At 45.2% G+C, this 72,089-nt stretch overlaps 1 long non-coding RNA gene across 1 annotated transcript; it reads left to right on the top strand.

Moving 5' to 3' along the window:
- The first annotated feature begins 52,616 nt into the window (after nucleotides 1-52,616).
- Nucleotides 52,617-66,407, top strand: LOC310764916. Its single transcript, XR_014549355.1, has 3 exons — nucleotides 52,617-52,812; nucleotides 55,733-55,935; nucleotides 66,299-66,407. It is a non-coding gene; the product is annotated as an uncharacterized lncRNA (long non-coding RNA).
- The last annotated feature ends 5,682 nt before the right edge of the window (nucleotides 66,408-72,089 follow it).

Raw genomic sequence — 72,089 nt, 5'->3', positions numbered from 1 at the left:
AGAGATCTCTAATAACAAGACAAGAATAAAATATGAGAAGATACGTCAAGATACGGTATGACAAATGACTGAGGGGGGAGGGGGGAAAAAACCTGCCTTCCTTTTTCTTATGTGATTTAACAAGAATCCCCTCCCCTAATGAGTCAGAAACTAAGGACTTAAGCTGTGGATTTAAGGCTGTGTGGAGATAAACTTTCGAAGATGAAGCTGGAAAGCTAAGAGTTTTGGAATGACGCAGTTAAAAATGCCGTCGCCATTTTGGGAGGCATTGTTGGAGCTCTTGGGTCTGGGAGGAGAAAGAGAGAAATAGAGTTGTTTACATATCGTGGATCAACTTCTCGGTGGGACTTAAGAGCGACAAATGCCAAATTCATGATGGAAAGAGCGATGCTATCTACGAAGGAGATATATGGAAACCATCTGGACTTAGTGGAGGAACGGGAAATCCACACAGGATTATTATTTTGCTTATCGGCTTAAGGAGACTAACAGAAGAGATCGTAAAGGAAAAATAGAAATTATATGAACAAGATATGATGTGGAAACACCAAGATAAGACTGGATAGAATTATGAATTTTGTTTGGACTGATTGGGATTGATTTGGACATTAACGCAGTAATAAGAAGATGATCTGAATCCCCCTTTGGATCTTGAAGTATGGGTTCCCCCAACAAAAATTAAAAATTTGGCTTTGTAATTTGGAATTTATGTGATGTGATTTAATTTGATGTGATTGGCCAGTTAATAAAAATTATTAAAAAAAAAAGAATTCTGCATATAAGTTAAATAAGCAGGGAGACAATATACAGCCTTGTCATACTCCTTTCCTAAAGGGAACCACGAGTAAGCTTCCATAAGATCTGTAATGGAAGAATGGTGAGACCTAACCTAATTGATCCCACAACTGCCATAGATGGTTTTGTGAAACTCCAGGAAGAAATACAGTAATGAATATTGTTAGCATTTTTACAGCTCTGCCATTGTAGATGGCACCATACAGGCCATCATAAGCAACAACTGTTGGAAGTATGACAGCAAAGATCATCAAATTAGTGGCCAGCGGGTTAATTCTGATTACAGTTCACCTGTCAACCAAGAAAAGCAGGTGGAGATGTTGCTTAGTAACCAGTCGGAATAGTATGATCCTTGCTGATATAACTCATGCTCTGACTGGCTGTGTAGTTCATGTAGGCATCACCCCCCCCCCCCAGTAAATGTTGCTGAATATCTTCCTGGTATGGACTAGGCCTGACTTACTAAGAAAGGCTAAACCCCTGTGTTTATTTCTTCTCAAGTTGTACACTGTTCTTGTTGAGTTTACCCAATGAAGTATTAACAGTATCTTTTCTCTCTGGACTCTGTATGTGTTATTCAAGTGACTCATCTAGCAATGTCAAAAGAAATGGGCTTTTTTTAACTGCGATGGCCCCCAAGGAGTTTACAATCTAAATATCAAGTGAGCTGGAGTGAGAAATAGAAGGGAGAGATCGGAGAGGAAAGACTAACAAACAACAGAGAGAAGGAAAGCAAAGATAACAAGGGACCAAGGCTAACAAATATACACAAGATGTGGGGCAAAAATGTTTCCCATTCAGAGTTCCAAAGACATCCAAAAGCATTCCTCACTAAGGTACCGACTCCTTTGCTTTCCACACCTAGGAATGGATATATCTGTCAACTTCAGTTTCTGATTTTTCCCAATCTTGATTTTGGTTTGCCACATTCCCCATCAGCTCACCCCAAAAAATGTCCATCACTTTGCTGCACAATTCTACCATAAATATAACACCGGTCTTGAAAGACCTACATTGGCTCCCAGTACGTTTCTGAGCACAATTCAAAGTGTTGGTGCTGACCTTTAAAGCCCTAAACGGCCTTGGTCCTGTATATCTGAAGGAGCGTCTCCACCCCCATCGTTTTACCCGGACACTGAGGTCCACCGCCGAGGGCCTTCTGGCAGTTCCCTCACTGTGAGAAGCCAAGTTACAGGGAACCTGGCAGAGGGCCTTCTTGGTAGTGGCACCCGCCCTGTGGAACGCCCTCCCACCAGATGTCAAAGAGAAGAACAACTACCAGACTTTTAGGAGACATCTGAAGGCAGCCCTGTTTAGGGAAGCTTTTAATGTTTGATGCATTACTGTATTTTAATATTTTGTTAGAAGCCCCCCAGAGTGGCTGGGGAGACCCGGCCAGATGGGTGGGGTATAAATAAATTATTATTATTATTATTATTATTATTATTATTGGCATCCTAATACACACTTTTTTGCAAGCAATTTCCCCTGATATGCTGCATTATGGATGTTATTTCCACTAGTATATGCATGTTTGTGCACAATTCTTACTAATATGTGCAATTTTTACATACCGTATTTTTCGCTCTATAGGACGCACCAGACCACAAGACGCACCTAGTTTTTGAAGGTGAAAAACAAGAAAAAAATTATTCTGAATCTCAGAAGCCAGAACAGCAAGAGGGATCGCTGTGCAGCGAAAGCAGCAATCCCTCTTGCTGTTCTGGCTTCTGGGATAGCTGCACAGCCTGCATTCGCTCCATAAGACGCACACACATTTCCCCTTACTTTTTAGGAGGGAAAAAGTGAGTCTTATAGAGCAAAAAATATGGTATTTCTACAGTTGGCGAACTACATCGCAAAATGAAAAGAAGTGTGAATTCAGAGGGACAGCTGTGCTTCAGTTTGCCTGTTGGTTTGAGAAGCACCAATAAGAAAATTTTCATTAAAATGCAAATCAAACTGAATTTCTCCTCCAACTCTACACATGTTAACATTGTTCCATCCACTGCCCCCCCCCGGGGGGGTACTCAAAGGTCCGCAGTACAGGCACTTCTTCTTTTTCGTTATTAAAATGTGTGGCACTCACTGTAACAACTTCATGATGAGTACCGGCACGTATTTTTCTAGAGAGAGAAAAAAGCAATGGCTCCATCCCTGTCATGAACTGTCGGTGTACAAATGCAATGGGTTGGCCACACACACCTTTAATAAAAAATACTGAGGTCCCTTCTGCATTATGCATTTAAAGCGGTATCATACCACTTTAAAATGTAATGGCTTCCCCCCTGCAAAATAAAATAAAATAATAATAATCTGGAAACTATAGTTTGCTACGGGGGCCAGCAATTACTAGGAGACTGCTATTCCCTTCACATTGCTACAATTCCCAGTGGAGTACAGGGTGCCCGTGGAGTACAGGGTCAGGTTTAAGCTGCTGGTTTTGACCTTTAAAGCCCTATGCAGCTTAGGACCCACGTACCTACGGGACTGCCTCTCCTGGTATGCCCCACGGAGGACCTTAAGGTCCACAAGTGACAACATTTTGGAGGTCCCAGGTCGCAAGGTGGTTAGATGGGTCTCAACTAGGGCCAGGGCCTTTTCAGTACTGGCCCCGACTTGGTGGAATGCTCTGTCACAAGAGACTAGAGCCCTGCTGGACTTGACATCTTTCCACAGGGCCTGCAAGACAGAGCTGTTCCACCTGGCCTTTGGTTTGGACTCAGTCTGACCCTTATGCTTCCCTCTCCTTATGGTTGATTTATGGGCTACTATTAAAATGAGACTGCATTTTAAATTGTATTTTAACCTGTATTTTAATAAACTGGTTTTTGTTTGTTTGTTTGTTTGTTTGTTTGTTTGTCCCCCCCCCCCATTATGTTTTATTGTAATTTTATTGGTGTTAGCTGGCCTGAGCCCATTTCTGGCTGGGGAGGGTGGGGTATAAATATTATTATTAATTCCCTGGGAAGATTGTTAAACTTCTGTGGAAACTGTAGCTCTTTAAGGAGAATAGGAACCTCTTAGCAACTCTCAGCATGCTTAACAAACTACAACTCCCAGGATTCTTTGGGGGAAGCCATGACTGTTGGAACTGAGGTGATGCTTCTTTAAATGTAGAGTATTGATGGGCCCTGAGCTAAGTGGGCAAAAGTGTTGGGTGCAGCCCCCACATCCTCCTGCAAAACAACCACAAGTGACTTAAGCCAAAAAGTGGGGTGGTTAGAAGGAAGAGAAACATAGCCTCAAAGAGAGGTTGTTGTTGTTGTTTAGTCATTTAGTCGTGTCCGACTCTTCGTGACCCCATGGACCAGAGCATGCCAGGCACTCCTGTCTTCCACTGCCTCCCGCAGTTTGGTCAAACTCATGCTGGTAGCTTCGAGAACACTATCCAACCATCTCATCCTCTGTTGTCCCCTTCTCCTTGTGCCCTCCATCTTTCCCAACATCAGGATCTTTTCCAGGGAGTCTTCTCTTCTCAGGAGGTGGCCAAAGTGTTGGAGCCTCAGCTTCAGGATCTGTCCTTCCAGTGAGCACTCAGGGCTGATTTCCTTCAGAATGGATAGGTTTGATCTTCTTGCAGTCCATGGGACTCTCAAAAGTCTCCTCCAGCACCAGAATTCAAAAGCATCAATTCTTCGGCGATCAGCCTTCTTTATGGTCCAGCTCTTACATCCATACATCACTATCAAAGAGAGGTACCCTACCCATAATCAAAGGGAAATGATTCCAGGTCTGAATGGGTTAAAGTGCTCTCTCCCCCCCCCCCTTCAGTTTCCACAAAAGAGTGTGGTTTTGCCTCTCATTCCACCCTCCTCTGCCCTCCCTCCCTCCTTCCCACTGCAGCCCCCAGAGATGCAGGCGATTTCAAGCAGAATCCTAGCAGATGGTTTTGGTGATGTGATGCACAAGAGGGTCGCTCCCAGGAGCTGGTGAGTCAGTTAAGTTAAAAATGAAGTGACGAGTGCACAAATGTTGCCTCCTCTCCGCTGGCCTATTTTGGAGGCTGCCGTGTATATACATTTACCGTCAGCCAAAGGACTGTTGTGTAAGCAGAAAACCTGAGAAGCGTCCTCAACCCATGTATCTGCTCCATTTGAAGCCAGAAAATGTGTTCGTTCTCTCTTTCTCTTTCTCTTTCTCTTTCTCTTTTTCCTTCCTTCCTTCCATTCTTCCTGCAAAACAAGTTCAGTTATTTCAGTAGAACCCCATGATCAAATGCCAAGTCATTCTCTCTCTCATTCATATATTTATATGTATATATTTATGTCAGAAAGAAAGCACAGAAAACGTCCCAGACGTCCTTTTCTTTTTGCCTGATTCAATGTAAGCTGTCTCTCCATCCACATTGTGTGCTTATATTTGTATTGATTATTTCAGTCGGTTTATTATGCGGTCCAAAGATTTCAGGCAGTGGAGCTGGTGAAACTTCTTGCTTGCTTGCTTGCTGTGAGCTTCTATAAAATATAATTTACAGAGGGGCTGTTGAAAGGGGGGAAAACACTCGAAAATATCGGGCCCCTTAAAGGTTAACAAATTTATCGTGGCTTAGACTTTCACGGAATACAATCCCGTTCATCAGATCCATGAAATGTTATCCTGAGTTACAGGTATGTAAAATTAGATCCCCTCAAATCATTTTCATCAAGCATGTGTTTCCTTATTGGTAATATCTTGTGAGGTAATATCTTGTGAGCTGCTTGACCTCATCTGGCAAACACAGACCTATCCCCACTGCTAGCCAGTGCTAGCTAAACAGAAGGGGAGGTGGGTAGAACGAAATGTCTATTTTCCACATAGCCAAGAACCATAAAACAAGGGAAATAAGAACACGCACACACAAACCCCTTGTTTCTGTTGCTCCAACCTTCCGTTAATAATTCTTGCAAATGTACAGCAAGGGATTGTGATTCGACAGCACGTTCCAAAAGAGGTTTCTGTGCCGTGTTATAAATAGATGCTCCTTCAGTGCGCCACATATATACCCTAAGTTGCTCATACACAATAGAGGCACGTTTTACTCACGGATGAAACAATTCGCCGAAAGAAACAGAGAAGAGCCCATAAATTGCAATTGGCTCCAGGTTCAAAAATCACATGGTACGACCCGCTGACCTTCCGTTCGGGAGGGAGGCTGTTATGTGTTTCTCACCATGGTCCACCCACCGTTGGAGGGTGAAAAGGTTCGTCTCTGTTTCAAATGGCACAGCAGACATCTGACTATATTCTGTCATTAAGTGCAATATAGCACCATGGGAATGAAAAATACAACTAGCCGACATGGATTAAAATACAGATCTAAAAACTCAGGTCCCTGTTCTGGCCTGTGAATGAATCTTTCTCTGCAATTCAGTCTTGGGTTTTCTTTTTTTTTTAATCTCTAGGACATGGGTAGGCAAACTAAGGCCCGGGGGCCGGATCCAGCCCAATCGCCTTCTAAATCCGGCCCGCGGACCGTCTGGGAATCAGCGTGTTTTTACATGAGTAGAATGTGTCCTTTTATTTAAAATGCATCTCTGAGTTATTTGTGGGGCCTGCCTGTTGTTTTTACATGAGTAGAATGTGTGCTTTTATTTAAAATGCATCTCTGGGTTATTTGTGGGGCATAGGAATCCGTTCATATTTTTTTTTCAAAATATAGTCCGGCCCCCCACAAGGTCTGAGGGACAGTGGACCGGCCCCCTGCTGAAAAAGTTTGCTGACGCCTGCCTAGGACCTGGAATCTACCTGGCATTCAACCCAAATTGAATAACAATGCAGTTCTTTATTTGTTTACCCAGAGGCAGGTCCCACTAAACTCAGTGAGAACTTACTCCCAAGTAGACAGCAGTGGGGGACAGTTTCCATTTAGTTAGGATTTTAATGTGAACATAACCTCAGGTTCTTAGGCAATATATGAGCTGAAGCATAGCTGTCCTTCAAATTCACACTTCTACAAATGTTGTCTAGGCAGCAATGTACAAAAATGTGTGGTTTTAGGGGATAGTGTGGATAAAACCTTACATTAAAAACATTACAAAAATAAATTAGGGAAATGCAGTATATATTTAATGAATTATATTAGGAGAAATGCTTGCATAAACGTGTATATTAGGCAAAACTGCATAGAGAATGTGCATGTTGTGATAAATCTGCACTAAATGCTCCTAAAATTTCATGGCAACCCAAAATGTGAATTGATGCAGAAATGTTCAAAGCTGAAATTAAGACTTCAGGAAAATGAGAAACCGAGAGAAACCAAAATTGGCAACTATGTCCATCCCAAAACCCAAGGAGGTACGTATAAGATTGCAGCCTTATAAAGACGAATCGATACACCTTTTTCCCACACCTGACTTTCAGGAGTTTATTCCATAAGACAGCTAACATTTTGCTAAATAGGTAAGAATACAAAATTGTTCCTTTTTCCCCCTGATATTTTTTTCTTTTCTGTTTCTGGTGCTTTATTCGCTTATAATAATGGTAACAATTTTCACATACTTCCATAGTCAAGCCTTTATTATCTAAAAGATCAAATTTCAATTTATTTATTTTTCAAAAAAAATGAAATGGAAAGTAAATATAGATGCTACAGTAAATGGGGAATGATTGATATACGAATTCTCGGCCAGGGTGAGACATCACAAAAAGACACCCAAAATGCGCAGTGACAACTCTGCGTCCCATTAAGTTTTTATTGACAAATGTCAGAAGCGGGAGGTGGCTATTCTATGAACAATCCCTGTCCAGGAAATATTAAACCTGCTTTTAAATATGCATAGATCTCAACTAGCATAATAAATGGTGACATTTTAATGTCCGCCAGACCAGGAAGATAGCCGATATAATTTATTTTCTTTTTCTTTTTCATAATAAAAAAAGATGACAACAACAGTATCTCAACCACTCCAACAAAAGACACTGAACTCAAATGCAGGGCCCAAATCAGTCCTGGGTGAAACTCAAGTAAGAGATATAAAACTTATGCTGAGAATTGCAGCAAAGCAGGATTGGACTCTCTTCACCCTTTAGCCAGCAACTGGCTGTGATTCCCAAGCAAGCCCTTTGACCTCTCGACCTTGTAGTCAACTGTGAAAATGGCTCCCATCTAACAAAGCCTTTTCCCCAACAAAGGTAGGGTCTCCATTTCCCTCCCCTCCCTCTTTTTCTGCATGGATTCAATGACTCAGCCCAGACACCAGCTTCTGTAGGCGGTAGATCTAATAGTCCAATCCACAAATCAAAGTACTTGAATCTAAAGCAATCTAATCTGGCTAACCTCTGTGGGATTAAGCCTGCCATCCTGTACCCATTTACCTGGGAGCAAGTCCCAATGAACTGAATTGGACTTCTGAGTCGACATGTACAGGGTTTTGCAAAGTCCAGAGCGTTGTCTGAACTGAGATTTCACAAAGGGTTGCTTAATAATGTGCATTAGGCCACCCTAGAGCAGGGTCGGGTGAGGAACAGAGACCTGAAACCTCCCCCAGGTCATACCATTCTCTGACTTTGCACTGTGCAAAGTGCAAAGTGCTTTTGCCTAGGTGAAATATTTTACTGAAGTGTGGTGATGCCTCTTGCATTGAACTGTGTGTGTATATGGAACCTTTGCATAGCTGGACTGCAGCCTACTTATACTAAGGGATGCGGGTGGCACTGTGGTCTAAACCACTGAGCCTCTTGCTGATCGGAAGGTCGGCAGTTCGAATCCCCATGACAGAGTGAGCTTCCGTTGTTCTGTCCCAGCTCCTGCCAACCTAGCAGTTCGAAAGCATACCAGTGCAAGTAGATAAATAGGTACCACTGTGGCGGGAAGGTAAACGGCATTTCTGTGCACTCTGGTTTCCATCACGGTGTTCCGTTGCACCAGAAGCGGTTCCCTCAGCCTGAAAGCAAGATGAGCACCACAACCCCATAGTCACCTTTGACTGCACTTAACCATCCAGGGGTCCTTTACCTTTTACCTTTACCTACTTATAAGGTAAGAGTCACATTCATTGCTCCACCTACTTTTGCTTCTGGCCCCACCCACCACTGGCATACAGCTCCCTGAAGAACTGCCCACAAGGGCATGGAGCCCTTGGACTGATAGAGGTTTCCTGTCCCTAGCACATTTTGTTGTTGCTGTTGGCACCTGTCTGTCGTGAAAGACAACAGAGTGCACCTCCAGGGATGGTGCCAAATTGCTGTGTTAGCAACACCAAAATGACACACACACACTGGGGCACAATCCTGGGCAGTGTGTCTGGAGCTCCTGGGCTGCCCAGACCCACCTCTCGGCCTCACTGATGAGGTCCAAAGGAAAGCAGAGCACGACTTTTGGCACCAGCTTGGCTGCAGGACTTGCCGGAAGGAGGCGTACAAGGTGCCATCCAGCTATTTTAGTGCCAGGCGTGGAGAGTCCTCCCTTCCCTTTGGTGACTTCACAGATAAGAATTAATGAGCGGTTGATAGATTTATGGTCCTTTTATTACAGCATCATGTTGTGAGCACAAATACACAGCTCTCCACAAGGAGGGCAGTTGGCTAGTCTAATCCGACTTCCACAGCATTTTGGGTGCCAAAGGGAAGTTCCTCACTGCCTCTGACTCCTTTGCTCTCTGATATGTTCGGACCTCCAAGTCCATGGTGAGGGGGGGGGTCCCCCATGCTCTCAAGTGACGTCTCAACTAGCTGCCCCCTCTCTTCTGGTTCTGTTGTCATTATCTCATAACTGGGTAACTCCCCACTAAGCTGTTCAGCTCCTGTTTCTCTCTCTGCTTCTGAACACACTGTGGACAAGGGGGGGGGGCGACTCTTCCCCCTCCAGCTCTCCATCAGAGTGAAGCTGGTCTGCCATAGAATGCATTCCCCAGTCCATTCTTCAGAACATTCCCTGACACTTAGGGACTCCACTCTGGATTGGTGCAGGCTTTGGTCCTTAGCTTCTCCCGAAGATATTTCACAAGGCAGAGGAGGTTTAGAAGCAGATTTTTCCTTCTCCTAGGTGGGCTACCTTCCCAGGTTGATGATCCTCACCTGCCCCTCCCTTCCCTGTACAGCACACGCAGAAACCGCCTTCTTGACCACCGAAACCACTATTGGTCTTGTCCACTCAGGAACAGTGAGGATCATCTAGTCCAACCCCTTGCAACGCAGGAATATGCCACTGTCTCATACGGGGATCAAACCTGCAATCTTGGCGTTATCAGCACTATGCTCTAACCAACTGAGCTATCCAGGCAGCTTGGAAAACTACACTGCCAAATTCAGAGAAGTGTGAATTTCAAAAGATGGGCGTGTTTCAGTTTGTGGATTTTTCCAGAAACTGCAGATCCAATAAGTTCATCTTTAAAAACAAACTGAATTTCATTTCCTTCCATCCCTAAACATAAAGTTATAGCAAGAAAAAAAGTACACAAGACTATAGTCTGCCCATTCCTGCTCTAAAATAACTTGCATGAGGCAAGGAACCAAAATGAGGCTTTTGTTTCCTGAAGGAATTTAAGACAGTGACGCTTGTTTCTCAGAAAGATACGGCCTGGCAGGGAGAGTTTGATGTTAAAGCAGAGGTCCGAGGATTAGTCACATGACAAATTAAACATAACTTTCCCCCTCCGACTTGTAGATAGATATTGTTTCACCAGACTGCGACACCGAGGCAGTAAGTGTGTATTTAGTTATGGGTCAAAGGTTTAAAATTAAATCAAACAGAGAAATTGAGTCTTGACAGAAGCAAACGGGATAATGTCTTGACTTCCCCAATGATGCAGTTCCACATTTGGATAAATCATTCCAAAGTAAGCATTTAGCCTCTTTTCCCCCGCAATCACTATTACTAAGAACAAAATGGGAGCTGAGGACAGAGGGAAAGAGTTTTGACAAGATAAATAGCATATGGGTGCTGTTGTCAGCCGCAGACATATCTGACTGCTTGTTCAAATCTCTGAGCAGCAGCAGAGGGCTGGGAGGGGAACAGAGCGAGGAAAACAGGAACTGGGAACATGTCCTTATTAATGATATATGTGGGGAAACGCATCTCAGTGTCGGCTGACATCGCTGATGCATCAGCATAAAATTAGGTGTGAGCAAGAGTATCACGTAGTTAAACAACTCAGATCGCAGCTTGCATGTATACTGGTGACCTCAAATAGCAAAGAGCACACCGCAATGTGTATTGAATTCTGTAGTTCTGAGGATTTACTTTTCTTTGATCCATAACTAATGGTTGGTTGGTTGGTTGGCATCCATCTGTCTCCAGATACAATGGAGGAGTGCCTCTTTAGGGATGAAGCCCAACGGTTGGAAGATTACAGAGCCTGCTGCGACTGAAGAGACTGATTCCTGCATTGCAGAGAGTTGGACCAGATGACCCTCAAGGTCTCTTCCAGCTCTACTGTTCTATGATTCCTTGATCTCAGGAGCCATCGATGGTACAGGAGAGACATGTTTTGTTGCAGCTGGAGCAGATGAAGACATCCAGTTGTGCTGCTGCAGGTGCACCATGGCTGTTGTTCTCTTTGCTCTCCTCCATGTGATCGTTTCTCCTCTGGTCACTGCTATAGATGCATGACCTGTCTGTCTGTCTCTAGGCAGGGATTTGATGTTGCCAGCTTCCATGTCATATTTGCAGAAAGATGATGGATGATGATGATAGAGCCCTTTTGGATCAGGCCAAAGGCCCATCTAGCCTCACATTGAGCAACCAGACACCCCAATGGGAAACCCTCAAGCAGGACCCATGCCATAATGTTCTCCCCACTGGACTTCCTTCATGAGAAACACCCCATAGTCAATTAGATGTTGACTAGATGTCAGCTAGAAGTTGTTAGATGTTGACTGTGTGACAATATTACAATACCAGTTTGTGGCCTGCAACCTGGACTCCCAAACGATTTTAGAAGAGGGCATTTCAGGCATCAAGGCCCTTGATAATGTGAAAGAGCCTCTTCTTGGAACATCTTAGGAAGCAGCTACAAAGGTTTGCAGAAATCTTCTTGGACGGAGAGGAGGATGAACCCAATAGACCATGCTTTCTTTAGCCCCTGCTTTTGAGAATGTCCCCTTCCAACATCCTCAGATTCCACTGGTGGCTTCTCAGAAATCCGCCCAGAACTGGATGCTCTTCATTTGCTGCATGCCAGTGTCAGAGACAAGCGGAAGGGAGGATTCTTGAAGTGTACACCCCTGGAGCAGAGCACTGACCACATATCTCTTTCAGGCTTGTGGTACCTACACACTGCATGTATATTTCAACCCTCAGTAGGCTTCAAACTAGTTCTGGAACAAGGTTTGCTTGGATTATTCCATGATGATCTTCAATACTGTTTGCCTGCCAAGATCTCCACTGTATCCATGGCCAATACTGCAGGAACTCCACAAGCTGTTCTAAGGCCGCCGGGCAGAGGCTCCTGTGTATGCATTAGTTAAAAAGACAAAGACCAAGGCTGACATCAATGCATCATCCATTCCTGCTCATTCCCATCCCTGATCTGCAGCCTTCTTTCCTTCCCATCCCTGCAGCACTAGCGAATGCAACAAAATTGAAAATATTTGCAAATGGACAACCATTGCAAATTTGACATGCAATTTCTAAAGGCATGCATTTTCAAGGCAGCACCTCCATGTGGATCTTTGCAGAATGACTGATAAGTGAGTAATGAAGTTACTGTGCGATTAACATGGTGAAGAGGATCTCATGCTTTTGCCCAGATGCAGAACCGTGGAAAATGAACAGCCTTGATCGTTCCATGAAATGGAACAGCTCAATCATCTTTGACTAGGTGATAGTTTTCATCCACAGCGTTGAAGACAGTACGATAGAGGCACTGATACTGCACTTTCATCTTCCATAAGCAAGGTTCTCAGGGTTTTGCAGTACATTAAAAAAAAAAAAGACGCTAACCTACAAAACCAGTTTGATCAGTGGAACCAAAACAGTTAATGGCTTCTTTTGTCTAGAGATGCAGCTCTGTTGTCCGAACGATACCAGATTATGACAGCAAAATCCTCTTGTCCATCAAACATTGTGCCACAAAAAGACTTGTTAGCTTTTACGGTGCAACAGAGTCCTTTATGTTGTTTATGGAAAACAGTGGGTGTCCTGTGGATATACATGTATCACCGTGTTCTGTTTGGATAAAGAACGTTATATAACCTACACATCAAGCAAGCAACCTAGCAAGCAGCGGAGGAAGAGGCTATTTTGATGTCTCATGCAACATTAACAGATTAAGCACTGCGGCGGGGGGCGGGGGGGAATCGGTGAATCACTGGAAAAGAGGGCATCAAATAAAACAGCTGGCTGCTCTCACCCCCAACCCAAGTAAGAGTGTTCTTATTGTGGCAAACTTCAAAGCGAGTGGGTGACTTCTGATGGGTTGGGTGCTCTGCACCTGCTGAGTTATGAATACGCAGGGCATTGTGGAAGCTACAGACACAGAAGAGGAAGGGAAAATATTCCAAGGAAATCAGAGAAGCAACCCCAAACTGCCCCAGAACATATGGAGGAACTCGGAAGAGCGTCCCCTGTGGGTTTTAGTTGTGCAAGTAAATATTAATCTGGGGACAAAGGGGTGCAACGGGTGGAGATCAAAAGAATGATTCTCATTCCTGTAGAGAGAAGGAGGTGCTTTGATGTCCCAAATTCCTGCCTTCAGAGACTAATGAAGTGAAATTGTGACATGATGACACCTCAGAAGGTTTGAAAGCCTTTAACACAACGACATATTTTTAGGTTTACCTTTTCTTGGGGAAAATAAGTGATACATCATACTTCATTCCCATTGACTAGGTTCTGAGTGTATAAAAATATTTTTTCCTATGCAGTTAAAATGTTGATGAAGAGAAATCAGGGTGCAGAACAGGAGCACAGTTGTGCATCTTATTCTGGATTCTAGGAAGGGTTTTAGGACCATGGCTGCATGAAAAGAAAACAAATCGTATTCAAGGGGAATCATGCAGGATATGTGCCACTCTCCTCTCCTCTTTCACTTACTATCATCCATTGCCCTGGTGCTTATCTTCAGGGCATTTAGCAGTATAGTATGTTTGCTTACTCATCCCCTAATTGCAGATTACATCGGTAGCAGGTAAAAAGAGATGGCTGTGATTTTCTGTTGCCTATGCTCTGGAAGTGAAAGCTGGACCATAAAGAAGGCTGATCGCCGAAGAATTGATGCTTTTGAATTATGGTGCTGGAGGAGACTCTTGAGAGTCCCATGGACTGCAAGAAGATCAAACCTCTCCATTCTGAAGGAAATCAGCCCTGAGTGCTCACTGGAAGGACAGATCGTGAAGCTGAGGCTCCAAGACTTTGGCCACCTCATGAGAAGAGAAGACTCCCTGGAAAAGACCCTGATGTTGGGAAAGATGGAGGGCACAAGGAGAAGGGGACGAAAGTGGACGAGATGGTTGGACAGTGTTCTCGAAGCTACCAGCATGAGTTTGACCAAACTGCGGGAGGCAGTGGAAGACAGGAGTGCCTGGCGTGCTCCGGTCCATGGGGTCACGAAGAGTCAGACACAACCAAACGACTAAACAACAACAACATGCTCTGGTAAACTCTAAGTTAAATTGCTGCAATGTGTTGTATGTAGGGCTGCTTCTGAAGATCGTTCAGAAACTTCTGCTGGTACAAAATTTGGCAGCCAGGTTGCTCACCAGGCAAGGACTGGGTCTGAGCAAATGACGCTGATCCTGGCCTGACTGCACTGAAAGCCAATTCAAAGTGCTGGTTTTAAACTATAAAGCCCTGCAATAAAAAAGAGATCTCAAAATGAGAAGAAAACGAAAATTTTGGAAAAAATAAAACAAGGGGAGAAGAAGCTAAGAGTTAAACCAAACTCAAAAGAGGTTTTAAGAGAGATTAAGTTATATCAGGTGCAATATATGAAATTGATTAATGAAGAAATAGAGTGGAAAATTAAACAAATGAGACAAAAGACTTTTGAGTCAGCTAATAAATGTGGGAAATTATTGGCGTGGCAACTGAAAAAAAGACAGAAGTTAAATACGATCACAAATCTTGAGATCAATGGAAAAAACATACAGAACCCGGAGGAGATTAGAAGGTGCTTTCAGGGATATTTTAAACAACTCTACACGCAAGGGCCGCAGAAAGAAACTGAGATAGACCAATTTTTAAGAACCAATGGATTACAAAAAATATCTTTAGAAAATAAATTAATATTGAACCAGCAAATCACAGAACAAGAAATTGAAGGTGCCATTCAGAATATGCAACTGGGCAAATCTCCAGGACCGGACGGACTAACCTCCAAATACTACAGAACTTTGAAAGATCTTTTAATCCAACCATTAAAGGAGGTGTGCAATGAGATTTTGGAAGGGAAAAAGGCGCCTGAATCGTGGAAAGAAGCATACATCACATTGATACCCAAGACAGAAGCTGAAAAGACACAACTAAAGAACTACCGTCCCATCTCCCTTTTGAATGTGGATTACAAAATTTTTGCAGACATTTTAGCTAGCAGACTTAAAAAAGTATTAATGGAAGTAATACATAAGGACCAGGCAGGCTTTCTCCCAGGCAGACACTTGTTTGACAACACAAGGAACATAATTGACATTCTGGAGCTGTTGCAAAGGAATATCAACACGAAAGCTGTTTTAGTTTTTATTGATGCGGAGAAAGCCTTTGATAACATCTCTTGGAGTTTTATGAAGAAAAATTTGAAAGGGATGGGAGTGGGTCAGGGGTTCGAAAATGGTATAGGAGCAATATATTCAGAACAAAAAGCGAAATTGATTGTAAACAATGTGGTGACTGAAGATTTTAGGATAGAAAAAGGAACACGTCAGGGCTGCCCTATCTCTCCATTATTATTTATCTCGGTCCTGGAGGTGCTGCTAAACATGATAAGGGGGGACCGATTTGTAAAAGGTATTCAGGTCGGAGCCAAACAATATAAATTGAAAGCCTTTGCAGATGATTTGGTTCTAACTTTACAGGAGCCGGAATCCAGTATGAAAAGAGCTTTGGAACTGATAAAAGAATTTGGTCATGTGGCGGGATTTAGATTAAACAAGGTAAAAACTAAAGTATTAGAGAAGAATTTAACCCCAATGGAAAAGGATAGGTTTCAGAATGAAACAGGTTTAATGGTGGTTAAGAAAGTGAAATACCTAGGGATTAATATGACGGCGAAAAATTTGAATTTATTTAAAGAGAACTATGAAAAATGTTGGGCAGAAGTTAAAAAAGATTTAGAAATCTGGTCTAACTTGAAGCTTTCCTTGTTGGGTCGAATTGCAGCTATAAAAATGAATGTATTGCCTAAAATGCTATTTTTATTTCAATCCTTACAAATTTTGGACAAGATGGATTGTTTCAAGAAGTGGCAGAGAGACATCTTTAGATTTGTCTGGCAGGGCAAGAAACCCAGAATTAAGTTTAAAATTTTAACTGATGCAAAGGAAAGAGGTGGATTTGCCCTGCCAGATCTTAAATTGTACTATGAATCAGCGGCATTCTGCTGGCTGAAAGACTGGCTGCTTCTTGAGAATACAGACGTTTTGGATTTGGAAGGTTTTAATAATGTTTTTGGGTGGCATGCATATCTTTGGTACGACAAGGTTAAAGCTCATAAGGCATTCAAAAACCATATTGTCAGGAAATCTTTGTTTAATGTCTGGATAAGATATAAAGACTTGCTGGAAAGTAAAACCCCAAGGTGGTTGTCACCTATGGAAGCTAAGGCTCAGAAAAAGCTCAATATGGAGGCTAAATGGCCAAAATATTGGGAAATTTTGGAACAAGAAGGTGACAGATTGAAACTGCAGAGTTTTGAAAAATTAAAAGACAAAGTGCGAGATTGGCTTCATTATTACCAAATAAGAGAGGCCTATAATTTGGATAGAAAAATTGGCTTCCAGGTGGATAAATCGAAACTGGAAACAGAATTGTTAGAACCAAAAACTAAGATTTTGTCAAAGATGTATAACTTGCTGTTGAAATGGAATACGCAGGATGAAACGGTCAAATCAGCAATGATCAAATGGGCGCAGGATCTAGGTCATAATATTATGTTTGCTGATTGGGAACAGTTGTGGACCACCGGTATGAAATTTACGGCATGTATTGCCTTAAAGGAGAACATTATGAAAATGATTTACAGGTGGTACATGACCCCAGTCAAGCTTGCTAAAATTTATCACCTGCCTGACAATAAATGTTGGAAATGTAAAGAAGCTGAGGGAACATTCTTTCACCTCTGGTGGACTTGCCCAAGAGTTAAGGCTTACTGGGAAATGATATATAATGAACTTAAGAAAGTATTTAAAAGTACCTTCCCCAAGAAACCAGAGGCCTTTCTCTTGGGCATAGTTGGCCAATGGGTGCCAAAGAAAGATAGAACACTCTTTATGTATGCAACAACAGCAGCAAGAATACTTTTAGCTAAATATTGGAAGACACAGGATCTACCCACCGTGGAGGAATGGCAGACGCAAGTGATAGACTACATGGAGATGGCTGAAATGACTGGCAGAATCCGTGACCAGGGAGAAGAATCGATGGAACAGGACTGGAAAAAGTTTAAGGACTATCTACAAAAATACTGTAAAATCTTTGAGTGTTAATAAGATGTGGGAAGTAAAAGTAACAGGGTTTGTGTGACTTTGGTCAAAGGTGTGTGAAAAGAAGAATCTAAGAAAAAAAGGATAAGGGGTTTTGAACAGAACAATATTATGTCATATTTTATAAGATGAGGTACGGATTAAAAAAAAAAATGGAAAATGGGGACATAATAATTAGAATATAACATTAAGTACGGCTGAAACAAGGTTTTGAATTTGCTGAATTTGTTTGGAGTTAAGTGGAACACAAAAAAGGGGGATGTGAGGAGGTCAAGACAGAGGGGTATGGAACTTTATAAATTTAAGAAAGAGTGTTTTTCCTTTTTCTGTTTTTCTATTTCTCTTTTTTTCTTTTTTTCTGTCACATATTTTTGTTTTTCTTGAGCTTTATGTATGGAAATGATGCATTTTGAAATGATGAAATTCTTTGTTTTGTAAAATCTTAATAAATATGTATTTAAAAAAAAAATAAAATAAACTATAAAGCCCTAAGCAGCTCAGGACCGCAATAAATCAAGGATCATTTCTCCCAATCTGAACCTGAACCTACCCATAGCTTGCAATCACCACCAGAGGCCTTTATTTGTGTACCTCCTCCCAGAGAAGTCTGGGGGTAGCAACATGAGAACAGGGCCTTTTCAGCAGTGGCTCCCCGTTTGTGGAATGCTCTCCCCAGGAAGGCTCATCTGGCTCCTTCATTACACACCTTTGGGTGCCAGGCGAACACATTCCTCTTCAACCAGGCCTTTTAAATGTATGGCGGGGTATTGTTTTTGTTTTTGTTTTTCTTATGTATTTTGTTTATTAACTTGTATTTGTACAAGTTCTCCACATTTCTGCATCAGTTTGTTATTATTATTTATTGAAGTCCTCGTGTAAGTTCATCAGCATTTTAGTGCAAATTTCTCCCTATATACACATTCATTTGCAATTTTTCCCTGCTATACACATTTTTGTGGTGCAGTTTCCCTTATATAACACATTTTTGTATGCTGATTTCACTAATATATGCATTTTAGGCACAATTCAGAACAAACATTTTTGTACACATTATTTGGCTGGAAAACTGCATTTGTAAAAGTTCAAATGTTGAATGATGGCTGTGTTTTGTTTCCTGTATTGTTTCAAAATTCTGTACATTTGCCTTTAAGCATGAACTGAATCCATTTTCTCCTACATCCCTATGAGATGGCCATGTGTACTTCTTGTGGAAGAGCATTCCCAACCTCTGGGACTGCAGCTGAAGAGGGCCTCCCTCCTACCATGGCCTCATTGATAGTCCTTACATGCTGAGCTCAGTGGTAGAGAATGGAAGCAGTCTGAAGTTCAGCTGAGGACTAAAGTAGCTAGAGCAGGCATCCCCAAATTCAGCCCTCCAGATGTTTTGGGGACTACAATTCCCATCATCCCTGACCACGGGTCCTGTTAGCTAGGGATGCTGGGAGTTGTAGTCCCAAAACATCTAGAGGGCCGAGTTTGGGGATGCCTGAGCTAGAGTAACTTCAGCTTTCCTTGGGAGCTCTCCAAGGTCCTGCAGAGCCATCCTCTGCCTGGAAGCTACTTTTGTGATGCTGAATTAAACCTACTCCTTGTTTCATGTGCTACCTTCCTTCAGTCTGTCTCCTTCAAAACTTGCCACACATCTATGGGCTCCTAGCCTGACTAGAACAGGACGCAAAAGGGTCCCATAGACATCACCTTGTAAACAGTTCATAAACTGCTGTTTGAGCAGGTACATATAGGTAACGGCTTCATACTGAGTCGAACCTATTGACCCATCTAGTTCTGTATTGTTTACCCTGGTTGGCAGTGTCTCTCCAGGTGTTCAGTTCTCCCAGCCCTACCTAGAGATGCTGGAGATTGAACCTGAGACCTGAGGCATGGAAGGCAGATGCTCTACCATTGCACTATAGCCCTTCTCCAATAAACATAAGAAGCTGCCTTATACCGAATCAGACCATTGGTCCATGTAGCTTAGTACTGTCCACAATGACTGACAGTGGCTCACAATGATTTCAGGCAGGGGACATTCTCAGCCCTATCTGAAGATGATGAGGAGTGAACCAGGGGCATTCTGCAAGCAAATCACTGAGCTTCAACTCTTCCATGAGCATGAGAAACGCAGGTGTTGCCATCTATGAGTTCTTGATCTTACCTGCCACTCATCTCTCCCCTGTTAGAGAATAGATGGTGCCATGCTGTGACTAATCTTTGAAGAGTCAGCACAAAGAAAAACATTTCCCATTCTTCCTATCACCTCTCTTCCTTGCTCATTTAGCCCAAATCTAACCTGAATAGACTTGGTAGGCATAGCGTGAGATCCAGCAGGAGAGAGCTACGAGCGCAGCCAGGCTTTTCCCTATCATTGGCAATGGAATTGGCTGGAACGCTCAGTTCTTTGCCTGCTACAGGCAAGCAACACAAGACCTGGCTGCACATGCAGTTCTTTGGATTGAAGCCACGGGGCACTATAGCAAGAGAAGGCATTGCATACATATGCAGCACCCATTGAAACAAAGGTCTAGTAGCCATTGATAGCCTGGTCCTCCTCTAATCCTCTTTTAAAGCCACCAAATTTGCAAGTTCAACATGCATTGTCCATCTCCTCCTCTCTCTTTAAGCAAGCACAATTTGGACAAAGAGGAGCCTTGGTAACCTGAATTAGTTTCAAAAGGGAAATGTTAGGCACATTCACCCCTTGGAACATGAATCAGGTCCTGCAAGAACTGTTCCCTGCTCTACTTTTTACCTGGGAAGGTGGGGCCCCAAGTGATTTCAGCATCAACAGCTGCCGATGTTGTAAGCCACCTTAAAAAGGTAAAGGTAAAGGACCCCTGACAGTTAAGTCCAGTCACAGACAACTCTGGGGTTGCAGCGCTCATCTCACTTTACAGGCCGAGGGAGCCAGCGTTTGTCCACAGACAGTTTTTCCAGGTCATGTGGCCAGCATGACTAAGCCACGTCTGGCAAAACCAGAACAGTGCATGGAAACACCATTTACCTTTCCGCTGGGGTGGTACCTATTTATCTACTTGCACTGGCATACTTTCAAACTGCTAGGTTGGCAGGAGCTGGGACAGAGCAACGGGAGCTCACCCTGTCGCAGGGATTCGAACCGCTGACCTTCTGATCGGCAAGCCCAAGAGGCTCAGTGGCCACCCGCATCCCTCTTGCCGCCTTAAGTGTAGTTTACTATGGAAAGGCAGCCTAAGTGACGATGCTGAAATCCCAGCTCACCCATACTCTTGTGCCTGGGAAGCTGGAGTTTTGCTCACAGGTACAGAACTTGCAGCAGGCCTCTGGGAGTGAAACCCTTCCACGTGGCGCTACCAAGCTGAGGCTACAAACTGTTGTTTCAGCGGGTGTGGGAGGCAGCCTTTATTAAGAAGGGCATGATATGCCTGTTTTCAAGCACTCTTTGTCAGGGGAACATTTATCCCACAAGCCTCCTTTCGTGCTCTCCAAGAGGAGCTGCCTAAGGAATGGAGCCTGGCAAGAGTCGTCTTCCTGGCAATAATAATCTGCAAATTTGGGACCTCAAGATCTGAAAATGCACTCCATGCATTGAAGAGAAAATGGATGTTTTGATTGAAGCTAATACGGAAAAATACGCTCGCATTTAACACCGGCAGACATCTGAAGAAGCGGCTTGCTTGTTTACATTGTGCTCACTCACATGATATGAAGTGAGCATGCTGTCGCTTTCCATCGTGTGATGCAGGTTATGAAGTCTGCTTTCAGGATGCCTGGAAACTTTTCCACCTTGCAGCAAGGAGCAGAGTTGCTGGGTGGAAAGGAGGACAGAGCCCTTGCATCTTCTTCTTTCTTTTTTTTTGGTTCAGCACATTCAGCATCCTGTTGTCCCAATGGTCAACCAGCTGCCTATGGGAAACCCCCAAACAGGATCCAAGCACAATCGCACTCTCCCGATTTGTGATTGTCACCTACAGGTATTCAAAAGCTCACTGCTTCCAACCGTAAGTAGGGGGAGTACATAATGTCGAAGGGATTGTTCTCTGGTGAGCCTCCGACAAGCCAGGAGTGGCTAACATGTTGCCTCCAGATGTTGTTGGACTACAACTCCCATCATCCCTGACTATTGGCTCTACTGATTGGGGCTTCTGGGAGGGGTAGTCCAACAACAGCAAGCCTTTGCTGAAGGATGATCCTGGCCTGGCCACTGTTTTGGTTTTGGAACTGTTATTTTAATATTTTTAAATTGTGTTTTAATATAAATTGTATATTCTTCCGTATTTGCATGTTTGTATGTTCTTTTGAATATTAAGCACTTAAGAGGTTTTCAGAATAAATAAACCTATGGGGCAGGATTTGCCTAAAAAGCCACATGAGTTCTCCCCCCCCCCACCCGCCTGAATTTGGCTTTAGGGCATTGTGTGAACCCCCAGAAGAGCATAAAATGGGACACGAAGGGAGTTCATTCTGTCGGGCAAACTGATATACTTGTACAGCCAGAATGTTTGTAACAGCATGTAATTCTGCCCATTGAGTGTACCCCCTTGACTGCTCCCGTTCTTTAGAATCCAGCTACCCAGTTAGGCAGCCCATAGATCAAATTTCCCCAACTCAGTACTCTCCAGTGACTCATAGGATGGATCCAAGTTGCTGTGCTAGCTTCCTGGCAGGTAGGGTGCTGTTGCTTAGTGGAAGAGACAATGTGGTGAAGACTCACAGGCACACCAGATTGGTTCCACCAGTGAATTTGCACCGCACTGATCTCCCTGCTGTTCTCATATGCCTTTAAGGCAGCTTCTTCTTCTTCCTCTTCTTCTTCTTCTTCTTCTTCTTCTTCTTCTTCTTCTTCTTCTTCTTCTTCTTCTATCAAACAGCATAAAAATGTTTTCAAACCAAGAAATAAAAATAGAGACTGACCAACTTGCTGATCAAGTCTCCTGGCCATGCTGCTATTGCATCTGAGCAGTTCAAGCTAAGACTGGTTGCGCAACAACCTTGCCCAAATAAACGGCATCAACTTTCCACCAATATACGTCTGCATTCGCATTTTGTGAAAAGCTGGAGCAAACAGGTAACACCATCTTTATTCCTTGAGAAACTACGGGTTGCTGCATTAGCAATTGTTGTGGTCAGCTCTCACATTTTACTCTGCTAACTTTCAGCTGGGAAAAGTCTAGAACTCGGAACCTAGATGCCCGAGGTGGAAAACCCACTTAATCTCCACTGCCCAAATTAGTTGCTGTTGTTACTGTTCAACAAGTTGACATTTTTTGTCCATGAATGGAGACCCAAACCAGCTATTTGCTTCTTTAACCTTCCTCTGCCCAAATGGTAGGGATGATTCCTTCCATACTGCACAGAGAAATGAATAATGTCCACAGTGTTTCAGAAATAGAGTGAAGTTCCTTTCCTTCAAAAATATGTGCTGCACAGTTTTAATGGCAAGATTTATATAGTTCGCAAGAGACAATTTGTGATTTTATTGTAGTCAATATTTTTCCATCTTCAGCCCACCAAGAGCTCCTCAACAGTGCAATGTGAAGGGAATCACACTGGGGGAAGTCTAAGAACAATTTGAGGGCATAGGGATAGCCTGCAATTATTCCTCGTTCCTTATTTAAAGAAGGACCTCCATATAACCCACATACAACTATGTCTGCTTCTTGTTGATCACATTTTAAAGAAATAAATATGCAAGGGGAAGGGAATTCCAACAGCAAATGTCAAATTGTTAGAAATTACAGCACTGTTTAAGGGAAACAACAGGAAAGATCTTTTCTTGCATTACCTAGATTCAAACCTAACCCAAACCTATAATGCTCCAAATGTCAATTCAAAACCCAGATATTTTATTTTCAAGGAGGTTTTTTTAAAAAATCCCAACTAAGCCAAACTTGCTTCCTCTGATCAATACCACCCACAAAAAAAGAAACAGGAAATTCTGCCACTTGCTGGAACTGGATGATGGAAGAAAACATCATCAGATGATCAAAGCCTCATCATTAATCCAACACACACACAAACACACATTTTTCATTTGCTGCTAAACAGTTAACATGGTTGAAGTTGGCCGCAGCTGGGCTTCAGCGCATTATCTGCAGATCGCAATCCTGTGGCAAGAATCGTCTGTTACTGGGGCTGCCTTGTCAGCAAGTTGACAAGAGCTCATTGCATTGACAAATGGACTTAGGACCAATGGTTTGTTGGGTAGGTGGGGGGGTTAATAAAAAGAGAGAGGGGAGGAGGAGGTGTTGGTCACCCAGTCTAAGTGGCAGAAGAGGTAAGAAATGGGGTGACCACATCAGCCACAACCCACAGAAGAGCAGGCGAGATAGCCCTTTTGTTGTCCACCGACCGGGTCTCTCTCCTCCTCCTCCTCCTCCTCCTCCTCCTCCTCCTCCTCCTCCTCCTCCTCCTCCTCCTCCTGCGTGGTGTCCCTGCACACAGAAGGCACGCGTAAAAATCCATGTCCGTCCACTAATAGTTCAGACCTTTCCGTTTGGAGGCAACTGTTTCTAATTTGGGTGATTCTACTCGGGCCTCTCTCCCAGCAGTCCTGAGGCAGAGCTGCCCTCTTCTGTCCTTGTGGGGGCTCTGCAGGCATGATTGGGGAGAGCTTTGGGGGGGAAGGAGGGAGGGAGGGAGGTGGGGAGGCGTTGCCGAGAGGGCGGGTTAAATTGGGACAGTGTCAGCTCCAGTGAGCATCACCATTCCTGTTGCCATGGAAACGGGAAGGGGGGGCGGCGGCGGCTGCCACAGAGGCTTGTGGGAAGGGATGTGACTGCAGAGGTGCAGCCGAACGCCTCATTGCCTTGCAGGGAAGATGGAAAGGGCTCTGGGATGTGGGGGGTGGGGGGTGGAGAGAGTGAGGAGGGCTTGCAAATTCCCTTCTTACAGATCCTACCAAATATCCCCTAAGAGGAGCTCCCAAGGAATTCGGAGAATTTAGACGTAGAGAGGGGGTGAACCTCTCTCTCTTCCCCCGCCTTTGCTCCTTAATTGCCAATATTTTGTGCATTCTGCTACATGTGAGATTAAACAAGAGAATGAGTGCCCAAGGGACCTTTGAGTAACCTCCCACCCCCAGTCTATTGCAGGGGGCTAGCAAAAGCCTGGGTGTTGAAAGCGTTGTTTATATTGCTACAACCTCAGCTTACCAGGGATGGTAATTAGCCAGCCCATTAAATCCACCTAGGCTCAGGACTCCCTAATTAGCTCATTTCAGATTCTTTTCAAGTCATATTTCTCCTATTAAGCATCTGCAGTGGCGCAAAGCCATGTGCTTCATAGTAACTGGCTGGCTTGGAAGAGTCATTAAGCCCTCTCTTTGAAGATGACTCGGACAATAATAACGATGAAGTGGGATAAACAAAAGGGGAGCAGAAACAAAATAAAAATTGCTGGTGTTCCTGCAACAAAGCTAGCCCGCCGTGGGTTTGTTCAGCTTGCTCGATGTTGTCTTTTTGCAGATGCAACCATCCGCGGGCACAGGAGAACCCGACCACATATGGATGGCAGAAGAATGAGGTGTGTCCACACAGGATAGTTGTTATGTACTGAGTTGAATAGGATCCAAAATGCAGCAGTCTGATTGGTCCTAGAACAATAGGATTCAGAATGCAGCAGTCTGATTGGTCCTAGAACAATAGAATTCAGAATGCAGCAGTCTGATTGGTCCTAGAACAATAGAATTCAGAATGCAGCAGTCTGATTGGTCCACAGGAGCCACCCAATCCAGCTCCAGGTGGAAGTGAATCCGTAACCTGATTGGCCTACAGGAAAATCCTGGAATTAGCCAATCACGTGGGGCCCATTGTGTAAATAATGTATATAAAGCAGACATTCTGGGGGAACTTCCATTCCTCCTCACCACTATGAGCTGAATAAAGAGCATGAAATCCACTCTCAACTCCAAGTATATTTCAATAGTAAAAGCGCCTGTGATCTGGAGTGGCTTGCTTGGGGGGAAAGAGTCACTGCTGTAGTCTCCTGAGAGCAATGTACACTGCTGGTTACCAGCAGGGGTTGAAGGGGGCAGCAAGGGTGGGGTGCACCAGCAGAGCAGTCCAGTGCTCCTGTCCCACACGGGCAGCAGTGGCCTGGCTGTCACCTCACCCTTTCTGGTATGTGGCAGTGACGAAAAGCTATGGCCTGCTGCGAAAGTCACTTCTGCCTTGGAGCCTACCTCATGCTCAGAGGTGGCGCATCTGCTTTGCATGCAGAGAACACCCCAAATTCAGTCTGCAACATCTCCAGGTTGGACTGAGAGAGATTCCCTGCCTGAAATCCTGGAGAGCTGCTGCCAATCCGTGTAGACCAGCAGTTCTCAACCTGTGGGTCCCCAGATGTTGTTGGACTACAACTCCCATCATTCCTGCTGACTAGGAATGATGGGAGTTGTAGTCCAGCAACATCTGGGGACCCACAGGTTGAGAAAGACGGTGTAGACCATAGGTAGGCAAACTAAGGCCCGGGGGCTGGATCTGGCCCAATCGCCTTCTCAATCCAGCCTGTGGACAGTCTGGGAAACAGCGTGTTTTTACATGAGTAGAACATGTCCTTTCATTTAAAATGCATCTCTGGGTTATTTGTGGGGCATAGGAATTCATTCATTTATTAATTTTTTTCAAAATATAGTCCGGCCCCCCACAAGGTCTGAGGGACAGTGGACCGGCCCCCTGCTGAAAAAGTTTGCTGACCCCTGGTATAGACAATATTGAGCAAGGGTCAGACTCGGCATTGTCTTGTGTTCCAATGTGTGAATGCTACTAATCCGTGTTTTGAGTTACGTGGAGGGTGAAAATTAGGGGAAATGCTATATACACATTTAGGGACATGGGTGGCGCTGTGGGTTAAACCACAGAGCCTAGGGCTTGCCGATCAGAAGGTCGCCAGTTTGAATCCTCGCAACGGAGTGAGCTCCCATTGCTCGGTCCCTGCTCCTGCCAACCTAGCAGTTCGAAAGCACATCAAAGTGCAAGTAGATAAATAGGTACCGCTCCAGCGGGAAGGTAAACAGCGTTTCCATGCACTGCTCTGGTTCGCCAGAAGCGGCATAGTCATGACCAGGAAGCTGTACGCCGGCTCCCATGGCCACTAAAGCAAGATGAGCGCCACAACCCCAGAGTCATCTGCAACTAGACCTAACGGTCAGGGGTCCCTTTACCTTTATCTTTATATACACATTTGATGCACTTTTTAATGCAAAAAAAAATTAAGCAATGTGGACTAAAGTCTCTTCTGTGGCCCTTCTAAGATTAGGGGCCCTGGATCTTAAGCTTAAATAGTTTCATAGTAGATCTCCCCCCATGACCCTCAGATTCCCCTCCCACAACTCTACAATAATATGATTCTAGCCAATCTATGCCTGAAACATAATCTGCAAAAAATAAAGAAATACCCAATAGAAACAATGCATTGCTTAGCCCCATTGCCTAATGTTCCTAAGGGTCAATTTCTGAGTTGTTGTCTGAAACAAGAGGCAGTCAGTGTGGAACAATTGGGGGGGGGGCTATTAAGCCCATAATACACGAGAACACACACACACGCCTTAAAATATATCAGCATCTCTTAACCCTGATTATTCAGGTGGAGAGTGGTTAAGTATGGTTGCCATGGAAACAAATTTTGCTGATCAGGAAATATTAATTTCTATTTTAGGTAACTCTTTGATCCTTGTCCCAGTCCTCCAGCTGGTTTAGCTAAAGTACTTGGATTCTAAATGGGCTGTGCTTGGGGCTTTTTTTATTTTGGTGGGGGGAAGACAAGAAAGGGTGGGGACGCACGATGGAGGTTTATAACATTATGTACAGTGTGGAGAATGCGAATAGAGAGAGATTTTTCTCCCCGGCTCTCTCACAATGCTAGAACTTTGGGTCGTCGGTGGAATTCATTGCTGGTAAATTTAGAGCAATCAAAGGGAAGTACAAAAAAAATGCACTGTATTTATGGACTTCATTCCTACTGTTCTAAGGCTGGTGGCCACATAGGTAAAGGTAAAGGTAAAGGTAAAGGGACCCCTGACCATTAAGTCCAGTTGTGGACGACTCTGGGGTTGCGACGCTCATCTCGCTTTATTGGCCGAGGGAGCCGGCGTACAGCTTCCGGGTCATGTGGCCAGCATGACTAAGCCACTTCTGGCGAACCAGAGCAGCGCACAGAAACGCCGTTTACCTTCCTGCCGGAGTGGTACCTATTTATCTACTTGCACTTTGATGTGCTTTTGAACTGCTAGGTTGGCAGGAGCAGGGACCGAGCAACGGGAGCTCACCCGGTCGCGGGGATTCGAACCGCCGACCTTCTGATTGGCAAGCCCTAGGCTCTGTGGTTTAACCCACAGCGCCACCCGCATCCCTACTAGTGGCCACACAGTTAGACTGCTTTAAAGGGGTATTGGGTAAATTGATGAAGGATGCATCGTCTCACAGCAGGTGGTTTGAAATATACTCGGAGTCAAGTGTGGATTTCATGCTCTTTATTAAGCTCAGAGTAGTGAGGAATGGAAGTTCCCCCAAAATGTCTGCTTTATAGACATTATTTACACAATGGGCCCCATGTGATTGGCTAATTCTGGGATTCTCCTGTAGGCCAATCAGGTTGTGGATTCACTTCCACCCAGAGTTGGATTGGGTGGCTCCTGCGTTCCAATCAGACTGCTCCATTCTGGATCCTATTGTTCTAGGACCAATCAGACTGCTGCATTCTGAATCCTGTTGTTCTAGGACCAATCAGACTGCTGCATTTTGGATCCTATTCAACTCAGTACATAACATGGTTAATTTATGGAACACACACCAGTGCGAGGTGTTGTGGTGGCTAAGGCAATGAAAGGTAAGTCTATTCACAGTGGTGCGCAGTGAAATTTTGCACAGGGTAATAGTTAGCGCCAGAGACACCAACTTGCAAGGGCGATTGGCAGGGGGGAAGTTGCATGCGTGAACATCGCTCCTCCCTCCCTAAGCTGGGCAGAAGCTTCCTGGGCTTTGGGAAGCAGGCATCAGTGGAAAATTTAAGAGACTAGCCCCGTCCCAGTGGCAGAGCTAGCCACTCAGGTGCCTGGAGTGGTGCATGCACCCTGCAGCTGGAGGAGGAGTGAGCTGCCCTTGGGGGAAGCAAGCCACCCATGGCGGACATCTGGCGCACTCCCCCAAGCTGTCAAAATGAAGGGGGAAGGGGGGAGTCCTGCCGGCAAAGCGGCGCAGCTCTCCCTCTTCCCTCAACAGCTCGGGGTAGGTTGGGGGTCGCAGGTGGGCAGCATGCTGAATGCCACCCCCTCATAATGACACCCAGGGCAGACTGCCCCCACCACCTCCCTTTGCTACACCCCTGCCTAGTCCCCCTAGTTCACTAACCAGACACCCCTGTCTATCCACAGCTAGTCATCAGAGACTCTGTCTCTGAAGGCCAGTTGCTGGAGAGCAATGGCAGGAAAGAACTACAGTCGCACCTCAAAAGTCAAACAGAATCCATTCCGGAAGTCCGTTTGACTTCCAGAACGTTCAGCTTCCAAAGCGCGGCTTCTGATTGGCTGTAGGAAGCTCCTGCAGCCAATCGGAAGCCACGGAAGCCCCGTCGGATGTTCAGCTTCCAAAAGCATGTTCAAAAACCGGAACAATCGCTTCCGGTTTTCGATCGTGCGGGAGCCGGAGTGTTAGACTCCCAAGGCATTCGGGAGCCGAGGTACGACTGTACTGCCTTTGTGCCCTGCCAATGCGTTTCTCAGGAGCACCTATCCAGCCACTAGGAGGAAGGGAGGAGGAGGAAGAAAAGTTTGCAGTTTTTTTCTTACAAATGAAAAAGAAACAGTTTTCTTTCAAGGAGGTGGAAGAGGAGAAGCTCCTAAATAGCCACGTTTTTGCAAAACAATTTCCCCGGGTGCAAGGCATTTATAAATGTTATTCTTCACTGATCAATGAATTTTAAGCACACTTTGCCCAAAGGCAGATGTGAGGGACCTTTATACAGGGCTTCTTTACCCAGGGGTGCAAGGGGTGTGGGGCACCTGGGCGCCGAATTCTGGGGTGGGGGCACCAGGTGCCCACTGCTGAAGCCGCCTAAGCTCTTAACTGTCTACCTGTTACGAAATAATAAATAATTTTGATCAAGCTAGAAAAACAAAATACATATATAGCTAGGTATTACCGAAATGTATACCTACAGTTTCACTAAAGGACTTTCGACTTTGTGTGCTCATTTACCAAAGATACGCCGCGCCAGTCATTCACAATGGCGCCGTGCACACGAAATTAACTCTTACATCAAAATATTATATTACGTATTGTATTGAGCTGCTACGCGGCAGCAGGGTCAGTGGCAGCTTTGACACAACTGAAGTTTCTCCTAAGTAGGTGCCTAAACAATACTTATAAGTTTAAGTGTGGTGGTGTTGTATACTTAAGTATAAGTGTATTGTAAATAAATGAGCAAATAAAAAAGTTTGTTCCTTTTTCCACCCTTCTTTCGTAAACAAGAGTTAAGGCGTAAGTGTGGTGTCTGACATAAGCGTAATAAAAGTTAATTTGGGGGCTAAACTAAATTTAGCACTCCTGATATTGCTGAACTACAGTTCCCATCATCCTCAGCAAGCATGACCAATGACCAGGACCTGTATGACGGGACCTGTAATTCAACGACATTTGGAAGGCAACGGGTCAGAGAGAGAGAGAGAGGAAGGGAGACAGCTGAGACCTGTCCTAGTACAATGGTATCTCAGGTTACAGATTCTTCAGGTTACAGACTCCGCTAACCCAGAAACAGTACCTCGGGTTAAGAACTTTGCTTCAGGATGAGAACAGAAATTGCGCGGTGGCGGCAGAGGGAGGCCCCATTAGCTAAAGTGGTGCTTCATGTTAAGAACAGTTTCAGGTTAAGAACGGAGCTCCAGGACGAATTAAGTTCTTAACCCGAGGTACCACTGTATGTGGATTTTTGTACACATTGCTTGCACTGCAAAAATCCAGAGAAGTGCAAATTTCAAAGGGTGGCTGGATTTCGGTTTGTGGACGTTTTCACAAAGTGTGAATGAGACAGGTTTGCCTTTAAATGTGAAAGGAAAGGGATTTCTCCCCCACCCCTCGTTCGTCGGGGGTGGCCAGGTACAAAACAGGCCAGGGCCTCTTGTCATCATAGTGCAGGAGAGAGAATCTGAGCAGGTGAATAGAAGTTGCAGCTGGTGTTATCGCCTCTTCTCCGCAACTGTCAATGATGTAGGAGCCTCCCCAGTCCTCCTTTTGTTTAACCGGCCACTCTTATCTACAGAGGTGACCGTCCAAGTTCAGACCGGTGTGCTGCTTCTTACAGCTGCAGCCTGGAAATTTGGGTTGCTGCGACCAGGCCATCCGTCCTGCAGCCTCTCTTAATTAGTATGCATGCTGCGTCCAGATGGAGGAGGGACATACAAATCCCAGCATGCAACTGGACCGAAATTGCAGCCTTGCGTGCGGTGCAGCAGCACAGCAGCCATCTGCTACGGAAAACAACCAGCCAAGCAGTTTAAAGGCAAAGCATCGTGTTATGAACTGTGGAAGGAGGGGAGGAGAGGATGGGGGGGAGGTAAAAATGTAGGGGATGTGGGGAAATGGGGAGGGTAAGATATATGTTCCTGCTGTACAGGTTTTAAAAGATTTCTCCCCATGTTAAATGAGGATGTGTTCAAAAGAATCTTTAACCCACTGTCTGCTCCTACAGCCTATGGAATATTGAGCAGCGGAAGATCTAGCACTTTTGTGTCATTGCAAAGAATTATACCATGGTTAAATTTTGTACTGGAGAGAGCAAGGGAAGCAGAGATCTCCCCTCTAGCTGTTTAATTTGGTTACACATGAACACACATGCAAGCACACACACACAGAGTCATCTTCCGCTTGTTGCTTTCTATAAACAAGCATGACAGCTCCTCCCACCCCAAATAAAGTTATTTGCCTCCACAAATTAATATCTCATGCCCGCTGCTGAAGTATCAAGAGTTATCTGTCTCTAGAGAAATCATGTTGAAGACTGACGTGGTGGAAACCACCAGCAGCCCCGTTCATTTGCATATGCAGATCTGCCTAATTATTCAGCTTGCAATTAAAAGGCTTGCATGTCAGCAAATGAGACTAATTAGATGCATTTATCTATGATAATCAGCTTTATTACAAACAACATAGATTCCCCTTGACTTCACAAGGAAGAGGGCGCCCGTTGGCAGGGGTGAGCTGGTCAGGGGTGGGTTCCCGGGCGAGGGAGGGAAGCCGCAAATTGACAATCAGAGCTTCCTGACTCATCCAAAGAGGAATCGGAGAAAGAGTCAGGGCGCTGATCTCCTGGCCTGCTTAATTTGTCGCTGAGTGGCCAACCACGGGTCAACTTAATTGGATGCTGGTTGCTGCAAATAAAGACATCACCTTCAGCCATGAGGCTGCTGTCTCTTTGGCCTCCTCCTCGACAGGATTCCTCCTCAGCTTTCCTTGGAATCTTATGCCGAGAACATAAGGCGCTCCTTGCTGGATGAGGCCAATGACCCATCCCCTGAAGGACCAGGTGTGCAGCCTGGAAGTAATTTTGGACTCTCAGCTGTTCATGGAGGCGCAGGTTAATTCTGTGTCCAGGGCAGCTGTCTACCAGCTCCATCTGGTACGCAGGCTGAGACCCTACCTGCCTGCAGTCTGTCTCACCAGAGTGGTGCATACTCTAGTTATCTCCCATTTGGACTACTGCAATGCACTCTACGTGGGGCTACCTTTGAAGGTGACCCAGAAACTGCAATTAATCCAGAATGTGGCAACTAGACTGGTGACTGGGAGTGGCCGCCGGGGCCACATAACACCTGTCCTGAGAGATCTGCATTGGCTCCCTGTACGTTTCCAAGCAGAATTCAAAGTGTTGGTGCTCGGTCCTGTATACCAGAAGGAGCATCTCCACCCCCATCTTTCTGCCCGGACACTGAGATCCAGCGCCAAGGGGCTTCTGGCGGTTCCCTCATTGCGTCTTCTAAAAGTCAGATAGTTGTTTATTTCCTTGACATCTGATGGGAGGGCGTTCCACAGGGTGGGTGCCACCACCGAGAAGGCCCTATGCCTGGTTCCCTGTAACCTCGCAGTGAGGGAACCACCAGAAGACCCTCAGAGAAGGACCTCAGTGTCCAGGCTGAAGGATGGGGGTGGAGACGCTCCTTCAGGTATACTTCAGGTATAGGATGTCCCTGTTTTCACTGGAGAAATGTTGAGGGGTGTGGAGTTATTCGACCCCCGAGCCATCTGAAGGCAGCCCTGAAGGCAGGTTCCCTACACTGGAGTAACAGATAAGGCCCTTGGGCTTTCATAAGTCCTTGCTGGCAGCAGCTCTGCAGGGTCTCAGGAAGAAAAGACTTCCTTTCACCAACTAGCCCAGGGCAGTCCAACCTCTCAGACCAAATGGGCCGCAAGAGTCCTTAGAAGCAGAACCCAGTGCTATTAAGCAGAAGATGCAAAAGGATGGAGCCTTCCCCATAAAAAGCAACTACCATGGGGCTATGGTTCCACCTAGCTATTGGGTGGCATAACAGATTTCCGAAAGATCGCCTAGCATAATTCTGCTTGCTGTTTTTCATTTTTCAGGAAAGCATTCCGCAGCATAGAGGCGTTATCCGTGTCCCATCATGTAAATAGCACCGCGATTTTTCATTAAATAAAGCATGAGCGCTTTTCCAGTCTCCTGCTGCCATGTGAGAAATGGCTTGCTAAACCCCACTCGCTCTGTTTCAATGAAGCTAATTTCAAAGCAATTAGCACTAAACTGTGGTGTCTGCTAACGAGGGACGTGACAGTTCCCTAATTCAGAATAGATCTGTACACAGAGCTGCACCAATTTTGAATATCTGGAGTCGCTGATTACACTAATGTTAAGCCAAAGCGGCAACACACACATACACAAATATGAGGGGAGATGGGGGGGAGAGAGGGAGAGAGAACATTGGTATCAGAGAACAAGCTACCAATTGGTAACATCAAGCAACATTGCCAGAGACACCTAGATCCATTACATTCAATGAGGTTGATTTCCAGTAATGAATGAGTGTGCATACATGCGCACATTAGGATTGCACACCAAATTTTCACTGGGTGCATTTTTTCACAGCAAAAGGTGCCATTTTGGATGGCTGGGGGGGAGGAGTGACGTTTCCTTCAAAACAACAACACTCCCCTAGAAGAAGAAATATCACCTTTCTCTAAGTGATCTGCACCTAGAAAAGCATTGTGAAAATGTTCAGGGTGGTAGGAGAGGATATCTTGTTTATTCATATCCTTCCTAACTTGCGCTAGCAAGTTCCTTTATGTAGCAGAGTTACAGTCCCCCTTTTTAAGTGCACAGCAGATAGCTGGTTGCAGGCTCGTGTGAGCCTCTCACTATTAGACAATTCAGTCTGTCTCAGATTGAATTGTATGGTCCTGGTAAATTCCCTTGAATCTCTCTTAAAAGAATAAAGACATGACAATCTTATTTAAAGTCAATAAAAGAGGTTTAGTCACATCAGTTCACAGTTGGATTCCTGAAGGCAGACTTAATTACAAATATGTACATGTGCATCTGAGAGCTAGCAGAGCAGTCCTGGCTAAAAGCTGGTCAAATGAAGAAGGAAGTCAAAAAAGAGAGAGGTTGCTGCATGACTCATCCTTTTGTTACCTGGACAGGTTAGGTCACGCCCACCTTCTATCACGTGCGAAAGGAAGGATGCTCCAGCCAGGGGAACAGGAAGTTTTCGACTGGCTGGACCAAACATTCCCTCGCATGTCTTCTCTAGCATTACAAATAATGTTGTACTTGTGTTATGTACTGAGAGGACTATGAATGCGACCTCCCGGGCAGGACTGGAACTTAGAGGGGAGGGGTGTTATGTACTGAGTTGAATAGGATCCAAACTGCAGCAGTCTGATTGGTCCTAGAACAATAGGATCCAAAAGGCAGCAGTCTGATTGATCCTAGAACAATAGGATTCAGAATGCAGCAGTCTGATTGGTCCTAGAACAATGCAGCAGTATGATTGGTTGGCAGGAACCACCCAATCATGCTCCAGATAGAAGTGAATCCACAACCTGATTGGCTTACAGTAGAATTCTGGAATTAGCCAATCATGTGCAGCCCATTGTATAAATAATGTATATAAAGCAGATACCTTGAGGGGACTTTCATTCATTCCTCCTCACCACTATGAGCTGAATAAAGAGCATGAAATCACTTTGCGACTCTGAGTATATTTCAACTTGACTGCCTCTCATGAATCATATCCCACAAGCATCAGGCTGAGTGTCCTGCTGCTGATCATCTCATTTAAAGCTGCTAAAGTTGTCACTTTAAAAAGGGTGAACATCTTCAAAAGGTGTGTCACGTTTCACAAAAAGGAGTCTCCCTGCTTTCACTATGTGTTGTGATTCCTGCATTGCAGGGGGTTGGACTAGATGATCCTCGGGACCCCTTCCAACTTTATAATTCTATAATTCTCTGATTCATTTAATCCATTTGTTTGTTCATTCCTTGGTAGGGAGAAATTTGATTCAGTTTGTGTTTAAAGGTGTACCTGTCCAATCCACACTTTTTATCTATGTTGTTTTGATTTGCTGCAAGTCGCCTTAAGTCCCAGTCTGGGGGGGAAAGGTGGGATATAAATAATACAATTGCAATTTCTGAAAAAAATACATGAACTGAGATGCCACTGTCCTTTGAAATTTGCACTTCTGAAAACGTTACGCTGCAGTTGTGCAGCCAAGAAATGTGTACAAAATGTATACCCTACAGTAAAATGCATGAGGTATAGGGAAACTGCTTTGTAAAAAAATGTCTCTGTTAGGAGAAATTTGCACTATAATACTGGTTAATTTTCAGGAGTTCTTTTTTTTTAATTGGACATTGATGTGGAAATGTAGAAAACCAAATTTTAAAAAATGAGAAGCTGAGAGAAATCAAAATGGACGGATTTGCCCATCTCTACTCTGAGGTGCCTTTAGACCTTCAAGACAACTAAAATCAACTGAAGAACTATATGTCTAAGTGAGCTATTGCAAATTAACCACCACAGCTCAAGCACAGTGCACAACAATGGGAACAGCTCACACATTGTGACTTAGTGTCAAGCAAGGTTGCCAGTAATCAGGGTGTGAAATGGGCCTTTAAATATATATATATATATTAAAAAGACTGTGTGTGCAGCTTAGGAGCTGCAGCCTGGCAGCAGCTGGCTACAAATTGTTGCATAGAATCTTTGGAAGGTCTGCCCTCCTCAACTTCCTCTTCCCCTCTCCCAATTAACCTCCATCTCCAGGGCTCAGCGGTGGGAGAGAACCTATTGGATGAATCACCAGGGACCACCTCATGACATCACCAAGAGCCCGCCCTTAGGTCTCAGGTTTGGGCCCTGAAATCTCAGGGTCTGAGATGCTCCTGACGTGGCTCATTCAATAGTCAATGGCTTCTAAACCTCCCTGTAAACCAGTCAGGATGATGACCCAATAAGCATGTCTCCCAGAAGCCCCCTTTGCTTAATAGCCATGGGAAGACAACGCCCTCGCAAACCACAGACGAGATAGGAAGCCCATGGTACAACTTCAGACTGTGGGGATGGGCTCACACGACTGCCTCTTCCTCGATTTAAAAATAAAAAAATAAAAATCTGCACACAGAATTTTAAAAAAAACTTTCCCTGGCGCACCAGTTTTCTGTGGAGAGATGTAGTTATTATTTTGGTAGAGCCAATCGTATGTGGCCCCAAACCTGCCTGCAATATGAAGTAGTACGGTTCAGAAAAAGCCCCCCCCCCCCAATTCATTTGCTGTTTGGGATAACTAGACCTCAGGCTAAGCATGTCTCAGAATCACATGGGGGTGCAGATAGAAATATTCCCAGGACTGCGCCCCTAAGGCTTCACCCCATAAAAGAGAGAGAGAGAATTTCCATAAGGAAGCACATACCGGTATATATGTTATGTATATTTTTAATATATATATAGAAATGACAACAACATAAGGAGAAAAGAAAGAGCAGCTACTCCTTTAAATTATAATGTTATACCAGGCTGTCCACCGGGAGTTGATGGATATCTAATTATTCAGGCAATCTGGCATCAAATGTCCTCATTTCCCAAATCCATGTGGGAATGAAGAATTCACTTATTCAGCCCAAACTCTCGTAGCGTCTTCCGCATTGTTCTTTTGTTCGTCTCTGCAGACTCGCAACAAGGGAGAAAACCGCTTTTGCCAGAACCTGTTCTCTCTCCCCTCTCCCCTCGCTTTCCTGCTCCACCAACCTTTAATTAATTAGTTCAAGGCTCCGTAGGGAGTTGGGACATAAAGACCGCAGGTCAGTTTAGCTCAGAAGTGTCCACACCCAGTTTGTAGCTCACCAGGGTTTGGGGCGGGAAGTTTTCCCAGCCCTTCCTGGAGATTGCTGGGATTCAATTTGGGACCACCTCTACCACAGATCTAATCCCCCACCCTCCAACATTCTGTTTAGGAAACAAACATTCAAAGGATTTCAAGGGAAACTAAGAAAACTTCGCTAAAACCAGAGACATTCCTGAGGGCAGTTCAACACTTCACGCATCAGTGTCATGCATACAGCTTACAGGAAAATAAGGGCAATTGCTTTTCTCCCTCCCGCACTCCATCGTCACACTCAGAAAGGCTACACCTGTTTAATGTCCGCCTGCCATGCACTCAACAAAAGGGTGATGAGTCCCATTCAAATCTCACATTCCCATTCAAAGCCCCTAACACTCGAAGCAACTAACCCAGTAAAAATCTGCTGAGGCAAAATTTGAGAATTTAAATTTATCTCCCCGGCATCACCGCCTCTGATTTGTTGATTTTTGGCACATATCCTTTTTTTCCAAAAAAAATTTATTGGTTTTCCAAATTTAAAACAAACATATCAACAAACATAAAAAGAAAACATCAAAAACAAGCAAACAAACAAACATATATCCTAACTGTAAGAAATCCACTTTTGTTTACCTTGTTAGGTGACTTCCTCGAATCCCCCTGGCTGAGTTTCCATATAAATCATTGTAGCAGTTTTCCAAAACCAGTTTCACATAAAATTTACTTAGTCCAATTAATATATTTCTTTCTTATGATTTTAACTTTTATCCATAGTATTCTACAACATCATATGTTTAAATCTTAGGCCATTTTGGTACTCGCAAGTAATTCTATTTAAGTTATCTTAACATATTTAACTAAATAATCTTTAAATTTCTTCCATTCCTCTTGATACTCTTCCTCCTTCTGGTCGCGGACTCTTCCAGTCAGGTTGGCTAGCTCCAAAAAGTCCATCATCTTCATCTGCCATTCCTCCACTGTTGGTAATTCTTATAGTTTCCAGTTTTTGGCTAACGAAATTCTTGCTGCAGTTGTGGCATACAAAAACAATCTAACATCTTTCTTGGGCAATTCCAAACCTATTATTCCAAGAAGAAAGGCCTCTGGTTTCTTAATAAATGTATATTTCAACATTTTTCCCAGTTCATTATAAATCTTTCCCAGAAGTCTTTCACCTTGGGACAAATCCACCACATATGGTAAAATGTACCTTCTTTTTCTTTACATTTCCAACATAAATTATCACTCATATGGTATATCTTTGCTAATTTTACAGGGGTTAAGTACCATCTATACATCATTTTCATAACATTTTCCTTTAACACCGTACATGCAGTGGGATCTTTGGCATGTATCCTAGTAAAGCCAATCACCGTTTGGACATTGCTTCCTTGATATCAGCTGCTATTTGAGAGCAGGCTTCACAGCAGATATTCGTTTTAAACAGATCTTTTCTCTGATCTTCTCTCCAAAGCTCCTCCGCACACTAGCCTGGATGGAGAAGAGTTCATGGACCCTTTATAAATATTCAGTCCCTATCGAGGCAATGGTCAAAAACATTTAAGCACAGCCTTCTGGCCTGGCATGCCAATAACTCACTGATTTTGCCTTTTTAGCTCCTTCAGAGTGCTGCTTTGACACAATAGCACATCTCCGATCTGGGAAGGGGCCTCAGAAGCTATTGTACCAACGCTTGTGTGATTAAGAGACCCAGTGATAAAACCTTGACATGGCAGGTCAAGGCAATCTCGGTGGAAGGGAGCAGGATTCTTTCAGCACTACAAAAAGATGGATGTCAGTTCCTTTCTGGTGTCACTGGGAGTTCAAGTGTGCGGAACATTTCCTTGGAAAGGGATGTCAACAGACCAGGAAAAATAAACAGCCTGTTCTGCTCTTCTGCAGTTTGTGCAGCAGAAATAAGGTGAGATGAAGTGAAGCTTTTCATGGCGTTGGAGACAAAGCATGCTTTCATCTCACATCTGCGCATCAAGGTGCTGCTAGCAGCTTCCTCTTCTTTCTTTGGCGATCACTCGTAGCCGAGTAAGATTGTCTTCCATCAACACGGTTTTAACAGTGAGTCCGTAAGTGACTGTGGAAGCCAATTCTGGATCCACACGTCCTTCCACAGTGGGGACATTGGTGTCCGGGTGGGAGTTGATCACAGTAAGGTTTTGCCAAACGTTCCTTCCTCTTAGCACGTTTCTCCCTTTCGTCCTGAGTTCGAACGTCTTCAAAGTCCATGACACCTTTAGTAAAGGCTGTTCTCCAATTGGAGTGCTCACAGGCCAGTGTTTCCCAGTTGTTTGTGTTTATACTACATTTTTTTAGATTTGCCTTGAGAGAGTCTTTGAACCTCTTTTGTTAACCACCAGCATTACACTTTCCATTTTTAAGTTCGGAATAGAGTACAGTGGTACCTTGGGTTACATATGCTTCAGGTTACATACGCTTCAGGTTACAGACTCCACTAACCCAGAAATAGTGCTTCAGGTTAAGAACTTTACTTCAGCAGCGGGAAGCCCCATTAGCTAAAGTGGTGCTTCAGGTTAAGAACAGTTTCAGGTTAAGTACGGACCTCCAGAACGAATTAAGTACTTAACCCGAGGTACCACTGTAGTTGCTTTGGAAGGTGATAATCAGGCATCCAAACAACATGACCAGTCCAATGAAGTTGATATTGAAGAATTATTGTTTTGACACTGGTGATCTTTGCTTCTTCCAGTACACTAGCATTAGTTTGCCATTAGACAATGCGGGATTTCGGCATCAGTGTCAGCCCTTGTGGAAAATAACTGCCCAGGTAGGAAAAGTGATTGACACTTTCCAACATTACACCACTGAGCTGGATTTGTGGCGCTGCAGAGGGGTTGTTTTGTGCTTGTTGGTGCAGCACTCTGGGTTTTTTGGACGTTGAGGGATAGGCCAAGTTTTTCATAAGCTTCTGCGGAGATATTTAGGATGGTTTGGAGGTCATCCTCTGAGTGTGCACACACTACGTTGTCATCAGCATACTGAAGCTCTATGATGGAAGTTACGGTAACCTTACTCTTTGCTTTCAGCCTACGTTTCAACCAGCATAGCTATCATGGCTGGTTGAAAAATTGGCAACCCTGCTCCAAGTTGATTGGTGAGGATGTCTGCTTGCACAAACTGCACAGCAATTCCTGGCCTCCATTCTTTCAATCTGCAGCTGAGCGAATTGCATACTGTAACTCATGGGCAGCCAAGAATTTATTGGACTCCAAATCCCATCAGCCCCAGACAGCATGGCCAATGGTCAAGGATGATGGGAGTTATGGTTCAGAAAGTCGGAGGGGCACCAGACTGGGGAATGTTGACCTAATAGATATTGAAAGCTCCAGCCCTGAATGTCTAGCTTCATCTGAAGGGCAACATATTGCATATCCCTGATGCAACTGAAAGGGCTGTTTTTGATGTTTGATGTTTTATTATGTTTTTATATATGTTGGAAGCCACCCAGAGTGGCTGTAGCAACCTAGCCAGATGCTTGGGGTATAATAATAATAATAATAATAATAATAATAATAATAATACATATCTATAAATGTATATCTCCAATCCACCTCATGGCCCCAATCTGTGGATTGCCCCCCTGTCTCAGATCAAGTCCTGAATTAGTTCAGCGGTGGGGATAAGGTTATTTAGGATTTTTTTTATTTATTTTTAAAGAAAATGAATTGCCATGAAGGGAGGAGGAGACGTTTCATCTCCTTTCCACCCCCAACTGACTGAGAGCTAAGCGGGGAGGGCTCAATTCTGCATACTGCTCCTTCATAAGGAGCTTCTCTACTTGTGAAACAGCACCCCACAGGATTGATGCCTACACTTTAACAGCTGTTAGTTTTTGCAGGAAACTGAAGCTTAGAGAACGCAGCTTGCCTAAGGCCCCTTTGAGAGCTTTATGGCTGAGCAAGGGTTTGAACCTGCTTCTCCCAGATATCAAATCTGAGGTTAGATCTACACTATGCAGGCAGCAGGATGTGGTGTGGACTGCTGGTGTGGCAAAATGTACTACAGTGGTACCTCGGGTTAAATACTTAATTCGTTCCGGAGGTCCGTTCTTAACCTCAAGCACCACTTTAGCTAATGGGGCCTCCCAGTGCCACCGTGCTGCCGGAGCACGATTTCTGTTCTCATCCTGAAGCAAAGTTACTATTTCTGGGTTAGCGGAGTCTGTATCCTGAAGCGTATGTAACCTGAAGCGATGTAACCCGAGGTACCACTGTATAAGAAAGGCAAGTCAGATAACCCACTTTTTAATGCTGTTCTACATATATACCACTCCCTGCAGATAGAAAACTAACACATCAAGGAAAAAAAGCTGTTGTTCGGTCCATTGTCTGAGGGGCTAGTTATCCACTTGCACAGTTTTTCACATAAGAAATCCCCCATTTGCTGTCTAAAGAGGTACAGTCCACTCTGTCACTGCCACCATATTCTGCTGCATGTAGAGATACGGCCTTAAATGATCAGCAGTTGGATCCAGCTTTCTAGGAGAGAGATGTTCACACAAGATGCATCTCTGATGGCTAACACTGCAGATAAAAGGTAAAGGGACCCCTGACCATTAGGTCCAGTCGTGACCGACTCTGGGGTTGCGGCGCTCATCTCGGTTTACTGGCCGAGGGAGCCGGCGTACAGCTTCCGGGTCATGTGGCCAGTATGACTAAGCTGCTTCTGGCGAACCAGAGCAGTGCATGGAAACGCCGTTTACCTTCCCGCTGGAGCGGTACCTATTTATCTACTTGCACTTTGACGTGCTTTTGAACTGCTAGGTTGGCAGGAGCAGGGACCGAGCAACGGGAGCTCACCCCGCCACGGGGATTCGAACTGCCGACCTTATGATCAGCAAGTCCTAGGCTCTGTGGTTTAACCCACAGCACCACCCACGTCCCAACGCCGCAGATACACACATATAAATGTGCTGAAGAAATAAGCTCAGATGGTTCCTGTTTTTCCTGCTTCTGGTGCCTCTAAAATCAATAGGCCGCCCACTTGTCAAATGAGACTCTTTGTATCCCTTCACCCCTCCTCCCCTCAACAGGTTCAAATTAATAGAGACACCTGAAGAAAACCGTACGTTTCCTTCCAGATATCTCCCCAAACATTGTTAGCATTTGCAGTTGCAGGAGGCAGCTGTGTCAGGATGATGGCATTTGAGCTTGGCTTGGTTCCAAAGGCTGCATCTCCCACAAGGGAGCTGGGACAGCATTCTTCAGGTGTAAAATAGCTCTTCCTGGTTTCCATCATTCTAATGAACATGTCTGCAACGATAGCTGCGTTTCTCTGCACAGCTGATGGCTTGGGTTTCTTGGCGCATGTGTCCACACAGCCCGCCGGATGGGGAGCATCACATAGTGCAATCACACAGCTGCCAGCTGAACGGCAACCACTGTGAAATCTTCTGGTCTGATGGCTCAGAGTGCCATTTTTAACCTCTGGCCACGTTGTGAGCTGAAATACCTCCCTACTTTCTATTAATTTTGAAAAGCAAATTATTAACTGGCTTTCCACACATTATTATTTTTTTAACTGCTGCATAATACTTTCAAGTCAGTGAGTTTTAATAAGGTCAGGTTTTAAAAAAATAAATGTAGAAGGACAAGCCTGGCTGAAGAAGAACAAGCATGACCTCTGCAACAGAAAGCATTGCCTCGCTGATGTTTCAAATAAAAATAGTGTAAAATTAGAGCTAACACTGGTGAGGTGTGCCCCAATCTAAAAACAATGAATGACGAATCCTTGCTCAAACATGTGCTCTCTCTCTCTATCACTGAAACACTGCAAATCTTTCCAAAGCAAATTCTGGGATGGCATAGTCAAACATCACTAGGGCATGAAGTGAAAGAATCAAGCAGCCAGTACTTGTGAAGTCAATGTTTAGTCAGTCAACCGCCTCCCACTACTCTGCAGTGGGAATTAGCATTTGTATACTCTGGTCACTTTCAGTCTTTTGATCTCCAGCCTTCAAATTAGGACTGCCATGCATAGGAGGGGTCTCATGTGTACCCCTTCTCATTTTCTGCCTCTCTCTTCTGCTTCTCTTTATCTCTCTATCTATTTATCTACTGTATTATTTGTTCAGATAGTATAAATAATGCTTGATATTTAATGTTTGTTGTTGTTTAGTCGTTTAGTCGTGTCCGACTCTTCGTGACCCCATGGACCAGAGCACGCCAGGCACTTCTGTCTTCTGTCTTATGTTAATGTTAATGTTAACATGTTAATGTTAACATTTAACATTAATGTTAATGTTAACATGTTAATGTTAACATTTAATAATAAGTAAAGGTAATGGGACCTCTGAACGTGAGGTCCAGTCGCGGACGACTCTGGGGTTGCGGCGCTCATCTCGCTTTATTGGCCGAGGGAGCCAGTGTACAGCTTCCGGGTTATGTGGCCAGCATGACCAAGCCGCTTCTGGCGAACCAGAGCAGCACACAGAAACGCCGTTTACCTTCCCGCCGGAGCGGTACCTATTTATCTACTCGCACTTTGATGTACTTTTGAACTGCTAGGTTGGCAGGAGCAGGGACTGAGCAACGGGAGCTCACCCTGTCGCGGGGATTCGAACTGCCAACCTTCTGATCGGCAAGCCCTAGGCTCTGTGGTTTAGACCACAGTGCCATCCGCGTCCCTTTAATAATAATAAGAACTAATAATTAATCCATCTATCTATCTATGAACTGTTATTTGTTCAGACAGATAGATAGATGTATTATTAATTATTAGTTGTTGTTGTTGTTGTTGTTAAATGTTAACATTAAATATTAAGCATAATTTGTAACAGCTTACAATCAGAGAATCGCAGAAATAAGGTGGGTTCTAATAATATACACCTCAAGTGTCAAAAGCTAGGATAAAGAGGTTCATCTTCAGCATTTGCTGAAATCTGCACCATGAAGGTGTCAGATGCACCTCTGTGTGGAGGGAGTTCCACAACTTAGGAGCTGCCACAGAGAAGGCCCTGTCCCAGGCCGCCACCCTGAGCCTCTGAAGGTGGAGGAACTATCAAGAGAAGAGCCTTCTGTTAAGCTTAGCAACCGAAAGGTTCTGTGGGGAAGGAGGAGGTCATTCAGGTATTTGGCGGTCTTTACGGTCTTTAAACGCTAATGTGAGCACCTTGAATTGGGCCCATAAACAAACTGGCAACTAGTACAGCTGTTTTAAAACAATCAGTCTGCTGCAATTTGGACCAAACTGAAGTTTCTGAGTGGTCTTCTAGGGCAGCCCCAGGTAGAGTGCATTGCAGTAATCCAGTCTAGATGTTGCCAGAGCATCCCTGCCTTGCTGGCAAACCATATGGAACTGAAAGGGCAACTGTTTATCATAAATCCCATCCCTTGGGGATCAGAGGTGTCATCCGTAGTCCTCTAGGGAGGTTTACCATCTAAAGGGATCTCAGAAAAGGAAATATACCTTGTAGCAATGCACAAAGAAGATATCTGCCAAGGAGGGTGAGAACTTTACCTGGTTGTTTCCAAAGACTTGCTTTTAACACTTTAGTGTTATTAGCATCATATTTGCAGTAAAAATTTATCACACCTTTTGCTCATGCTCTGAAGCATGTTGCTATTTTTCTCAACATTTCAGGGGTGGCGGGGTAGAAAACAATGTATATGGAAATGCCAGAATTGCCTTTCCTCTCTTCCATAATGACTTCAGATGTATGGAAATTCAATAGGAATCTGATATCATGTGAATTTGGGGTGCCTGGGAATCCCAGTTGCTTTTTCTTAAATCTTGTAGTCCTAGTAGTTCTTTGTCATTTAAGAATTTATTGGCTAAAATCTGTGTTGCCCCAGGCAACTTACAACAGGGGGGAAATACAGAAAAAGTAAAAACACACCTGCAACTTTTACGTACATCTTTGTCCTTTCCCACCCACTTTGGGGTTTTTCCTGGTGAAACCCAAGTAGACACCTTGAAAGCAGGAGATCTGTTGGAGGCTGAACTGGAGGAGGGAAAGTCACAAGCAAGATGTATTTTGGGAAATAAGGTCAGAAGGCAGGACAGGACCAAACAGAATCACACAGAGAGCATTCAAGGTTTCAAGGTATAGTTAAGGGATTTGCTCTGGAAGGAGAAGGCAAGTTAAATTCAAAAGACTCACGTTTTTCTGCTATTAAGGCCAATGATTTACATAATAGATAGACCTTTATTATTATTATTATTTTACAACTCTCTAGCCTAATGAGAGTATTAGGAAAAGGATGTTTCCAATTAGAGTGGCCTGAATAACATCAAATTCTCCCCAATTCTTTCCAATGCTTGCAGGAAAAGGAAGATGCATGGCTTCTAATCTTATCTCGATTGGGAAGGCCGGCACAGAGTGAAATGGCTGTTTGCCAGCAACAAAAACACCATTGCCAAGAAGAGGCTGCATCCTAGTTAGAACGACCTTTCTCTCTCTCCCCACACCCCTTCAAAGGCCATTTTTCTGCAAACGACCCAGATGCTCTGCGGCTCCATATCATCCGCTCACCTCGACAATCTGCCCGGGGCGTTTCTAGCCCACAATGTTATGCTGAGAAGTGGGATGGAAAGGCAAGGAGGCGATTGCAGCAAGGATGGCTTCCTGTATGCAAGCAAGCTCACCTTGCCTCTCTCATTTCGCAGCAAACAGGGAAAGCAAAGTCATTTGCCTCTGCCTCTTCTGTGTCAGTAACACCATAATCTCTCCTGCTCTGCCTGGGCAACAAACAGCCTGGCTTTGCTTTCAGCAGGAAGAATGGATCGGAGGACTGCAATTATTCCAGCGGGCCGGGCTGGCGTCTCTCCTTGCATTGTTAAGGGATGAGGCTGTTCCATTGTGCAAAGAGAGAAAGGCAGGCCCATCTCTCCTGGCTTCTGCATCTCTTGATAACTAAAGGTGGAATGATGATGGTGTGGATGGTCCATCTTGGTGTTCCAGAAGCCTGGAATGTGCAGGTCACGCTCAGTGGAGCACACTCATAACTGGAGCAAAAGCTGAATGACGCTCCTGGTTGGGTGGGTGGTCATGTGTCCTCCTTTACAGAAGAGAGTCCTCTGTTTGGGGGACCAGGTGTCAGGAACTGGCTAGATGAAGATTGGTGGGCGCTGTTTGCCCAAGAGCCTCCCAGGGAGGAAACAGAAGATGATGACTTAGATCCAGAATCCTTGTGGTGGAACACTGAGGAGCAGTCTTGGGAAGGGACAAAATGGGAGGTGCTAGAAGCAGGGGGTGGTGGTCAGGAGGAGGAGGGCCTTCGAGGACAGGGTTAGGGACTGTCAAGAGTCCAGGTTCCCAGCTTGATAATACAGTAAGCATAGGTAATTGAAAAGGAGGATGTATTGCAAAAACAAACAGATAGCTCCGGACGGCTGTAACAAAGCCTCCGGCATCATTACTCAAGATGACCCTTCTGAAGACTCCTTCCGGCGTCAACAGAAGATGTTGAACTTAAGACCCTTACATCTCTTGTTTTGCTTCCTATCTAGCAGCCCTCCCATTTGCCGACTTTTTGGACTTAGTGGATCAGCTCCATCCTCTTCCTGTTCTGAGAGGCTATCTCTGAGTTTGTTCGCACCTCTTTGTGCTTCCTGCAAGCTTTGACTGTGTTCTAGCCTGCTCTCAGCTACTGCCTTATCAGCCTGCCCTTCAAGGTCAGGAAGAGATGAGGTCTGCAGCTGCTAACTCTCCCCTGCCTGACTATCATCTAAGCCTCTCTGTTCCTGGCTGCTTTCTGCAGTTGGCTGCCAACCTTCGCTTGGAGCTGGCTCATTCCTGACAGGGACTGAGATTGACAGTGTGAGCACAGGCAGAGAGGAGTCAGAGGTTGACCCTGCTACCCAGCAGCGGGACAGTCTCAGTCCTGCAGGCTCTCCTCCATCTCTGACACTCTGCTCAAGGAGAGTCCAGCATGTTGCTGAGCAATGGGCCGAACAGGCCCAGAGAAGGAGCCCATCGACTTTGCCTGCTTGGGAGGGGTCCAGAGTGAGAGGTTAGAGGGGGGAGGCGGGGCCAGTGGTCAGTTTCAGCAAGGTCTCTGGCCGAATGAGTCAAGTTTAAAGACGAAGAACTATGCGTTGGGAAAGTAGAGACAGACTAAGCAGGCACACACTTCCTCACAACGGCGAGATGTCTTGTGCTTCTATTTAAATTACAGTATTCCTCCCCTCAAAAAAATTGCAATCTCACCTCAATCACATTGCAATCACACCTCAAAAAAATTGCAATCTTTAAGGAAGATTGGAAAATGTTTGTAGAATATCTGGAGAATCATTGTAAACAGGTTAAAACGTTAGCAGGATTGGAGTGAATTCAGCAGCAAAAAGTATGTTGAGATAAAATGAGAGAGGAAAAACTCAGAGGAATTAGAATAGGAGGCCGCAAGGGATAATCAGAAGGAATCATGGAAGTGGGGGGGGGGAGAAGGGAAGTCGATGTTTAATGTAATGTTTTGCTTTGTATAGGTGATCATGAAAACAATACAAATACAATGTATATATTGAAAAATTGCAGGTACATTATATACATAATTTAGCATATGCAAATCTTGTACAAGTCTGCCATCTTTTGTTCCAATCTAACACCGGCCACGGTTGTTGCTTCGGTCAGAAAAATAATTATTATGAGTTGTTTCAACTGGCTGGCAATATGAGATCATGAAGAGCCACAGCAGTAACTGTAATTTTTAAATACTGGAAATTGATGAAACCATATATATCTATATATCTGACTATATCTATCTATTTATTATCTATCTATCCATCCATCATTGCTTTTAGAGAGACTGCTGATACTGTTTAAGGGCTCATGCCCCCGCCCATGCCTTAAGCCTGAAATGTTATCTCAGGGTTGTTAGCCACAGTTATTCCTAAAACAAAAAATAATAACAGGAATTGCCCTTCTTACTAATGCAGCCATGTGGTAAGAAGCTCAGGATATGGTACAATGAATCCCCACCCCCTTAAATAATAATAATAAGAAAAATGTTTGCTTGCCCTTCTCTACAGCCTCAGCTACAGTAAGCAGCGAGCCTTAGAGAACGACCCTTAGAAAATGAGATTTTATGGCGCGCACTGAAAACCACTGGCAACAGAGAGAAAGGAGTCCCCGCATGTGCTGGTGGAAACACAATGCTTACAAATTATTAGCCTTTGTTGGAATTAATAACACACACCCAGTCACCTAAAGTGTCAGAATTAATCGACATTGTTACAAGCGAAGACAGAGAGGGAGAACATTGGCCTACTTTCTGCCATAAAAGTCTCTTTCTGCCATAGCGCCTTACCGTGCGGTAGAGAGGATGTTGCCCCAATGGCACTTGCTAGGGAGTTAAGTCTCACTTTGCTCACTGGGGGTTGTTCCTGAGCGAGTGCAGTTAGAACAGAGGAGCAGTGGTGTCACCCTCTTGACAGCTGTCATCGCCTCCTGAGTGAGCAGTGCTTCAGATCGTACAGTAAGTGGCATGTTGCCCATATTTCTCTAGGATCTGTTTCAAGAAGATGGGGGGAAAGGAAAAACCCAGCTCAACTCTTCTTTGAAGGATGAGAAAACCAGCATGTTCAGGAAAGCTAGCAAGCAAGTAGTTCAGCTCATTGTTGCAGAAAGCCAGTTACAGGAAACAGGACTCAGCCATAGGGGGGAGAGAGAGCAACCTCATTGCTTCATCAAAACGACATGCCCTCCAACATTTCTCCAATGGAAATAAAGGTAAAGGTAAAGGGACCCCCGACCATTAGGTCCAGTCGTGACCGACTCTGGGGTTGCGGCGCTCATCTCCCTTAATTGGCCGAGGGAGCCGGCGTTTGTCCACAGACAGCTTCCGGGTCATATGTCCAGCATGACCAAGCTGCTTCTGGTGAACCAGAGCAGCGCACGGAAACGCCGTTTACCTTCCCGCCGGAGCGGTACCTATTTATCTACTTGCACTTTGATGTGCTTTTGAACTGCTAGGTTGGCAGGAGCAGGGACCAAGCAACGGGACCTCACCCCGTCGCGGGGATTTGAACCACCGACCTTCTGATCGGCAAGTCCTAGGCTCTGTGGTTTAACCCACAGCGCCACCCACGTCCCCCAATGGAAATAGGGATGTCCTAATTATTAATAATAGATATATTATTTATACCCCACCCATCTGTCTTCTAAAGGTTGTATAGTTACTTATCTCCTTGGCTCAAGGGGTCACATAACTCCATACCCTCCAACATTTCTCTGATGAGAATAGGGACGTCCTAAGGAAAAGCGAGAGATTCCGGGATCAAATCAGCAACCGAGACGGCTTTTGTAAACCTGGGACCATCCCTGGAAAATGTTGGAATGTTCAGGGTGGCAGGAGAGGATATCTTGTTTATTGTTAGCCTTCCTAACTAGTGCTAGCAAGTTCCTCTACTTACCAGAGTTACATTCCCCTTTTCACATGCACAGCAGATAGCTGGTTGCAGGCTCGTGTGAGCCTCTCACTATTAAACAATTTGGTCTGTCTTCAGATTGAATAGTACATTCCTGGTAAGTTCCCTTGAATCCTTCTTAATAGAATAAAATGCCACAATCTTATTCAAAGTCAATAAAAGAAGTTCACAGCCAGATTCCTGAAGGCAGACTTAGTTACAAATATGTTAATGTGGATAATCCCAGTGCTTCTGCTAGCTGAGAGCTAGCAGTGCAGTCCTAGCTAAAAAGCTGGTCAAATGAAGAAGGAAGTCAAAAAGAGAGAGAGGTTGCTGTGTGACTTTTGTTACCTGGACAGGTTAGGTCACGTCTACCTTCTATCACATGCAAAAGGAAGGATGCTCCAGCCAGGAGGAACAGGAAGTATCGACTGGCTGGACCAAACATTCCTCCGGATGTCTTCTCTAGCATTTCAAGGAATGTTGCACTTGACTGCCTCTCATGGATCACATCCCACAGAAAATAGGGACTGTTACGGAAAAATCTAGGTGTGAGGCTGCTCAGTCACCCAGCTCGTTAGGCAGAGCCCGCGGGTCCCTGCGGAATAAAGGAAGGAGTCCAGCTACCAACCAGAGCAAATAGCTGTAGATCAGTTTATTGTGCAACAGGTTCAAAGAGGAATTTTGAACCCCGAAGATGGGGTGACAAAGACTTTTAAAATTTTCCCACCATACCCCAGAATACAGTTCGTACAGCATCATTGCTACATCACTGACATGTCACAAAAGGGGAGGAGTAGACAGAGGTTACACTAGTTTAACCTTGGCAAACATGTCCAGACAATTCCTTCGTGCAAGATTAGCATATGCAGACATGGCAGGGCAAGACTCAGGTATAAGATTAGCATAGACAAATATGTCTTAAGTACCCACCACCCAAAAGTACAATAGAAATTCCTTTGCATGTCTGGAGCCTGAGGCAAGTCAGGTGATGAGATCTGGCTTCTCTTGGCTAACAATGAGCCCAGCAACTGTCACCTCTGGGAACTTCCTGGAGTCCTTTTTCAAGGGGGAAATAGCTTTGGAATGGAGGAAACTGTCAAAGGAGTTGATTTTATATGATTTTATATTATTTTTAAAGCTAGGTAACTTCTCTGAGCTTACATTCAGGGAATACATTCAAGGATACATTCAGGCATAATATTTGCAACATTTAACTTTAAAGATGTGCCCCCCCCCCTGTAATTTCTGTAACAGGGACACTTGGAGGGTCTGGACTCAGGTGCCACCACCTACTACATTCATTCTGGGGTTTAGCACCCTCCAAGCAGCAGCCACGAAATTAAAAGACGCTTGCTTCTTGGGAGAAAAGCAATGACAAACCTAGACAGCATCTTAAAAAGCAGAGACTTCACCTTGCCAACAAAGGTCCGTATAGTTAAAGCTATGGTTTTCCCAGTAGTGATGTATGGAAGTGAGAGCTGGACCATAAAGAAGGCTGATCGCCGAAGAATTGATGCTTTTGAATTGTGGTGCTGGAGGAGACTCTTGAGAGTCCCATGGACTGCAAGAAGATCAAACCTATCCATTCTGAAGGAAATCAGCCCTGAGTGTTCACTGGAAGGACAGATCCTGAAGCTGAGGCTCCAATACTTTGGCCACTTCATGAGAAGAGAAGACTCCCTGGAAAAGACCCTGATGTTGGGAAAGATGGAGGGCACAAGGAGAAGGGGACGACAGAGGACGAGATGGTTGGACAGTGTTCTCGAAGCTACCTGCATGAGTTTGACCAAACTGTGGGAGGCAGTGGAAGACAGGAGTGCCTGGCGTGCTCTGGTCCATGGGGTCACAAAGAGCCGGAAACAACTAAACAACAAATGCAGTTACAGGAGTTTACAGTTTTATTTGCACTGCCCGTTAAACCACCTGTTATCCTCAGTTCTTCTTCGTTCTTAAGCCAGAAAGATGCACAGGCACGCACAAAAGTACAGCGGGAGCCTGCAAAGAATGCTCGTTTCGTTTCATTTCCCTCCCTGGATGGGCATCTATCTGGGCTTTGAAAGTTTTTCCCTCTTGTGACCGCCTGCGGCAAATAAACAAAATTCCCAGGGCAGTGGCGGCGGCATACGGCACTCAAACAGCCCCCTGAATGTTATTGTTCTCAGAGTTGTAAGGCGTTGACTACAAACAACCTCTGGATGGCAAAGGGAGAGGGCTTGCTCAAGGCAAGGTGATATTCCCTCATTAAAATACAGTCGTAAGAAGTGTGCGTGTGTGTGTGTTCAAGAGGGTAGAAAGCTCTGCCTTAGCGCAGATCAGAAACCACTTGGAAGTCCTTGTTTGCAAAAGCAGGGGGAAAAGGGAAACATGTATTGTACTTGTGCACAGAGTAACCCCCGGAGAACAGTTAATGCTGCCGCGTGTTAAAAGGAAACTTTTGTTAACTAAGTATGGATCACAACAATTGCATTTTGGGAACATTGTTCGAAATGGGCCTCCCAGGTTGTGCTTGCTGAACACACAGCTGAAAGGAGGACACGGAGTTTGTGCCTTGTTATATCTGGTGTTTCTGAAGTATTTCTAGAATTTCAGGTAACTCACAATATGCCGGGCCGACTTATGCATCATGAAAACAAGGACACTGATTGGCAGAATATTTACATATGCTAATATGGAGAGGCACAAAATTAGAAATGATTGCTACAACTTAAATAGAAATAGATCTCACTGTAGGGACTCAGGTGGCGCTGTGGGTTAAACCACAGAGCCTAGGACTTGCCGATCAGAAGGTTGGCAGTTCGAATCCCCACAACGGGGTGAGCTCCCATGCTTGGTCCTGCCAACCTAGCAGTTTGAAAGCATGTCAAAGTGCAAGTAGATAAATAGGTAAGGTAAACGGGAAGGTAAACGGCGTTTCCGTGCGCTGCTCTGGTTCGCCAGAAGCAGCTTAGTCATACTGGCCACATGACCCGGAAGCTGTACGCCGGCTCCCTCGTCCAATAAAGCGAGATGAGCGCCGCAACCCCAGAGTCGGTCATGACTGGACCTAATGGTCAGGGGTCCCTTTACCTTTACCTTTTATCTGCAGTGTTAGCCATCAGAGATGCATCTTGTGTGAACATCTCTCTCCTAGAAAGCTGGATCCAACTGCTGATCATTTAAGGCCGTATCTCTACATGCAGCAGAATATGATGGCAGTGACAGAGTGGACTGTACCTCTTTAGACAGCAAATGGGGGATTTCTTATGTGAAAAACTGTGCAAGCGGATAACTAGCCCCTCAGACAATGGACCGAACAACAGCTCCCTTGGCTCCCTCGGCCAGTAAAGCGAGATGAGCGCCACAACCCCAGAGTCGGCCACAACTGGACCTAATGGTCAGGGGTCCCTTTACCTTTACCTATATCTCACTGTAGTTGGGAAGAAGTTGCATGCAGAAGGTCCCAGATTCAGTCCCCGACAGGCAGAGCTGGGAGAAACCCGTGTCTGAAACTCTGGAGAGCTGCTGCCAGTCGGTGCAGGCAGTCCTGAGCTACATGGACCAATGATCTAATCCAGTATAAAGCAGCTTCCTATGTTATGCTGCTATGAAAGACTGACTGGTGAGCTGTGCACCTGCTCAGTTTTCTCTCTAGGTGCTAACTGTTGATAGACCCCTGTTGCTCTCTCTCCTTAGGCTGCCTTATCGTTAAATTGGACTTAGACTGAACAGCCCATTGGATAGAGAACGCCTTCAAATGTCCTCTGTGAAGCAGGAGAAACAGACATCCTATTTACACCTGGTCCCACAGGACGCTGGAGGGGAGCGTCAGTTTCCATTCCCACATTCCCCCTACCGACCCACCCACCCTTTCTTGGCTGCTCGCCCAGCGGAGCCAGAGCCGGCAGCTGTTGTGCCCTGTTCTAAAGGGAACATGAGATTTGCTCAGCAAGACAATCAGAAATTCTAAAGGTTTTCCTTCAGTGACATGAAATCTTAAAGTGCAGACCAAATAATAATAAAATGGGAGCAGCTAGCAGCAGCGTCAATGAGCTTCCAGAAAACGAATACTTAAAAAAATTGTCAGGACAAGGGGGATATCTGAGAATGACACATTCTGGAATCAACTGCTCTCTTTTAGCTTTAATAGCCCAACAAACAGTACATTTCCAAGCCCAATTCAAAGTGTTGGTGCTGACCTTTAACGCCCTAAACGGCCTTGGCCCAGTAGACCTGAAGGAGCGTCTCCATCCCCATCGTTCTGCCGGACACTGAGGTCCAGCGCTGAGGGCCTTCTGGCGGTTCCCTCATTGTGAGAAGCCAAGTTGCAGGGAACCAGGCAGAGGGCCTTTTCGGTAGTGGCATCCGCCCTGTGGAACACCCTCCCACCAGATGTCAAAGAGAACAACAACTACTAGACTTTTAGAAGACATCTGAAGGCTGCCCTGTTTAGGGAAGCTTTTAATGTTCGATGGATTACTGTTTTTTAATATTTTGTTGGCAGCCACCCAGAGTCGCTGGGGAAGCCTAGCCAGATGGACAGGGTATAAATAATAAATAATAAATAAAATATTATTATTATTATTATTATTATTATTATTATCCCATCTAGCGCAGTATTGCCAATCCTGGCTGACAACAGCTTACCAGTATCACAGGGTCCAGCCCCATCACCTATTTGACCTTATATCTTGAGGTTCCAGGAGTTGAAACTGGGGACTTCTATAATCTGTGATTCTCCAAGTTGGATCCCCAGCAGTTATTGGACTACAACTCCCATCATCCATACTTAGCAGGACCAGTGGTCGGGGATGATGGGAGCTGTAGTCCAACAACAGCTGGGGACCAACTTTGAGAAACACTGTTCACAGAGGTGGGTTCCCCCAGTTGTTGTCGATGGACTCTAAGACCTTCAAGTCCCAGCCAGCATGGCCAAGAGTCAGGGATGATGGGAGTTGTAGTTCACCGACATCTGGATGGCCACAGGTCCCCTTTCCCTTTGTCTAGCCTTGAACAGCCCTTTGAGTTGCTCAGCCAATCGGCATTTGGAAGATGTCCTGTAAGTGCTCACACAGGCGAGACTCTTGTTGAGAGCAACGTGCATCAATATCTACAAAACATATGATCATTCATTCTTTTCTTCTGGTACTCCTCAGTCAAGGTAAAGGGACCCCTGACCATTAGGTCCAGTCATGGCCGACTCTGGGGTTGCGGCGCTCATCTCGCTTTATTGGCCGAGGGAGCCGGTGTACAGCTTCTGGGTCATGTGGCCAGCATGACTAAGCCGCTTCTGGCAAACCAGAGCAGCGCACGGAAATGCCGTTTACCTTCCCGCCAGAGCGGTCCCTATTTATCTACTTGCAGTTTGACGTGCTTTTGAACTGCTAGGTTGGCAGGAGCAGGGACCGAGCAGCGGGAGCTCACACCATCACGGGGATTCGAACTGCCAACCTTCTGATCGGCAAGTCCTAGGCTCTGTGGTTTAACCCACAGTGCCACCCGCGTCCCTTGCTCAGTAGTTATGACTTATTATCTCCTCTGCGGATTCGGGCTCGGCGCTCCTATTATGTGCTTTGTTCTCACTCGGCCCACCTGCTTCTTTCTATCCCATTAGTCCTACTCCCATGACATAAATGAAGGCCTTCTGCGCCTGAGCCTCGTTCTGCCATCAAACGCACATCTGTCATGTTGCTGGGCAGTTCCTGGGCGCCTTGAACGAAGAGTTGCTTAGGGAATCTGCTACAGCAACTTTACACATAACTTTGCCCTTGTGCGTGGATGGGTTTTTCCAGCACTTTCACAGAATCATAGAGAGTTGAGAGGTACCCCTAAAGGCCATCTAGCCCAGCCCCCAGCAATGCAGGAATCACAACTCAGGTATCCCTGACAGATGGCCATCCAACCTCTGCTTTAAAACCTCCAGCGAAGGAGAGTCCACCATCTTCCTTTGGAATGTGGGAATCTTCAGGGATGCAGGAGAGGATATATTGTTTGATTATAGCCTTTCCAACTTGTGTAAACAAGTTCACAATTTAGCAGAGTAACATTCCCCTTTTTAAACTCACAGCGGATGTGTTTGCTCAGGCTCGCTAAAGCCTCTATAATAACTCTTCTGGTATTTTCCCCTTATTCCCTCATAAAAGATAAGACATGACACAGTCTTCTATAGAAGTATAAGAAGAGTTTACTCACATTCTGTTCACAGTCGGATCCCAGAAGGCAGACTTAGCTTAGAAAAGTAACATATACTTGGAAACTATCTCATAAGGAGACAGTCCCTTTGACAAAGAGAGCATCTTTGGCTAAGAAGACGTTGCTTCTTCGATGCATGTAGTCAAAAAGAGAGAGAGATGGCTGCCCTGCCCTGTGCTTTTGTCGTTACCTGCACAGGTGAGGCCACACCCACCTCTAGTCACATGCAGAGGACGTCTGTCCCAGCCCAGAAGGAAACAGGAAGTTTACCTGCTGGCTGGACAAACATTCCTCCCCGTGTGTAAACATGTTCTCTCTAGGAATGTTGTTCTTGACTGCTCTTGTGTTTCATATCCCACATGGAAGTGGGCCCTGTCGCTTTGCCAGCTTGATACATTCGCGGTCTTTAACCATGTCATGAAAAGCTTCCTTTGCTGATTTTGTTTGGTTCAAATTTGTGTTGAGGTGCCATACGACTGGATGGCAGAGGGGGGGCTTTCCACCTGCCGCTTTCAAATGGCTACACCCAGTCTAGGTCCATTCCAAAGTCCAGGGTCAAGATCCATTCGAAAGCAGCACATCGCGCCACAACGAGAGTCAGCCCAAGCAAAGCCACGGCCTTCCAGTTGAGTTGCGCTTGGGTTTTCCTGGATGTTGTTAGAAATTGTCAGCAGAGAGTGCAGACGCGTGTAACCCAAGCCGACGGCTGAATCAGCAGAATGAGCTCTCGTTGGTAAAGATTTATTATACGTTATCGGTAGCATCCACAATCTTTCTGTGATTAGAGCTCCATTGTGCGTAATTATCTCATAGGAATCTGGCTCTTTGATGTGTGTTTCATCCACCAGACTGAAATACAGTTCAATTTGAGTGGCTTTTTCATGGTTGGGTGGAATTTACATTAATTCTTCTAGGCCTGCAGGGCTGGATTGGACTGTCGCTAGTAAGATCATCATAAATATTCATATGTACAGCGTTCTTGTAATGCCAGCAAAGAGGCAATCAAGGAATCCCAATAATGACTAGCTCTAGCGCCATTGTGGAAACCGAAGCCTGTGTAGAACTGATGTAAAAGGTAAAAAAAGTAAAGGAACCCTGGACGGTTAAGTCCAGTCAAAGGCGACTATGGGGTTGTGGTGCTCATCTTGCTTTCAGGCCGAGGGAGCCGGCGTTTGTCCGCAGGCAGCTTTCCAGGTCAGGTGGCCAGCAGGACTAAACCACTTCTGGTGCAACGGAACACAGTGACGGAAACCAGAGCACACAGAAATGCTGTTTACCTTCCTGCCACAGTGGTACCTATTTATCTACTTGCACTGGTGTGCTTTTGAACTGCTAGGTAGGCAGGAGCTGAGACAGAGCAACGGAACTCACCCCGCCATGCGGATTTGAACCGCCGACCTTCTGATCAGCAAGCCCAAGAGGCTCCGTAGTTTAGACCACAGCGCCACCCGTGTCCCTTCTGTGTGGAACTGATGTGGAAGCCTATAGAAATTGTGCCTCCCCACATCCAAGAGCAACAACACCAACCGCACCATGTGACTCCAAGGTAGTCCTTTTTTTAAAAAAGTAATATTTATTAAGAGTTTAAAGATTACAAAAAGAAGAAAAAAAGTTAAACAAAGCAAAACAATACAATACAATACATGAAAAACAAAAAACACTACTAATCTTGACAAAACAGAAACAAAAACAAAAACAATTAAAAACACATCCAATATTTCCATATCTTATCTTTCATTTACTTGTTTCAACAACCTCCTCACACCTCCCTTTTTTGTGTTCTAGTTCAGTTAGCTATTTCAGCAAATCCTTTCCATCTTTCTCAATTTTTGTCCTATAATTTATCTTAACACAATCTAACCTTACTTTTTCCCCCTTTGGCCCATTTACAATCTATTTTTACTTAATTCTTTATAACATTTCTGCTAAAGCCATATAACTTCATTCCAGCATCCTTCTAACATTCGTTAATTTTACAGTGTTTCTGTAATTTTTTTCCAGTCTTCTTCCACCGACTCTTCTCCCTGGTCTCGGATTCTGCCAGTCATTTCCGCCAGTTCCATGTAGTCCATCAACTTCATCTGCCATTCTTCCCAGGTGGGTAAATCTTGTGTCTTTCAGTGCTTTGCGATAAGTATTCTTGCTGCTGTTGTGCCAAGGTAGTCCTATGGGTGATTCCAGTGCATGTAGGAGATTCCTAGCTCATTTCCTGGCATCTCCTGATAGGGCTGAGAGTGTTCCCAGTTAGAAACCCTGGAGAGTTGCTGCTACCAGTCAGTGTAGGCAGTGTAGGCAATGCTGGGCTGGAGAGACCAATTGTCTGACTCCCCTGTTTCAATGTGGCCTGTCCATTTTAAAGGAAAAGCGTCTTAACCCAGCTCCGAGTCAGAGCAGAACTGAAACAAGCTACAAGCACTATGCCTATTAGCTCTTCAGAGACAAACAATCTGCCATTGAGAGCTAACATGGGGGAGATCAGGCTGAGCGAGCGGAGATGAAGATCACTTTAATAGCTCTTCTCAAAGCAGCAGCGATCAAGCAGCAGCACAAGACAGAGGAGGAGGAGGAGGCCTCTGTGTAGGTAAAGGCTTTGTTAAAGGGAGGCAAGGAAGAAGCTGAAACGCTGTTGTCAAGCAGCGCCGCGCTTTAATTTCATGCCACATTATGACAATTGGCTCTGCAAAGCACTCGATGCGTGCGGCGGCCGAGCTGGTCTATTACAACTCGTGCCACCATGGCCAATGGGCCTGCGAGACTCGCGATAAACCTGATTAAATAGCAATGTGGGGGAGGGGGGAGTATGTTTGATTAATTCAATCCAGCGGCGTCTAGATCCAGTCTATGGGAAGAGCTTCACCCTGCTGCTTCAGCCCTCTGATCCAACTTTGCGAGATGGAGGAATCCCTACGCTACTCTGCTTTCACAAAACAAAACAAAAACAAGCATTTATTTTGTTTTGTTTTTATTTATTTAATTGTTGCATATACATCCTGCCTTTTCCTCAAAGGAGCTCCAGGTGGTGTACATAGTTGTCTCCCCCCCCCTTATTTAATCCCCACAATAATTCTGTGAGGTAGGTTGGGCTGAGAGGTCCAAGGTCACCCAGTGAGCTTCATGGCTGAGCAGGGATTCGAACCCTGGTGTGGCGTTTGCCTCCTAGGTGGGTCATAAGGAAAGGGTTAAATGAGTGTGATGTGATTGGCCAGAGAGAAACTGATAGGAGGAGTTAGGGTTAGAGTTGGAATTGTGTGGAAGTCAGTTGCGAGTTGTTGGGAGTTGGAGAAGGAAGAGGGAGGATACGTCTGTGGGTTGGTCGAGTTGTGTTGTGAGAGAGTGAGAGGAACTGTTGGGTGGAGTCAGATAGATAGTTGGGATAATCAGTTTGAAGTTGTTAGGGACGAATAGGTCAGTAAAGAAACTAAGATTAAGAAACTGACAAGAAAAATTAACTGAAACCTTAAACTTGTTCATACTTCTAAAAATAAACTTGATTATTTGTTAATGTTAACAACTGACTGGACTCCGTGTGTACCCGAGGGAAACGGGTTGGTGGCAGCGAAGAGGCAATCACAGTGGTGGCATAGGGATCAATAGACTGTCAAACGTCCGGGGACCCTGTGTGATCGCCACCAGTGGCGTAGCATGGGGGGTGCAGGGGGGGCCAGCCGCACCGGGCGCAACATCTGGGGGTTAGGGGGCGCAAATCCATGGGTTAGGGGGCGCAAATCCACGGGTTAGGGGGTGCAAATTACTTGCCTTGCCCCGGGTGCTGACAACCCACGCTACGCCACTGATTGCCACACCTGGTCCCTCAGCTCCCAGTCCAACACTCCAACCCGTACGGATTTCACAGAGCTCTTCAGTACTCCATAAGCAGCATTTTAGACAGCCACAGGTTGAGAGACCTGTCCAGGCTTACTAAAGGACACAAACCACCACCAGAAATAAAGGCCGGTGTGAAGCTGCAGTTTTAATAATAATAATAATAATAATAATAATAATAATAATAATAATAATGTGCAAGCAGGAATACACACCACTCAGTCACCTCTTAATTATGTTAAGGGAAGAAGGAGACTCCCCACTTCCCACCGCCACTGAGGGATTATGGGGGAAAGTCAATCCCTCTTACTTCAGCCACATAAATCCCCTGTATCTATTTGTCTGCAATTTGGCAGGCTTAATCCACTCTGCACTTGTAAATTTCATCCACGTTTGCCAAAGGGAGGCAGCCATAGCTGTTCTTAGATTCCACATTATAGTGAACTAGCAGAAAGTATTAGGCATCGCTCAGTAATTCTATTTTAAAAACCCTGAGATTTATAAATGGGTAATGCAATTTGTTAAGTTTCCTGCCAAATTTTGTCAACACCAGCACTGTTTTAAAAGATTCTGTCTGATTCAAAATGTTACCCAAAGACCAAAATCCTCTCCTTGATCTCACGAACCATCATGTCAAATTGGGAGATAGTATGGTCAGAGGTGCTCTAATCAGCACAGTTTAAAATGGTTTAGTCTGCCATCTGGATTCAAAATGGCATCCTCCCATGCCATTTGAACATAGACAAAGCCCTGCTCCTCTATCTCAGGAACTAGCATGCCAAACTGAGTGATGATGTGTGTCAATGCACAAAAAACAGCTGACAGACAGATGAGCAGACAACTTTCCAGGGTTCTGTCTATGTTTGTGAAATATACTGGGAGTCGAGTGTGGATTTCATGCTCTTTATTCAGCTCATAGTAGTGAGGAATGCCAGTTCCCCCAAAATGTCTGCTTTATATACATTATTTACACAATGGGCCCCATGTGATTGGCTAATTCCGGGATTCTCCTGTAGGCCAATCAGGCTGTGGATTCACTTCCACCTGGAGTTGGATTGGGTGGCTCCTGCGGACCAGTCAGAATGCTGCATTCTGAATCCTATTGTTCTAGGACTAATCAGACTGCTGCATTTTAGATCCTATTCAACTCAGTACATAACAGTTTGGATACCACTGGATGCCATTTTGAATCAAGATGGCGGACTACATTGTTCCCAGCATGCATTTGGACACCTCTTCAGATATCATCGCCCAATTCTACATGAAAGTTCCCTAGATCAAGGAGCAGGCCTTTTGTCTATGTTAGCTACACTGGACACCATTTTGAATCAAGAGAATCGATGGACTCTTTCTCAACTACACCGATTCTTTGGTTTCTGAGAATTCCTGAGCAATGCTGAGTAGAAGGCTGCTAGTCTCCCATTATGTGTAGTAAGACCGTGAGCATTCAGGCCCTGAATTTCTCATGGAAGAGATGAAGAACTGTTTGGGTACACAGCTTGCGATTCAGCAAAGGTAAAAGCATCCCGTGTAGGCTGGTGGCCTGCTAAGCACTTGACAGCTGCCTCTCTTCCAAGGCCCTATGCAGAAAAATCAGGAGCTTTACCTGGGATTCAAAAACACTGTTTTGAATGCGTTATAAACATGCAACACCAGATGGCACCAGAGAGTAAAAAAAAATCTATGTGATTTTCTGTAGCATTTTTTTCTTCTTTTGTTATAGCAATTTAATTTCTGACTTATATTGGGTTTTTCCTAGACTCGCCCAAGGATAGCTGATGGGTTTCATTTAGCTTAATAGTTGTCTTAATTGTAGATTTAATGTACCGTATATAACCCAAAGTCCAGTATTTTTCTGGGGAAACCCAGCCAGATGGGTGGGGTATAAATAAATTATTATTGTTGTTGATATTGATATAACTGCAAACTGCTTCATATTCCCTCCCTCCTTGCTGAGGCTTCAAAGAGGCTCCTGATCAGCAATTACAGCATTTATTTTTTTTATTGGTGCTGAAAGACTGTCTTCAGAGGAGGTTTGCTGCAGCATCTGACTGGCACTTAGTCACCTCCTTTGACCTTTCACTGGTGTCAGTCACCTGATTTCATTATGACATCAGATGACTGGCAGGTGGGTACTCCGGTCTACTTGTCAAAGTTGGTCTACGGGGGGCGGGGCGGGTTTAGGAACCCAGCCCATGGGCTGGATCCAGGTTGCCACCCCTCTTTTACAATGTTAAATGTTTAGTCCATACCTAAGGATTTCGGGACGCAGGTGGCGCTGTGGGTTAAACCACAGAGCCTAGGACTTGCCGATCAGAAGGTTGGTGGTTCGAATCCCCACAATGGGGTGAGCTCCCGCTGCTCGGTCCCTGCTCCTGTCAACCTAGCAGTTCGAAAGCACGTCAAAGTGCAAGTAGATAAATAGGAACCGCTCCAGCGGGAAGGTAAACGGCGTTTCTGTGCGCTGCTCTGGTTCTCCAGAAGCGGCCTAGTCATGCTGGCCACATGACCCGGAAGCTGTACGCCAGTTCCCTCGGCCACTAAAGCGAGATGAGCGCCGCAAACCCAGAGTTGGCCACAACTAAACCTAATGGTCAGGGGTCCCTTTACCCTTTACCTAAAGGATTCCCAGTGCCCGGCTGAGCTGATACATACACCTCGGAGCCCTATACGAGTTATCAGAGCTTCTAGGACACAGCAGTCACCAAGATTGGAATTCGCTTTCCTAGAAAGCTATAAATAATGGTAAATAGAAACTATTGCCGCTATCCTTTCCCCCCGCCTCTCTGTTTTAGTGCAATTCAGATCCTTCACTTTAAACTGTGGCAAGGCAGATTTGCTCCAAATCAGTTTGTTTATGAAAGCAAGCTTTAAATAAATTGCTGGTAATGAAACAAAGAGGGGGAGGCGAGGAAACAGGGTGTGTGTTTTTTCTCCTGCGCTTATGGAACGCTTGTTGCTGGGGGGGGGGGGCGTTGTTTTTTAGATCTTTCTTTGAAAGCTGTCGTTCCTCCCAGTAAAAAAAGAAAACGCATTTCCCTATCCATTTGTGCAAGCCGTAATTTCCCGCTGCTCTCGCTGCAAACGCATAATGGGAATTGCAAAGGGAGAAACCCATCTTGGAATTGCAAGAGAGAGAGATCAGCAAAGCCTTATTGTGCATTTGCCACCAGGGAAGCAGCGACGGGGAGAGCGGGGTGAGTGTGTGTGTGGAGCGACTTGCCTTCTGAAATACATACGGAGGCCTACCGCTGGCGCTACCGTGGTCAAATCAGTTTCAATTTAGGAGGGTCATACCATTATCCCCCCCCCCCCCATCTTCCGCAGATAGGAGCCGGCGGGTAGCTGCAAAACTGTGGACAGCAGAAGCGGCCGAGTCTGCAGGAAGCCACTTTGCGTTTGGGTTTTGCAGGCTCTTGTCAAGCCACGGCAGTGATGAAAACCAGCAATAATTTAATATCACTCAACGCTCGGCTGTGTTAACAGTAATATTGCAAGTAATGCTATTAATATAACGATGCATTAGGAACCGCGTCACTTTCAAATACGGTTGGCCTCGGAAAATTGGAAGCAAAAGGCCCAAAAGAACCTTTAAAACGAATTCTCGGCACTTTGCAAAGCCGCAGAAAACAAGAATCATTGTTTGTGTGTGTGTCTTTGCAGGGAACAAAGCCGTGGCAGTTAAGCTGGTGTGAAACGGAGACAAATTTGTAGTCTTTGGGCCTACTTCTACCACCTAAAAAAACCCTACTATTCCCAGCTTTGTTCTTCAGCAGAGGTGGGGAAGCTCTGCACAAGCCCATCTGTTGGGTAGGATGAAGCACATGCCTCAGGAGATGGAAGCATAAGAGGGAGTGCCTCACCTACCCTACTCCTGTTGTGTAGTGGTTAAGAGCAGTAGACTTGTAATCTGGTGAACCGGGTTCGCTTCCCTGTTCCTCCACACGCAGCTGCTGGGTGACCTTGGACTATTCACACTTCTCTGAAGTCTCTCAGACTCACTTGCCTCACAGAGTGTTTGTTGTGGGAGAGGAAGGGAAAGGAGATTGTTAGGCGCTTTGAGACTCCTTAAGGGGAGTGAAAGGCGGGATATCAAGTCCAAACTCCTCCTCCTCCTCCTCCTTTTCTTCTTCCACTCCCACCGGAACACACACACCCCTTCCAGCAAGAGGGAAGCTTTCTATTGTGTACCGTAACCACAGATCTTCACCACCCCTTGATATCGAGAATCCTTGATAACTTCAGCAGTGGGGTGTGGTAGTTCGAGCGTTGGACTTTGACCTGGGGGGGGGCAGGGTTCAAATCCCCACTCGGCCACAAAGCTCAATGGGTGGCCTCGGCTGGGCAATGTCTCTGGGCCGAAACTTACCTCTCAGGATAGCTGCAAGGATAGAAATATGAGGAGGTGGAAGAGCTGTGTGCGTGTCAAGCTTCAGGGAATCGGCTCCCCCCCCCCTCCCCGCCGCCCTCCGGTGGTAGTAGATAAGCAGAACAAAGGAAAAGGAAGGGAGAAGAAGAAGCTTTGCATGGAACTTAGCAGAGCAGAAGGTTCTGCTTATCATCGGGCTGGTGTCTACTTTATGCACTCCTTTGCTAAGAATAATAATAATAATTAAATGGAGGGAAAGGGACAAGAGACGCAGGGTGCAAAAACCTGCAGTTTGAGCTCCCTTGACCACCACTAATAGCACTCCTGCACTGGAGGCTGGCCCATTAGGGCACCGCTCCACCAACCTCAGCCAGCCATCAGTTGTCAGTCTTCAGGGAATTGGCTTCCTCCCCCCTTTGGCATTAGATAAACAGAACAAAGGAAAAGGAGTCTTCTTACCAGTTAGGAACTTTATTAATCACAGCCAGAGAACAAAGAAACCATTTCCTAGAAATCGCAGTGCTCCCAATTAAGTTCGCTTCCCCCTCCGTACCCAGGGCCATCATTACCCGGGGGTGCAAGGGGTGTGGGGCACCCAGGCGCCGAATTCGGGGGGGGCGCCGGGCACCCACTGCTAAAGCCACCTAAGCACATTGTATTGAGCTGCTATGTGGCAGCAGGGTCAATAGCATCTTTGACACAACTGATCTCGCGCCGCCTGCCTGCCGGGAGGAGGGGGAGTGACAGGAAAGAGGGAGAGACAGACAGAAAGAGAATGCACCTATCTAGCCCCAGGAGCATGCACAGGCTCCAGTAGAAGAACTCCCAGCTCTTCTAGAAATAAGGTTGCTCCCACAATGAAAGGCTGCCCGATATGGCTCTCCCACGCATGCCCACAATGCCCACCTGTCTCATCTTTCAGACACCTCCCTATGACCATAAGCACATGCGTGGAGTCTTTACACCGACTCCCAATGTGTTCTTTGTCTTCTTTAGAAAAGCTGGTTTTAAACAAAACAACTCCTTTTGGAGCCAGGCAGGCATGAGCGCTATTTGTTGTTGTTGTTTGGTCGTTTAGTCGTGTCCGACTCTTCGTGACCCCATGGACCAGAGCACGCAAAGCACTCCTGTCTTCCACTGCCTCCCGCAGTTTGGTCAAACTCATGCTGGTAGCTTCAAGAACACTTTTCCAACCCTTTCATCCTCTGTCGTCCCCTTCTCCTTGTGCCCTCCATCTTTCCCAACATCAGGGTCTTTTCCAGGGAGTCTTCTCTTCTCATGAGGTGGCCAAAGGGATAATAGTGACATAAGCATAATAAAACTAAATTTGGGCAGATCTTTGCACCCCAGCGGCTCATATGCTAAAGATGGCCCTATCCGTACCTATTAATCTACCTCACTCCTACATCTTCTAATCCGAGCTTGTGGCCTCTGTGTTTTCTGTTCTGCAACTTTCTGAGCTCTCCGGGACTTTGGGGAAGGGGGGGGGTGGATGCTATCCAGAGACTGTGAATCTATTAACTCTCTCTCTCTTCCAGTGTTTCTTCTCCTAGCTGTTCCCCATCCATCCAGTATTTCCCAGCTTCTGCCTTCTGAACTGTGCCCCTCTGCAAACCGCTGTTCCAAATCTATACTGTCCTCCTGCTCCTGGGAAGATTCAGGATCAGGGGGAGGGGGTGGCTCCCACCATTCCTCCTCATTTCAGCCCTCCTCAGCACAGTCCCTGACAGTATACCACCTTGAGGAGGAGGAGGAGTTTGGATTTCATATCCTGCTTTATCACTACCCGAAGGAGTCTCAAAGCGGCTAACATTCTCCTTTCCCTTCCTCCCCCACAACAAACACTCTGTGAGGTGAGTGGGGCTGAGAGACTTTAAGAAGTGTGACTGGCCCAAGGTCACCCAGCAGCTGCATGTGGAGGAGCGGGGACGTGAACCCGGTTCACCAGATTATGAGGCTACCACTCTTAACCACTACACCACTGTTATGTACTGAGTTGAATAGGATCCAAACTGCAGCAGTCCTTGAACAATAGGATCCAAATTGCAGTAGTCTGATTGGTCCTAGAACAATAGGATTCAGAATGCAGCAGTCTGATTGGTCCTAGAACAATGCAGCAGTATGATTGGTTGGCAGGAACCACCCAATCATGCTCCAGATATAAGTGAATCCACAACCTGATTGGCTTACAGTAGAATTCCGGAATTAGCCAATCATGTGCAGCCCATTGTGTAAATAATGTATATAAAGCAGATACTTTGAGGGGACTTTCTTTCATTCCTCCTCACCACTATGAGCTGAATAAAGAGCATGAAATCACTTTGCGACTCTGAGTATATTTCAACCACACTGGCTCTCAAATCCCAGAGCTCCTTTGGAGGAAAGGTAGGGTGAAAACATTGAATAAATGAATGAATAAGAGTTGCAGCCACAGACCGCTAGAGGGCATCACATTACCAATTCACTGGATGCAGTGCGGCTTTGTTCAAAGTTAGCCTTTGCAGGGCCGTGCTGCTTTTTGTTTGCAAGAACAGTGACCAGATTCATGCTTTGCAATGACCACGTTCATCACTTATTGGCCTTTTAGCTAAGATCAAGTGTAGGACCACATTTATGTTTTGCAAGGGAAATCAGCGCTGGAAGAACAGCCGGTGTGTTTGTGCGTGTTTGTGTGTGAGTGCAAAGGACCATCGCTCCCACCTTGCTGTCAATAATCCACACCAGAACTACATAATCACGGCGTTTAATTAAACAACAGAGGGAAAAGGCCCATATATTAATAATGCAGCCCAGCACTTCAGCATGTCGGGCTAAATACTATTTTCAAATTCGTAATGGAACACCTCGGCATTTGCAAGAAAACAAAATGTTATTAGGAGCTTAACAAAGTCCTTTCTTCGCTCAGAGTTCTTGCATCCCAGGAGCGAGAAGACGAAAGGGTATCTGCGGGTGAGGGCGGTGGAAAGGAAGGATGGATTTTCAACCCCATTTTCCTTAGCTGAACAACCAGGGAGGTAAAGTGCCAGATTACCAAACAGGAAGAGTAAGCACCACCCTATGGGCCTCACACCTTTTGGGGGGGGGGCCGGTGACAAGGGATCAAAATAATATTGATTTGATCTTGAAAGAAAATTACAGTCAAGTATTGGGAGATGTTGTCTTTGTCCATGGAGTTTTCTTGGCAGGGATACTGGAGTGGCTTGCCGGTTCCTGCTCCAGGTGGATCACATTTGGTCAAAACTGTCCACTATAATATGTCCATCTTGGGTGCCCTGCTCGGCATAGCTCATAGCTTCTCTGAGTTATTCAAGCCCCTTCGCCACGGCAAGGCAGTGATCCATGAAGGGGAGGCAGTGATCCATGAAGGGGACCATAAAGAAGGCTGATCGCCGAAGATTGATGCTTTTGAATTATGTTGCTGGAGGAGACTCTTGAGAGTCCCATGGACTGCAAGAAGATCACACCTATCCATTCTGAAGGAAATCAGTCCTGAGTGCTCACTGGAAGGACAGATCCTGAAGCTGAGGCTCCAATCCTTTGGCCACCTCATGAGAAGAGAAGACTCCCTGGAAAAGACCCTGATGTTGGGAAAGATGGAGGGCACAAGGAGAAGGGGACAACAGAGGATGAGATGGTTGGACAGTGTTCTTGAAGCTACCAGCATGAGTTTGACCAAACTGCGGGAGGCAGTGGAAGACAGGAGTGCCTGGCATTCTCTGGTCCATGGGGTCACGAAGAGTCGGACACGACTAAACGACTAAACAACAACAACATTGGGAGATGTTAGGTGTTGAGCGTTATTGTATCTTTCTGTTATTGTCTCTTTCTGTTGTCTTTCTTTCTGATATTGTCATCTTTCTGTCTCGAGAGACAACGCCTCCAAGGGTGAAGTCAACCTGAGCTGTTTTTGCTACGTTAGCAGCACCAAAGTGAACTCTTCAGGAAAATGCTACTCCTCTCACGGAGCTACAATTCCCAGGGTGCTTAATCAATCATACCCTCTTCTGAGGGATCTCTGGGAATGTCTTATAAGCTGCTGTAGGTGTTTGAGCTGGAAGACCGGATAAAAATAAAGGTATAAATAATGCCAAGGCAACCAGATTGATATAAGTGCTATTTAGTGCCAAGCTGCAGTTGACGCTAAATACACAGTTATTCGCTTATTTACTTAAAATATTTCTAACCTGCCCTTTATTGAAAAACGATCCCAGCATGGGGTACGATGAGATTCAAAACACAGAACTTAAAACCCATAAATAACATTCCAGTCCCCGTAACTATAAGAAGGGATTAAAAATGCAGTAAATAACAGTGATCATCAAAAGTAAAGAGCAGGTTCATCCTTCAAAATAAATTCACAACAACTAACATCCTATAAATGCCCGAGAAATTAGAAAGGGAGAGGGAGTGTCGGTGCCAAATGTACTTTGGAGAAGAGGGCTTTCAGTTCTGGTTGCCTTACTTCAAAAAGGATATTGTAGAATAGGAAAAGGGCAACCAAAGTGATCAAGAGGATGGAGGAAAGGCTGTGTCATAGACTCATAGAATTTATAGAGTTGGAAAGGACCATGAGGGTCATCTAGTCCAACCCCCTGCAATGCAGGAATATTCTGTCCAGCTTCGGACTCGAACCCGGTGTTATGTATTCAGTGGTCTGTGTTTGCCTGAGCTTGAGTCTGGACTAAGGATTCTGAGCTCCTGTGTTCTGATTCGATACATGATGCCCAAGCACAGAACATTTCTGGATTTGGGCCCCTGCCATTGGCCCTTAAACTCTGAATTGTGATTCGCAGCTTGGAAGTTTAGACAGCCAATCACACTGGGAGTGGGAGTGGCCCAGGCTTTCAGAAATGTATATAAGCAGTTGCTTTGCCCCTGTTTTCCAGTTATGTAGTTCAATAAAGGTTCCTGCTGTTATCACTGTGTCTTGCCTCATGGGAACCCACCTATACTTCACCCACAACCCTGAGATTAAGGGACTCATGCTCTACCAACCGAGCTATCCCCTGTCATTTGCCTCAGGCATCATCTGAACCAAGTCTGGGGCCTGATCCTGAAGAGTCCCAGTCTGCACAGGTTCTCCTGCAACAAACACCTGCTGGGCTGAGTCAGGGGCCTGACCCTGCCCTGGCTCCAGATGCAGGGATTACCTCGTTGCCTGGGCCATCACTTACAGCTGCTCCACTACCGGTTTGGTCAGGGGAGGCTGAGGCGGCCCCTGGGTCTAGTAACCCACCAACGTCTCCTGAGCTGCAGAGACTAAGGTCTAAGAGAAGGAGAGACCTGAGTACTCGCAGGAGGAATGCTTGCCTTCGGGTGAAACAGGGAGGTGAGTCACTGGGGGATCAGGACCGGCTGCTCCCTGACAAAGATAAAAGGCTGTCAGACCCCACCCCAGGTTGCAGGAGCTTCATTGCTGTATGCCAGATCCTGCCTGAGAACCTGTACCTGTCCTTGTCTGGTTTCCTGCCCCGTGTCCTGCCTTGGCCCTGTTGGACTGACTCCTAGTGGAGCCTTCAGATTCTGGTCCGGTCCTGGACAGTGTTTCACGGGTTTCCCCCAGGCCCAGCACAACACTCCAGAATGAGGGACTGAGGAGGATGCCGACTGCAGACCTTAAAGGCTGGTGCAGGGAGGGAGGGTACTTTAAGTACAGTCATACCTCCGCGAATGTCTGCCCCCTCAATCATCCATTTCGGTGGACATCCACGGCAAATCCGGAAGTACCAGAATGGATTACTTCCAAAAACAAATTTCCAAAAAATTTTCTTCATTTTATAACACAACTAAGCAACACAAACAGAAAAACAAACAATACAAACAAAATCTTGTCTTATCCTTATTTTTCCTAAACATTGTTAGGTGGGCTTCCCCAAGTCCCCCCTATCTGATTTTCATTTTACCTCATCTTTAGCAGTTTACATATATCATAATTCTTAACCATTTTTTTATCGCGCTTACTTTTACCATAAAAATCTTCACATTTTACCACTTACAAATAATACTATTTTAAAATACACTATCTTCTACTTCTAACCCTACAGCCTATATCCACTTCCAAAGCTATTCTAAGATTTAAATATTAACATATTTTTTCAAATATTCTTTAAACTTCTTCCAATCTTCTTCCACAGTCTCTTCTCTCTGGTCTCGGAATCTCCCAGTCAGTTCGGCAAGTTCCATATAGTCCATCATCTTCACGGATTACTTCCAGGAACGGGTTGCTTCAAGGTTTGCCGCTTCGCGCATGCGCAGAAACTCTAAATTGTGCAGAAGCACATGTGCAGAAGCATAAAACCGCTCCATGCGCACATGCAGAGTGACACTCTTTTGAGCGTCTCTTTCGTCAAGCATCTGGGGCTCCGAAATGGATCCCGGACGCTTGGCGAGGTACTACTGTATCTAGTTCTCAAGTTGTATGGGTTTTAGAAGTAATTTCTCAGGGACACATCTAAATTATCCATCCATTACTTTCACATACTTCATACGACTAATATTTCTAATCATACAGTCATATATCTTTCATCCTGTTTACATTAACAGTGTCTTTCTTGTGCCTAAAAATGTATATACCGGTACATTAATTGCATCTTGTGCCTTATTATTACAATATATTATAAATAAACTCCATTGTGCCGCGAATTCATCAACCAGTGGATTTTTGTGAAACAATTAAAAAAAAATTGCAAACTGCTGCAGAAATAAGGTGAATTAAGCTTAACATTGGAGAAATGAGGAACTGATTCCGCCATTCTTAGAGGATAGATTTAATCCATGCATTCCAACTAAAATTGTGTCCCCCTCGCACATGCGTTTAGCCCCAGAAGCAAAGCTTCCATTGACAATATAACAAACACTGACAATATTCCATTGTTGTTGTTGTTTATTATGACAATTGATGAAATTGTATTGGCTGCCTCTGGAAACAGTAGCGGTGCAGTGCCTCAATTAACCAGCAGAGGGCTCGGCGACATGTTTGGCTCTCATCCTTTCTTTCCAATTAAAGGCACACTTCAAAATACGCGTTACGATATTGCATTAATAACTCCAAATGCATGTATCCAAAAAAAACAACAACACCTGACTCTGCAATTCTTCTTTCCCCTCTCTGGGAAGGAGAACATGCTGGGGCTGGGGCACTAGTCCTGGCTATTTTGCACTTCCTTGGGTGCAACAGAGAGGACAGGGCAATGGTTGCCCAAAATGCGACGCTACAGCCCTGCTTGAGCTGTGAAAAGAACAGCACGACTAAGGATCATAGATGCTGTAATGCTACCACCTAGTGAAGGAAAAGGAAGTTGCCACAGGCTTCTGGCAAGTATATCCAGAAGAGACAAAACTATGTGGTTTGTGCTCCAACTGCCACAAGTCGTGAGACAGCGTGGTGTAGTGGTTAAAGGACTAGGACTGGGAGGTGGTGATGGGAAGGTTCATACCCCTACACAGCCAGAAAGCTCAGGGGATGACCTTGGGCCCCTGTTGCACTCTCTCTGCTTAATGCCTAACCTACTTTGCAGGGTTGTTGTGACAATAAAAATGGAAATGGGGAGAAAATCATGGGTTGCATCCACAGTGGTGCTGAGTAACATGTCCCATCAGCGCAGGAAATTGTCTTACATGAACTTCTGGAATTATAGATTTGGAAGGCAAACCAACGGTCATCTTGTCCAACCCCCTGCAATGCTGGATGTATACACATTACAATCCACAATATCACTTTGTGGCCAATTTTCACTGGAGGGTTATTCCACAAAGTCAGCTCCATGTGAGTCAAAGGGTCAAAGCATGCAATGCACCTAATGATCCCCAAGCATTTCTGGTTTATTATAAGTGAATGAGATATATATGGATATTATGGGACATCCATTTGTAAGAGCCGGGTCATCCACTGGTCATCTGCACTAACAACCTTGTCAACAGGGATGGAGAAACTGTGTCCCTCCAGACTGGTTGCTGCACCACAACTCCCATCATCCCTGACCATTGGCTTTCCTAACTGGGGCTGATGGGAGTTGTGGTCCAACAATATTTGGAGTACCACAGGCTCCCCATCCCTGAACTAGAGGATTCCATCCATCCACACCAGGTGAGCAGAGTAACCCTCTAGTTGAGATGTTCTGCTGGGAGAAACTAGCATGGGAAGGGAAAGAAGGAAACATTTTTTTATATATCAAACGAGCCTTAAAAATCATCCTCATTGTGGGGAAAATCTGGGCCAAAATGCCAGTTTATGTTTACTTTACAAGTGTATGAAAGAGTTTATTGTTGTTGTTTAGTCGTTTAGTCGTGTCCGACTCTTCGTGACCCCATGGACCAGAGCACGCCAGGCACTCCTGTCTTCCACTGCCTCCCGCAGTTTGGTCAAACTCATGTTGGTACCTTCAAGAACACTGTCCAACCATCTCGTCCTCTGTGTTCCCCTTCTCCTTGTGCCCTCCATCTTTCCCAACATCAGGGTCTTTTCCAGGGAGTCTTCTCTTCTCATGAGGTGGCCAAAGTATTGGAGCCTCAGCTTGACGATCTGTCCTTCCAGTGAGCACTCAGGGCTGATTTCCTTCAGAATGGATAGGTTTGATCTTCTTGCAGCCCATGGGACTCTCAAGAGTCTCCTCCAGCACCATAATTCAAAAGCAAAAAGCAAAAAGAGTTAAGACTCTCAAAAGGCTGAATTCCTAGATAGAACACCTCTGTGATGT

This window comes from Podarcis filfolensis, assembly GCF_964270895.1.
Source record: "Podarcis filfolensis genome assembly, chromosome: 6".
Taxonomy (NCBI): Eukaryota; Metazoa; Chordata; class Lepidosauria; order Squamata; family Lacertidae; genus Podarcis; species Podarcis filfolensis.
This window is presented reverse-complemented; position numbering and strand designations above follow the sequence as displayed.